Source organism: Zingiber officinale, chromosome 3A (genome assembly GCF_018446385.1).
Source record: "Zingiber officinale cultivar Zhangliang chromosome 3A, Zo_v1.1, whole genome shotgun sequence".
NCBI classification, from domain to species: domain Eukaryota; kingdom Viridiplantae; phylum Streptophyta; class Magnoliopsida; order Zingiberales; family Zingiberaceae; genus Zingiber; species Zingiber officinale.
This window is the reverse complement of record NC_055990.1, coordinates 153,114,185-153,185,951: the sequence shown is the minus strand read 5'-3', so window position 1 is coordinate 153,185,951 and position 71,767 is coordinate 153,114,185. Positions and strand designations below refer to the sequence as shown.

General features: G+C 40.3%; 3 protein-coding genes across 6 annotated transcripts; all 3 read left to right on the top strand.

The window, feature by feature from the left end:
- The first annotated feature begins 3,624 nt into the window (after nucleotides 1–3,624).
- Nucleotides 3,625–6,347, top strand: LOC122050790. The gene is made up of 5 exons (XM_042611666.1): nucleotides 3,625–3,778; nucleotides 4,601–4,705; nucleotides 4,791–5,057; nucleotides 5,142–5,527; nucleotides 6,105–6,347. Exons 1-5 carry the CDS (start codon nucleotides 3,625–3,627, stop codon nucleotides 6,291–6,293), a joined length of 1,101 nt encoding a protein of 366 aa, XP_042467600.1. The 3' UTR covers nucleotides 6,294–6,347.
- On the top strand, nucleotides 6,144–8,745 carry LOC122052877 (BRCA1-associated RING domain protein 1-like). Of its 2 annotated transcripts, XM_042614615.1 has the most exons (9): nucleotides 6,144–6,278; nucleotides 6,363–6,524; nucleotides 6,674–6,773; nucleotides 7,015–7,201; nucleotides 7,295–7,395; nucleotides 7,500–7,617; nucleotides 7,734–7,899; nucleotides 8,274–8,392; nucleotides 8,560–8,745. In XM_042614615.1, the coding sequence occupies exons 2-9, from the start codon at nucleotides 6,491–6,493 to the stop codon at nucleotides 8,662–8,664; spliced, it is 930 nt and encodes a 309-aa protein (XP_042470549.1). In that variant the 5' UTR covers nucleotides 6,144–6,278; nucleotides 6,363–6,490; the 3' UTR covers nucleotides 8,665–8,745. The 2 variants fall into 2 exon arrangements, with proteins under 2 accessions (XP_042470549.1, XP_042470548.1); XM_042614614.1 differs by having other exon boundaries at nucleotides 8,274–8,725.
- Nucleotides 8,746–43,472: 34,727 nt separating this feature from the next.
- LOC122052876 (protein BREAST CANCER SUSCEPTIBILITY 1 homolog) lies at nucleotides 43,473–48,549 on the top strand. 3 transcript variants are annotated; one of them, XM_042614612.1, is made up of 14 exons: nucleotides 43,473–43,815; nucleotides 43,924–44,022; nucleotides 44,185–44,189; nucleotides 44,374–44,392; nucleotides 44,477–44,584; nucleotides 44,670–45,163; nucleotides 45,829–46,002; nucleotides 46,155–46,255; nucleotides 46,497–46,683; nucleotides 46,777–46,877; nucleotides 46,982–47,099; nucleotides 47,211–47,376; nucleotides 47,732–47,850; nucleotides 48,018–48,549. In XM_042614612.1, exons 5-14 carry the CDS (start codon nucleotides 44,506–44,508, stop codon nucleotides 48,387–48,389), a joined length of 1,911 nt encoding a protein of 636 aa, XP_042470546.1. In that variant the 5' UTR covers nucleotides 43,473–43,815; nucleotides 43,924–44,022; nucleotides 44,185–44,189; nucleotides 44,374–44,392; nucleotides 44,477–44,505; the 3' UTR covers nucleotides 48,390–48,549. The 3 variants fall into 3 exon arrangements, with proteins under 3 accessions (XP_042470546.1, XP_042470544.1, XP_042470545.1); XM_042614610.1 differs by having other exon boundaries at nucleotides 44,185–44,238; nucleotides 44,319–44,392; XM_042614611.1 differs by having other exon boundaries at nucleotides 43,921–44,022; nucleotides 44,185–44,238; nucleotides 44,319–44,392.
- Nucleotides 48,550–71,767: the final 23,218 nt, after the last annotated feature.

Genomic DNA, 71,767 nt, shown 5'->3' with positions numbered 1-71,767 from the left:
GCCCGAACGGCATTACGTTGTAACAGTAAGTGCCGTCTGCAGTGATGAAACTGACCTTCTCTTGGTCTTCTCGAGCGAGCGGCACTTGATGGTAGCCCTGATAGGCATCCAACATGCATATCAGCTCGCACCCGGTGGTGGAGTCCACTAGTTGATCGATCCGGGGCAAAGGGTAGAAATCCTTCGGGCAGGCCTTGTTCAGATCCCGGAAGTCAATGCAGACTCTCCATTTGTTGCCTGGTTTGGAGACCAACACCACGTTTGCGAGCCAGCTTGGGAACTGCACCTCCCTTATGTGGTCGGCCTCTAAGAGCTTCTTCACCTCCGCCCGGATGATGATATTCTGTTCGACACTGAAGTCCCTCTTCCTTTGCTTTACCGGCCGAGCGTCCGGTCGGACGTGAAGCTCGTGCTGCGCTATGCTCGGCGAGACTCCTGGCAGCTCGTGGGTCGACCAAGAGAAAACGTCGCAATTCTTCTGGAGGCATCCGATCAGCTTCTCTTTCTGACTTACTTCCAGGTCGGCTGCTATGAAAGTCGTGGCCTCTGGTCGGGCGGGGTGAATCTGTACCTCCTCATTTTCTTCATAAACTAGAGAAGGTGGCTTTTCGGTTATAGCATTTACCTCGACTCGTGGCACTTTCCGAGCGGATCTAGCCTTGGCTCGGACCATCTCTACATAGCATCGTCGGGCGACAAGATGATCTCCTCGGACCTCGCCAATTTGATCTTCCACCGGGAACTTGATCTTCTGGCAGAAGGTGGAGACGACCGCTCGGAACTCGTTGAGAGCCGGTCTCCCCAGGATAACATTATACGAGGAGGGAGCGTCGACCACGATGAAGTTGGTGGTCCGCGTTCTTCTGAGTGGCTCCTCCCCCAGTGAGATAGCCAGCCGGACTTGTCCGACCGGAAAAACTTCGTTACCGGTGAACCCATAGAGGGGGGTTGTCATTAGCAGCAACTCGGCTCGGTCAATTTGCAATTGGTCGAAGGCCTTCTTGAAGATTATATTGACCGAGCTGCCTATATCAATAAAGATGCGATGAATAGTATAGTTAGCTATTACCGCTCTGACGATGAGGGTGTCATCATGAGGGACTTCGACTCCCTCGAGGTCCCTAAGCCCAAAACTGATTTTGGGCCCGTTCGCCCGCTCCTGACTGCAGCCTACCGCATGGATCGCCAGCTGCCTCGCGTGCGCCTTCCTTGCCCTGTTGGAGTCGCCTCCGGTCGGCCCCCCGGCGATGATGTTGATTTCCCCCCTCGGCGCATTGCCTCTATTCTCCTCCTCACGCGCGGATGGTCGGGGTCGTTCATGTGATGCCCGAGGTTGACTCCTGGTCTGCTGGTGATGTTGTCGTTCGGGGGATCTTCTCTCTACACGCCGACCAGGGCTCTGGTGTTGATGTCGCCGATTCGGCGAAGGTGATCGATGGCGGTAGCTCCTTGGCGTGGGATGAGCGATCGGGGGGAGGCTCCGACAATCGCGGGTGTTGTGAATTGCTGACTAATGTAGTGAACAAAACATTGGAGTCCATACCTTCCCTTTTGGTTTTGGCCGATCGACCGCTACCTGTTGGATGACATTCGGCCTCTAATGAGGACGGGCTGCCTCTGTGCGGGGTCCTCTTGGTAGTTGATAATTAGAAGGCAGCTTCAGCTCGGCATGAGCTGGTGGCTCGGATGGTGCTTCCTTTTTCCTCGCCATCTGAACGGCTCGCGCTTGAATGAGTGATTCGAGCTCCTCAGGAGAGAGCGTTACCAGGAGTTGACGTCCAGCTTCTTCCATCTTCTAGGCTCGGATTCAGGTGCATTCCCACAGACAGCGCCAATTTGATCCTGTCCGAGCTCTGAGTAAACGGACGCTGGGGACGTGGTGCTCTCCGCTGTACTTCGGTGTTGACGTAGACCTCAGGTGAACCTGCAAAGAAGCCTAGCCGGGAGGGGTTTCCCGGCGACGATCCTCCGACGCTCAAGTCAGGCAGCGAAGAAGAGAGGCAAAGTAACGCTACTGTGGCTACAGTGATCAAGATTGCATACCTCCGTCGAAGTCTGAGGATCCTTATATAGGACCCCGGGGAGGCGCGGGCATGCTTCTCGATGCGTGCACGCTTTCCTAAACATGCCTTAATAGGGTTGTAGCAGAAAAGTACGCCTGACGCCATTCCGCAATCGTCCGAGCATATCCCGGATGTGACGGTGGAAGCTTCCACCGTACGATATTCTGTCCACTCTGGCCGCCGACCATGCTATTTGTCGGCGGTAGATGTCTCGAGGATGAAGCTACCAGTTGTCCTTTTTGTCTCCTAGCGCTCTTATCTGTTCCCGGGCTGAGCGGACCAGCCGCTCGGCGCTCATGGCCTCTGGGAAGCCCTGCTCACGTGCTCGGCTGAGATTGCACTTATTGTCCTGCGGCTCGGTCGAGCGGTCTGTCCGCCCAGCTCATAGACCTTTTTACCTTGAGCATCGGAAACCCGACCCCTGGTCGGACTGTCTTTCGTCCGGTCCGGGAGACCCTTGACCAGATGTCCGGTCGGCCGGATGCTTGGTCGGCCTCGTCACTCCGCTCGACACGACCGTTTGACCCTCTTGACCATTGACCTCCACGTGTCGTTGACCTCCCGCTAACGAATGATCCCCCATCCTTATTACCGGATCAGGTGTTATCACATGAAGTTTTGGAGTTGAAACTCAACTTGTCTGAGCTTGCTCTCTCTCATGTCTTGGCCACTTGCACTAATGATTAGTAGTTATCTGTGATTTTACCTTCTCTGTATTAATTTAGGGACGGATTGATTAAGACACTAGAACGAGCAAATCATCTTTTGTTGTATATAATTGAGCCAAGTCAAGTTTAAGCTAGCCTAGGCTCAACTTGATTTATATTAAGCAGGTCAAGCTCGCTGGAGCCTAGTTGTAGCTCGTGTTCAATAAGTAATTATGAGTTTTAGCTCAAATTTTTTGTAATTATTTTTTAATAAATATATTAATTTATTATATATTATATCTTATAAAAATATATATTATTACTATTTATTTGACTCGATATGCAGGCTGAACTAATAATAATTAAGCTAAAGTTTAATTCGATTTCTAATCAAGTCAACTCGAACTCAATTAATTTTAAGCTCGAGTCAAGTTTTATCCGAGCCGTTTATAAACGATAATTTTTTATTCGATTTTTATTTAATATCAGGAGCACATTAATGAATATTAATAATCTTCTTAACTAATTACCTAATTTAAGGACCTGGACGAATTGACGGAGCGTTAGTAGGAATGAATCATCTGATTACCACGTAACGTAAGCATTGAATTGAATTAAAAAAATATATTTTCTTTAATTTTTAGAAAAAGTTAATTTTAATTTAAAATTACTAAATTAACCTTTTTTAAAAATAAATCTACTTTTTATTATTTCTACATTTTCCATTATTTTTTTTATTTTAATTTTTTTCTCTAATTTTTATTTTTATATTTGCTAATTTTCTAATATTATTTGAATTCTTTATTATTATCTTTCAAAAACATTTTGTCTCGGCGAGCGCGGCCGGACATGACTCACACTGCCGGTTGGCGTCACCGATTCGAGGCGGAGATCTATGGCTCTACAAGGGTTGGATGCCGAACCGTTTCGACACGTCGTTCTCACTTCCTACTGGCGCACTCTCTGCATGCTTCTCTACTTCCCTGCTTCCCATCGCCGGCGTCCGCCGCAGCCACACACATTCGTTGCAGCTACACACGTTCTTGGCAACAGCAAGCCTTAAATTCTGTTCTTATATTTACGTCTATGCATTTCTTCCTCAGTGCTACCTCCTTTATTAGAAAAAAGAAATCATAGCAGAAGAGACTCCTACCTTATACTGTTATTTTGTTCATCTTCTCCCCCTTCGTCATAATATCTCTACGTTTTCAGCCAACGCACCCAAAGACCAACCTTTTTGTACAAACCACTTGATTAAGGAGGTAATTCTATTGTGTTTACTTTCAACTCTACAATGGAGGCTACGTAGATGTAAAATGGAAGAAGAACTCATATGAATTTCTCTTTTAATGTTTTCCTTCTTTTAGTAGTGTTACAAAGATGATTGATGGGGAAGAGATATCCCAATTGTGGAGTCCATTTCTCAATTATCTCATCAAATTAGAGAAGGAGCTGAAATGCTTCATATGGTAGTGTTATTCAGTCATTCTAAGGCTTCAATCTCTAGCTTTAGTGATAAGAATAATTTTCTTTTCATTTGAGAGTTTATTTATAATGAAATAATAGGTCTTATTATCGTTTATTTTCTTGCAACAATGGTTTGCTTAGAACACCAAAATTATTACCTTGTAATCACATAGTTTGCAGGTATTTGTGTTCATTTGTGTATTATTCCAAATCTGATGATAGATAGTACTAATACAAAGTCATTGCTCTGAGCGTATTCAGCGACTGTATTATCACTTCTTTAACCAGTGAACATTTTGTTTGTCTTTCTTGTCAAAACCCTTTTCGATACGAAGGTATAAATTTGTTACAATTAACAACTTTTACACAGTTCTGAAATTATAAATCATTTCATGTGTTAGCCTTTCTTCTAAATATTTGCAGACACTAGGCATGCTTTTCACGTAGAAAGGATGGTGAGCCTTTTTCAAGAGATGGATGCTGCTATTGGCAGCATTATTCATCAGAGATCACCTAAAAATGTGCTTAGTATGCAAAATTCTCAATTTAGGATGAAGCGTCCTAGTTTGTGATGTCTGTAGCTGCGACACACTAACAAATATTTCACTTGCAGGTGATAAACCACAAGGAGTACATAATGTACAAGATAAGTCATGTCATTCACCCCTCTCCAAAAAAGTTTCACTTGTAGGAGATGAACCATCAGAAGTACATAATGGACAAGATAAACCAAGTCATTCGTGCCTCTCTAAAAAAGTTTCACTTGCAGGAGATGAATCGGCAGGAGTACATAATGCACAAGATAAACCAAGCCATTCACTCCTCTCTAAACTTGCAGGAGATAAACCAAGCCATTCACTCCTCTCTGAAACTGTGCCTGGTATGCAAAATTCTCAACTTAGGATGAAGCGTCCTAGCTTGTGATGCCTGTAGTTGCAACACACTAATAAATTTTCACTTGCAGGTGATAAACCAAGTCATTCACGCCTCTCCAAAAAAGTTTCACTTGAAGGAGATGAACCGCCAAGGGAACATAATGCACAAGATAAACCAAGCCATTCATGTCTCTCAAAAAAAAATTCACTTGCAAAAGATGAACCATCAGGAGTACATAATGCACAAGATAAGCCAAGCCATTCAGGTTTACATGGTTTTCCATCTTCCAATTACAGAACTTCAAAAAGAAGAGTAGATAAAGGAAACTATGAAGCAATGCAAAATAGAAGCACGAATTCTGAAGAAGTGTCCGGCTTAAAAAAACATTTGAATCTGAAGGAGTCCAGTTATTTCCCTTCATTTGGTGAAAATTCTGATTCTAAATTGCACAAATATAATAGTTATCCTGAACAAGTAAGTTGCTGTTTGTTTGCACCTCTTTATGAATAACATGGTTGTGTTCCAGAAGTTCTATTAGTTGCATAGTCTTAGAGTCATTCAAATTGATACTTGCCTTTCTGTGCATTTATAGTAGATTTATGTTAACCTCTCTGCTTATCTGGTAAATTTGAATTTGTGTAAGGAGGGCAAGTGCAAAATGCATAATCCATGACTATGCTGTCTTTCTAAAAGTATTCATAATATAGCATATTCTAAATGATAGTTGATAAAATTGTGCTGTATCCTAAATTAAATAACAAGAGCCAAACAAAGTTCACTTCTCATAAATACATTGTTTCTTCTTTCATGAAAAGATAGAAAATTTATGAACCAATTTTGATACTACATCTTACTGATTTTTCAGAGAAAATGGCATGATCTATTTTTTTCTTCTCCCTTTTCCAGGTTAGGATATGTGAACCTATACATTGTGGTAGTGATTTGCACTAACTTGAATTGCTGGATATTCAACTTCATACGGAATTAGCTTAGTACATATTTACTAACTTGTTAAGCAACAAATTCTGAGAACAAACATTCTATATTATAGAATCTCAAAGCCTCTTCTCGAATGAAATATGGTGCTTCTCGGCTCAAGAATTTCAAGAAAGCAAAGACGACAAAGAATGCAAATTCCCGGAGTAATGCTAGTCCAGATTATCACAGTGGTAGACGTTTGTTTGGTGATGAATGCGCATTTTGCCATTCGTTTCGAATTACGGAGGTGATGTATATGTGAAGTATTGCCCTTCCCCTTTGTACTCAGTTTAAATTTTAGTTAACTCATGGTGTTATTCTGATCTCAAAGCCTTCTCGAATGAAATATGGTGCTTCTCGGCTCAAGAATTTCAAGAAAGCAAAGACGACAAAGAATGCAAATTCCCGGAAAAATGCTAGTCCAGATTATCACAGTGGTAGACGTTTGTTTGGTGATGAATGCGCATTTTGCCATTCATTTCGAATTACGGAGGTGATGTATATGTGAAGTATTGCCCTTCCCCTTTGTACTCAGTTTAAATTTTAGTTAACTCATGGTGTTATTCTGATCCTTTGAGATAGTAATTGTTTTTGTAGTGGATATTCTGCAACAATATTTTTTTTACAAATTGGCATTTGCAGGCTTCTGGACCTATGTATTGCTACAAGATGGAAAACTCACTGCATTGGAGGAAGCAAACCAGCCTGATGGAATATATGTTCATGAAAAGTGCGTTGTATGGTAAGTTATTTCTTCGATAGATGTTTCAGAATTATGGGATTTCAAAGTAATTGCGTATGATGATTTATATTCTAGCTTGTCACATTCTTTCCACTGATTGTTACATCGCTAGTTAAATCCATATCTATTGTTTATCCTTGTGCCTTTAGCAATTCCGTCTTATCATTTAGAGTTCTGGACCTTAAATGGTTTATGTTTCTTCCTTACTGGTCCTTTTTCTGTTTGGTGATTGTGTACTTAGGGTTCCCCAAGTGTATTTTTCTGAAGAAATCGTGAAAAACTTTGAGTTAGAACTAAAGCAAGCATCAAAGTTAAAATGCAGCAAATGTGGGTTGAAAGGTGCTACTCTTGGTTGTTATGATAACAACTGTCTTAAGAGCTATCATGCCACTTGTGCAGTTCAAATCCCAGATTGTCGATGGGATTATGTAAGCTTCTACAATGGCTCTTTTTTCGTCATTTTCACCCATATCTTGTTGGTTTCTTTTTGGTTGAGCAGCATGATTGTCGCATGATAACAGAGAACTTTTCATGTGTTGTGCCCTTCTCACTCTTTGGGAAAATTACCATGGGATGATGATTCTGGGAAGAACAACAGTACACATCTCCCATCTATTCAGATGTGTGTGCTCTTTCTCTTTGTATCATTTGTAAATTTGTTGTGTACACTAATCAATTATATTGTGTTCCATGTCTCTAATCTTTTATGGTATCTTCCCTTGATAGAGAATCTTCTAAACCTTCGGGGAAGCTAAAAGATGATCGAAATGATAATTGTGTTGCTGCAATGGATGTTTCAAATGAAATGATATTCATGGGCTCTGATCTCATGGCTTCAGAAAAGGTGATTAAATTAGGAAGAAATTCTATTGTCGTGCATTTTGAATCTTTGATCATAAATTCCAAGAAGTACAATAATTGAAGTATACTTGATGTATATGTCTCTGGATCAATTTACAGAACCTCCTTGTTGAATTGGCTAGCTTGATTGGTGGAAAGGTGATTGAAAGATGGACGCCTGAGGTAACACACGTCATTGTTTCAACTAGTGAGTGTGGTGCTTGCAGAAGAACATATGATTTCCTATTGGCTGTTTTGAGTTGGAAATGGATTCTCACAACAAAGTGTAAGTTCCAATAAAGAGAAAGGTTTTTTTATATCAATTTGTTCTTTATTTCAATCGCAGAGCAATTCCCATTTGTCCCTGCTTTTAACATGAAAGTGAATTTCTATTATCAAAGATGTTTGTGTTTATTAACTTAGAGAACATTAGTGCCTTTGTGATTTCTTGTCACTTGTGAAGTCATTAAATGAGTAGAATAATTTCCATGCTTTGTTTCTAACTTCCAATATTCCATATGTTTACATCTTCCATGTTCAATAAAAAAAAGATCAAAAGCTGTTGATATCAAAAGCTGTTGATGGTTAGTTAGCTTGGAATTTTCATAGTTATTATTGTTCATCCATAAAAGGGGGAAAAAAAATAAAAATTTGATGCAGGGGTTAAGGTTAGCTTGGAGTTAGGACATCTGGTCGAGGAAGAGCCATTTGAAGTCAGGTTTGATGAAAAAGGTTTTGTAGATGGACCCAAGAAAAGAAGGCATAGTATAATCGACAAGGTTTGTGCTTTCTATCCTGTATGCTCAATGATGTTTAACTCAATTATTGCATTGCTTCAAAGTCGGCTTGGTCATGATCAAGAATTTGTAGTTGCTAAACATGCTAACATCTGTTATAAAGCATATATTATGCATAGCATGCTAAATATTGGGCATTTCTGTGTCAGGCAAAAAACTTATTTGCAGGTCTGCACTTTTATATAAGCAAACACTTCGATCAATCATCTGAACAGTCTCTTCGAGAACTTGTTGTGGCTAGTGGTGGATGTTGAGTTTTTCGGGCCGCGAAACCATTTTTTCGCGTCGCGGAAACCCCGAAATCCAGCCACCGGATCCGTGCGAAGAATAAAATTTCGAAAATATTACGAGTACGAGTTTCTAAACCTCGATCTACAATAGATCTACAAAGGAGAAGGAATATACCCTTGATGCGAAGCCCTTCGCAATCCCGCTTGTCCTCGGTTCGTCGGATCTCAAAAGTGTCAAAGTAGACACTTCTCTATGTGTATCCACACAAGCAAGAGATGGAGAAAAACCTCTAAGGATGTGCTAGCAACCTTAGAGATCAGTAAGGGAGGAGAGGAAGAGCAAGAAGAAAACTCTAGAGGAAGAAGAAGATGGAGTTACTCAAGAAAAATAAAACTCACTCCTTGAATAAAAGTGGCCAGCCACTTTAGGTGGAGTTGTAACCTCCATGGAAGGCCAAGAGCCACTTTAGGTGGAGTTGTAACCTCCATGGAAGGCCAAGAGTCACAACTCTTGGTAACTCCCATGAGGTGACATTCCACTTAAGCAACCATGATGATGTGGAGCATCATCATTCGCCCACTCAATGTCAACTCACTGATGAGGTGGCAAATGGTCAAGTCAAACTTGACCTTTCATCTTCCTCTCAAGTCAAGTCAAACTTGATCACTTCTCTCTCTTGGTTGATCTAATCTAACCATTGGTTCAAGTCAATTTTAATTTAATGAATCTCTATTCATTGAATTAAATTAATTCAATGAGTCTAAGTCCAAATTAGACTCATCTAATACATGAACCAAATTGAGTCCAACTCAATTAGCCTACTTTGGATTACTCTTCAATTTAGTTCATCACATGAACCTAATCCTTTAGGTTCATCAAATGAACCTAATCTCCATCTAATTGCCCTTTGTCTGTGACCCTATAGGTTCTTATAACATTGGCAATGCTCCTAAACCCTTTTAGAAGCATAAGTAATGAGCGGTATCTAGCAACACATCATTACTACCCAAGTTATAAGAATGTTGAGATCCAACATCACCTTGTGACTACTAATTGTGACTCCTCACAATATATGACAAGTGTCCTTCTATCCTAGACATCTAGATTGATCAATGTGAGGCATAGACCGTATCATCCTCTGACCAATCTAAATCTTGAACTCCAAGTAGACTCACTAAATCAAATGAGCTCAATATCTCATATTGACTCATTTGGGCATGGCCATGCACTTCGTGGTCTCACTCTATCAAGAATATCGATGTCTCTCCCGTCATATAGGAGGGATAAATCTCATCTACATCACTCACATCCCTCTGCATAATTCGTTACATACCCAGTAATCGCCTTTATAGTTCACCCAGTTACGGGTGACGTTTGACGAAACCAAAGTACATAACTCCTTATGTAGGGAACCATGGTGACTTCAAGTCTAAGGACTAGTAGTCATACTAATAGCCACATGAGAAAGTATATGACACTCATATAACGATCCATGATACTTTCTCATAGCGGGTCATTCAGTATACATTCTCCAATGCATACTCACGTGTCAACTTGATATCTCTATATCCATGACTTGTGAGATCAAGTCATCGAGTTAACCTACATGCTAGTCTTATTGCATTAACATTGTCCCTAAATGTTAATACTCGACTAGGAATGATTAAGAGTAGTGTTTCCTATATCATCTCACTATAGGTTCAACTAACTGATTGATATAGGTGAGAACGTTCTACTCAAGGACGCTATTATACTTAGTTTATTTGGCACCAATACAAGTAAGTATAATAACCAAAAATAAATGTCTTTATTTATATAAGAATATGATACAACAAATCCATAATACAATCATCAAATGATTGGCTCTAGGGCTCTAACTAACAATCTCCCACTAGCACTAGTGCCAATCAGCGTAGGCTCTAAGCCCCAATGACCTAGTGTGACCATCATGCTTTCTTTGTGCCAAAGCCTTGGTCAAGGGATCTGCGATGTTAGCCTCTGTAGATACTCTGCATATCTTCACATCTCCTCTCTCGATAATCTCTCGAATGAGATGGAAGCGCCGTAGTATGTGTTTGGTCCGCTGGTGTGAGCGAGGTTCCTTCGCATGTGCTATAGCTCCATTGTTGTCACAATAGAGCTCAATAGGGTCAGCGATACTGGGAACCACCCCAAGTTCAGTGATGAACTTGCGGATCCAAACTGCCTCCTTTGCTGCCTCTATCCTCTGTCGTAGAATCAGTGACTGTGTCCTGCTTCGAACTCTTCTAGCTCACAGCACCACCATTAATACAAAACATGAACCCTGACTGCGATCGATAATCATCCTGATCGGTCTGAAAGCTGGCATCATTGTAACCCTTTACAGCTAGCTCATCATTGCCTCCATATATCAAGAAATATTCTTTAGTCCTTCTTAAGTACTTAAGAATATTTTTGACCGCTTTCCAGTAACTTTCACCTGGATCTGACTGGTATCTACTCGTCATGCTCAAAGCATACGAGACATCAGGACGAGTACATAGCATGGCGTACATGATAGATCCTATGGCTGAGGCATAAGGGATCTGATCCATGTGGTCTCTCTCCTCTCTAGAAGAGGGACCTTGAGTCTTCGAAAGACTCACGCCATGTGACATCGACAGAAATCCCTTCTTGGAGTTCTGCATGACAAACTGAAGGAGTACCTTGTCAATATATGTACTTTGACTTAGGCCAAGCAATCTCTTAGATCTATCTCTATAGATCTGTATCCCTAGAATGCGGGATGCATCACCTAAGTCCTTTATTGAGAAGCAACTCCCTAGCCAGGTCTTAACTGACTGAAGCAAAGGGATTGTAACGCCCACCCTTCTTAAAACTACTATTCTAAGGGCGGCCGCTACCTCACTACTAACTATACTAAGGTTGTCCAAAGTAATAAAAGCACTACTTGAAATTCCTGGAAAGAATTTCTGAATTTAAATCAACTTCCTACTAAGCATGCACGGTATACGACACAAGTGAAACATGGCATATTACTAAATTCATATATTGCTAACTGTGATTGCAAGCTAAGGACTTGTGTAGGCATTTAAACCGAATAGTGAACATGGCATGCTACGGCTTCCAGCAACCAAAAAGAGAAAACTTTAACCATATCAAAAGCATATAAGCAAAAGAAACGGCCTACTACCAGACTTGTATGCATGTATATACCTTTTTGTTGCATAATTCGGTCAACATTAATGAAGGTAGCACATTCCAGCAGAATCGAAAACTATAAATCCAGCAACCAAAACAGATCGATTTCACAATTCATGGCACCAATTAGAGTATTAAACAGGTTATGGAACATGTAAGAAGGAATTAAACTAACAGGTGCAATTGGGAGGTACAAAACTGAGTAAAAACCAATTCTGTATCTGATTAAGGAAATTGAACTAAATTTACACTTACTAATAGAAAAAAAATAGGACTAAATCTAATCCAGCAATATAAAATAACATGTGCGGTCCTCTGATCTCTTTAGCAACTAAAAGAAAGCTTCTATTAAACTCTTATCAGATTCTTAACAAAACTCATTTAAATCCTCTAGCAAGGTCCCAAGCCTCCATATGTCCAAACATCACACATATCCATCACGCATCTCCTCGTCGCCTTCCTTCATATACTTCAGCTTTTCCTTTATCTGCGATAGGAGGAAAAAAGAGAAAAAGATCTATAAGCGAAAACGCTTAGTAAGTACTAATCTATCTCACAAAACTCGCAATGCATAAATATAATGCAAAAATTCTGAAGCTGAAATACTAAAGCAATCTGCATGTGCTCATGGTATACAGAAAATAAACTGGATACAAGTTATACTCACTAACTAGCAGGATAACAAGAAATTAATACTATAAGCTTAGAATTTCAGAAACTAACTTTTTATTTATTCTAAGCATGTAACTTGTTCCATTTCTTATATCCTTGTGTTAGAAATTAATCTTTTAATTCCTATCTTTTACTCACTTCTTCTTCCTTACTTTCTTTCTTTCTTAACTTTTCTTTTCTTTTCTTTGGGTTTCCTTTTCTTTGGGCCCAGCTTAGTACCATCTCATGCGCGTTCCCTAATAGGTTGGGGTTGCGAGTCACTAATCCTAAAAGAGCAGACCTCGGTCTACCAGGGGCAAGACCTCGGAAATGGTCACCTGGATTTGTTTAACGACAAGCTCTTGGATGTCGGGTACTAGCCTCTTGTTTTAATTACTTGTTATCTTTCTTATTCTGTTATTAAAAATGCCTTGGCATTTAATTGAGCTTTTGGTGTGCTTTTAATCCTAAACCATTTCCAAAAGAACATAGCTTCAGAAATTCTAAAACATGATAGTAGCATGGAAGGGAAACTAATTCCAGCAACCTAAATCATGGTAAGTCGACTGAAATACACAGAAATAGCATGGCAACAGCATAGAATTTCTACACAGCAAGGTTTAAAGGAAACTTAGCATATTGTTTTGCACATTACAGTAACTAGCATGCATATTCAAACAAAGAAGCTTAGCTTGTCAAATTATACAGGGAAAGCTAACAGAGAACGTCTCTTGGTGCAGGCAATTCCAAAACATGCTAATCCATAATCGTATAATGAATGCTGTGCTAAAAGAACACTGCCCTTAAGAACAAAACATGCTCCAACCAGAACTCACGGCAGGAATTCAAGGAAACGAATGCTGTGCTTTAAAAAAACTCTACAGCATAAATTCGGAACCTAATCCACTCCACCCTTTTTCCTTCCTAAAGGCCACGGCAGGTTCAACAAGAACAAGGAGAAACAAAAACTTGATCTCCTGCAAGCTTAGATTCGGCACAAACAACACTACATGCTCAATCAAACAAAAAAACTAATCCTTGGAATCCCTGTGAAGCCCACGGCAGAACACCCAAAAGCTAAAATCTTCATAGCATGGTTCGGATTCAAGTAACTCGGAAAACAAGGACGAAACCGAAAGATCGGAGCAACTCCTACCGCAGGTGAGTAGTACTTACTTGTTTTCTTGGACTTACAATCGGAGAAGGGGACTCTAGGGTTTCGGCTAGCTTCAAATCTCGGCGTTCCTTTTGTGTCCGCGTGCTCCCTTCGACGAGAGAAGCTCGGGCCCAAGAGGAGCTCACGGCAGTGTCCTTGTCCGACCGCCGGAGGCGAAGCCCGGGCGGCGGCTGTGATTTCGCCCGAGAGGAAGGGATCGCGAGATTAGGTCACGGGAAAAATATTTCCCTTCTCCCCTTAACTTATCCCTTTTATAACCTAGGTTTAACTTTGCCCTTTACTATGACCCATATATATCCGCTTCATACTTATTAACAAACCACGCGTAGCCCAGTTGGTTGGCTGCGTCCGATTAGGTCGGGTCCAGCCGGAGGTCTTGGGTTCGAGTCTCACCTTCAACGGTTTTTTGTCAAAACTTCTTTTCTTTTGTAAACCTACTAAACAACCTCCAAAAATTACGTAAAAATACTCTAAAAATTCCTAAAAACCTCTAGAATATTTTAAAAGTGTTTCCAAATATTTTTATGGACCGTTAGGACTTGAAATGGGAAAAATTGGGTCGTTACAGGGATGTCCTTCCCAATGAGTAGTATGTTATCCACATACAATATGAGGAAGACAACTATATCCCCTACAACCTTCTTGTAGACACAAGGCTCATCTTCGTTCTTGATGAAACCAAACTGTTTGATTGCATCATCGAATTGAATATTCCAGCTCCGAGAAGCTTGCTTTAGTTCATAAATAGACCTATGCAGCTTGCATACTCTGCTAGTATGCTGTGGATCTACAAAACCCTCAGGTTGTGTCATGTACACATCCTCGAGTAGGTTTCCATTCAGAAACGCGGTTTTGACATCCATCTGCCATATCCCATAGTCATGGTATGCTGCAATAGCAAGCATGATCCGAATGGACTTAAACATCGCTACTGGAGAAAAGGTTTCATCATAGTCAATACCATGAATCTGCTTGAAACCTTTAACTACCAAGCGACCCTTATAGATAAGTCCATCCATGTCAGTCTTTCTCTTAAAGACCCACTTACACCCTATGGGTTTTACCCCTTCAGGTGGATCAACCAAAGTCCATACTTGGTCGGTGTACATGGATTCCATTTCGGATATCATGGCCTCTAGCCATTTCTCGGAATCTGGTCTCATCACAGCTTCCTGATAGGTGGTAGGCTCATCATCTATGAGCACAACGTCATCATGGTCAGATAAGAGAAATGAGTATCTCTTAGGCTGACGACGTACCCTATCAGACCTGCGAAGAGGTATGTCTACTTGAACTGGTTGTTGTTCCTTAACTCTTTGTAGAACAACATCATCCACAACACTTTGTGGTTCCAGTTCAACTTCCATCGAGGCTTCAGTGTTATGGTCCGCATCTTGAACTTCTTCAAGATCGAACGTACTCCCACTAGTCTTTCTAGAAACAAAGTCCCTTTCTAGAAAGACCCCAGTCTTTGTCACAACTACCTTATGCTGACTGGGAATGTAGAAGTAATATCCCTTAGTTTCCTTGAGATATCCAATAAAATAGCACTTGTCGGATTTGGGCCCTAACTTGTCTGAGACTTGACGTCGAACGTAAGCCTCACAACCCCAAATCCTCATGAAAGACACCTGGGTATCTCTCCCAATCCATATCCTATATGGTGTCTTTATCACGGCCTTGGATGGAACTCGGTTGAGTATAAAAGCTGCCGTGTCTAGAGCATAGCCCCAAAGGTATGTCAGAAGATCTGTGTGACTCATCATAAACCGTACCATATCTAATAGGGTACGATTCCTCCTTTCGGATACACCATTCCACTGTGGTATTCTAGGAGGAGTGAGTTGGGATAGAATCCCACACTCAGCTAGGTAGTCACGAAACTCATGGCTAAGGTATTCTCCACCTCGATCTGATCGAAGTATCTTAATACTCTTGCCAAGCTGGTTCTGTACTTCATTCTTGAATTCTTTAAACTTTTCAAGGATTCTGACTTATGTGTCATCAAGTACACATAACCATATCTACTGAAGTCATCAGTAAATGTGATGAAGTACCTATAACCGCCTCTAGCAGCGACATTGAAAGGGTCACATACATCACTATGTATAAGACCTAACAAGTCAGTCGCTCTCTTACTGTGCCAACTAAAGGGAGTCTTGGTCATCTTGTCTAGTAGGCATGACTCGCACGTCTCATAAGATTCAAAATCAAATGAGTCCAGCAAACCATCCTTATGGAGCTGGGATAAACGCTTATCATTTATATAACCTAAGCGACAGTGCCAGAGATAGGTTTGATTCAAGTCATTTGACTTGAACCTCTTGGTATTTATGTTATAGATATGGCTTTCAAGGTCTAGAATGTAGAGTCCGTTTATCAGAGGTGCACTACAATAGAACATATCTTTTAAATAAACTGAACAATATTTGTCCTTTATTATAAAAGAAAAACCTTTCTTGCCCAAACAAGAAACTGAAATTATGTTCTTAGTTAATGCAGGCACATAACAACAATCATCTAACTCTAATACAAGCCAGAGGGCAGAGATAGAAAATAAGTCCCTACAGCAACAGCAGCAACCCGTGCTCCATTGCCTACGCGTAGGTCCACCTCGCCCTTAGCCAATGCCCTGCTATTTCTCAGCGCCTGCACATTAGTACAAATGTGAGATGTACATCCAGTATCTAATGCCCATGATGAAGAAATAGATAGATTGACTTCTATAACATATATACCTGAAGTGGAAGTCTCACTTCGTTTCTTCTTAAGATCTTCCAGGTACACCTTGTAGTTCCTCTTCCAGTGCCTAGTCTGACCGTAGTGGAAGCAGGTAGCATCCTTGGTGACCCCTCCTTTAGGCTTCAATACCTTGCCTTTGCCTTTGGCTTGGGACTTTCCCTTACCAAATGAACGAAGTTGACTATAACTTTCGGGCAAGGAGTGCAAGATTAAGTCAGTGGTCAGCTCTTGATCAAATGGGAATCCCAATCTCTGTAGGTTCTCTATGTACCCAAGTATCTTGAGCACATGTGGACCTACAGGAGTCCCAGCTTGCATCTTGCATTGAAACAGTGTCTTAGAGATCTCAAATCTCTCGTGCCATGCTTGTCCTTGATACAGTTGACGAAGATGTTCAACCATATCGTAAGCAATCATTAACTCATGTTGCTTCTGAAGCTCAGAGTTCATGCTCGCGAGCATGAGACAAGACACATCTAATGCGTCTTCTTGATGCTTCTTATAAGCATCTTGGTCAGCTCGCGTGGCAGTGGCAGGAGGTGCCTCCGGAATGAGCTGCTCTAGAACGTACAGTTTACGTTCTTGAGTGAGAACGTTTCTCAAATTCCTATACCAGTCCAGAAAATTTGCTCCGTTGAGCTTGTCCTTCTTAAGGACAGAACGCAGAGAGAAGTTATTCGTGTTTGACATCATGGCAATTCTACAACAGAAAAATGCAGAAAATAAATATTATATTCTTTTAAATCATTTAATTAGGCCTTTAACTAAATGATGCTCCGACTGAATTCTATAATTCATGTGGGACAAGATCCACATCATACTAACCCTTGAGTTAGCTTTGGCTAATACGCCCAAGATTTAGTACGATCGGTAAGTAACATTTACCAATTACATCTCTATGCAACTCTTGTTTATAGGATCATTATCCGTAGTTATATTAAAACTTGAGTTAGCTTTAACTAATACGCCCAAGAATTAATATAAATGTGATTTATGTTCTATCTTTCCAACCATTGGAAGAATGTCTATAGTTGTACTCAATCCAACTGAGTTAACTAGGAATACTCAATCTAATTGAGTTTGTATTCGCCCATGCGTTGATAAGCGGGACCAAGATTGTCCCTCCGTATCCTACCAAGATAATATGTGTTGCTCTGCTTTGGCAGATTCAACAACACATGTGATCGAGGTAGTGATAGGTATCACGGCACGGTAGGCATTAGAGTTGACACGATTTAGATCTAATCTAATCGTCGATGTGTATCAAATACGCGATAGATCTAATCTAATCGAAAGGGTGCATCTTGTACACGATTTAGATCTAATCTAATCGTTAGGCACTAATTAATTACTAATCATACATCACATACACATAAGCAATTAATTAAATTAATTTGTGATTAGTCATGGCCCTACTACGATCTTCTCAAGACAATGAGAAGATCGGATGGTCAACTTAGGGTCAACAACTTCTCAAGCTCCTCCCTTTGACCACCTTGTGTTGCTCGCGCCCTCTTCGTAACTCCGTCTCGAGTGGACCTTCCACGGCTCCAATTTTGTACATTACAATTTTGAAACTCGAATTACATTCGAGTCTAAACTAATTTACAACAAGAATAAATAGAGAAAGGCACGACGCACAGGTCGCGTATCAAAAATACAGCATACACAATCACATGACGGCACGCATGCCATATTATGAATTACAACACAAAATTTACCAATCCAATTGGGTCTTTTTGGGCTATGACTATCACAAATTATACATAATTCTAAATTATGTATTTTCTATAATTTTCTGCAATTTTAATACCAATTTTTACAATTTTTACGAGTAAAATTCCCGGCGGTCCCGTTTAGCGGTTTTCGGGCGCAATCGCGGAACGAATTCCCTTGCGGGGTCAGGGGTAGCGCCCCTACCCGCGATCTAACCATCACGAGTATCCCTAAGCGATCCTACAGCACCTTAGTCTGCTGTCCCAAAAAGTTTTGGGCCGAAACCTTGCCATTTCGGAAAAATCTTCTCGGTAGTCGAAGCCTACAAGTGTATAAACACTTGTGCTTCGCTTCTACGAGAAAATTACTCATAAAAATCCATAAAAACTTAAATTTACAGAAAATCATAGAAGCTGTATTTTTCATAAAAATCAAAATAAACTCGTACAAGTCTTCGCACGTGGCTCTGATACCACTACTGTTGGGTTTTTCGGGCCGCGAAAATCGCTTTTTCGCATCGCGGAAACCCCGTCACCGGATCCGTACGAAGAATAAAATTTCGAAAATATTACGAGTACGAGTTTCTAAACCTCGATCTACAGTAGATTTACAAAGGAGAAGGAATATACCCTTGATGCGAAGATCTTCGCAATCCCGCTTGTCCTCGGTTCTCCAGATCTCGAAAGTGTCAAAGTAGACACTTCTATATGTGTATCCACACAAGCAAGAGATGGAGAAAAACCTCTAAGGATGTGCTAGAAACCTTAGAGATCAGTAAGGGAGGAGAGGGAGAGGGAGAGCAAGAAGAAAACTCTAGAGGAAGAAGAAGATGGAGTTACTCAAGAAAAATAAAACTCACTCCTTGAATAAAAGTGGTCGGCCACTTTAGGTGGAGTTGTAACCTCCATGGAAGGCCAAGAGTCACAACTCTTGCTAACTCCCATGAGGTGGCATCCCACTTAAGCAACCATGATGATGTGGAGCATCATCATTGGCCCACTCAATGCCAACTGACCAATGAGGTGGCAAATGGTCAAGTCAAACTTGACCTTTCATCTTCCTCTCAAGTCAAGTCAAACTTGACCACTTCTCTCTCTTGGTTGATCTAATCTAACAATTGGTTCAAGTCAATTTTAATTTAATGAATCTCTATTCATTGAATTAAATTAATTCAATGAGTCTAAGTCCAAATTAGACTCATCTAATACATGAACCAAATTGAGTCCAACTCAATTAGCCTACTTTGGATTACTCTTAATCCAATTTGGTTCATCACATGAACCTAATCATTTAGGTTCATCAAATGAACCTAATCTCCATCTAATTGCCCTTTGTCTGTGACCCTATAGGTTCTTATAACGTTGGCAATGCTCCTAAACCCTTTTAGAAGCATAAGTAATAAGCGGTATCTAGCAACACATCATTACTACCCAAGTTATAAGAATGTTGAGACCAACATCACCTTGTGACTACTAATTGTGACTCCTCACAATATATGACAAGTGTCCTTCTATCCTAGACATCTAAATTGATCAATGTGAGGCATAGACCGTGTCATCCTCTGACCAATCTAAATCTTGAACTCCAAGTAGACTCACTAAATCAAATGAGCTCAATATCTCATATTGACTCATTTGGGCATGGTCATGCACTTTGTGGTCTTACTCTATCAAGAATATCGATGTCTCTCCCATCATATAGGAGGGATAGATCCCATCTACATCACTCACATCCCTCTGCATAATTCGTTACATACCCAGTAATCGTCTTTATAGTCCACCCAGTTACGGGTGACGTTTGACGAAACCAAAGTACATAACTCCTTATGTAGGGAACCATGGTGACTTCAGGTCTAAGGACTCGTAGTCATACTAATAACCACATGAGAAAGTATATGACACTCATATAATGATCCATGATACTTTCTCATGGCGGGTCATTCAGTATACATTCTCCAATGCATACCCATGTGTCAACTTGATATCTCTATATCCATGACTTGTGAGATCAAATCATTGAGTTGACCTACATGCTAGTCTTATTGCATTAACATTGTCCCTGAATGTTAATACTCGACTAGGAACGATTAAGAGTAGTGTTCCCTATATTATCTCACTATCGGTTCAACTAACCGATTGATATAGGTGAGAACGTTCTACTCAATGACGCTATTATACTTAGTTTATTTGGCACCAATACAAGTAAGTATAATAACCAAAAACAAATATATTTATTTATATAAGAATATGATACAACAAGTTCATTATAATACAATCATCAAATGATTGACTCTAGGGCTCTAACTAACAGTGGAAGGGTGTTGGAGGTGGATTCTTTGACGCTGAAGGACCCTTCTCCAAGTGCATCTTCATTTGAATCATTTCTGTATTTCATTTACAATGAAGACTATCCGAAGGATTATAATCCGAGAGATTTTATGAAGATTAAAGATGAAAGATGTGAAGAAGTAATAGACATGTTTGTGAAGACTGGTGCCCGAGCAGCAAGTAATAATAGAGTTTTGGATGCCATTGCTACTTTGGACGTCAAAATTTTGGATGTTTTATGCCTTGGTCAAGCAAACTAGTGACTTTGATGCTTTTGCTCTTTCGGTGGAATTTTAACTTTTTTTGTTATTGTGGGGTTGCAGTGCTCCTTTTTGCTATGCTTTCAGCCAATTGGCAATGGATGTAAAATTGGATGGTCTTCATTTTGCTTGATTGTGTGCTAAGGTTTCTTCTTGTAAATTGGATGGAAATGAAGTTACTTGTGATTGGTTTGCGATCAACTTCTCTTACTGAAAGGTTCATTATATTTGGCAGATGCTTTTCTTTCTGATACATTTTTTGGTTTTGTTGTAAGGAAACTGCTTGCTGTTAAAGCATACATGTTAACTGCAGTTTCTGAAATTTGATAAACAAAAAAGATTTTGCTTAATTCAGTTGAAAGGTTCAATTCAGAGGAGAAAGCACAAGGAACCTTGACCATTCTACTTCGTGATTTCCATACGAAATTGTATGAAAGAACATTATTAAACCTGTTATTTTTAAAACTATCTTAGAATAAAATGAAAAATTATTACCATTTTTTTGTGGATTTTATGGATTCAAGTCATTGGAATTGTACTTCCCTAGTGATGCGGTGATTAGGCGGGGCCCCATCCTATTGTCGTGTGGAGGTCAAAGTCAAGATGATCAATGGGTGGACGGTGTTGGCCGGTCGGGCGAGTCATTCGCCGATCGGGGGTTGAGCACCAACCCATTATCTTGGGCATGGGGAGTAATCAAACCGACGCTCAAGGGACGTGTAGAAGCCGAGCCGAGCGGCTCCCCCGCTCAGCCTAATAGCAGACTTGACATCAGCTGGGCACGCAGACAGTGAGATACTCGTCGAGCATGTGGACGGGGGGGTTTTGTGCCGAGAGGCTATCCTGCTCGGCCCGATGGCGGACGACACGGACAGTGGACTTTCAGTCGAGCGACTCTCCCGCTCGGCGCGACAATGGACTTTCAGCCGAGCGGTTATCCCGCTCGGCGTGGCAGCAGATAACGCAGGAATATCAGAATTCTGGCCAAGCGGTCATTCCGCTCGACTAAGCAACAGACACAGTGGAATATCGTTCGATATCCTTTTGGGAGCTAGTGCCACTGATAGGCGGCATGGTCAAACAGAGAATCGTACGACGGAAGCTTTTACTGTCACTTCAAAGATATGCTTGACCCGTTAAAGTACTATGTCAGGGACACTTTACTGACATGTCTTTTCAGAAAAAGCTTAGGAAAGCGTGCCCACTTTAAGAAGCGTGCACACACGCTACAGGAGCCCTATTTAAAGGGGGGTCCAGGCATCGACGGAGGTATGCTTTTACGCGATTTCTACTGTTACGCTACAGTTCTCTCTTCTTGTTCCTTCTTGCTTCGTTGGAGATTGACTTGAGTGTAAGAGGGCTATCGCCGGGGACCCCTTCCCTTGCTCGGCACTGACGCTGCTTGTGTTGCAGGCAGGAGCGAAGTCCACCGGAGGTCAGCAAGAGCGCCACGTCCCCCGCATTGTCTCCTCGACTTTCTGACATGATCATATTTGGCGCCTCTGTGGGAACGTCACCTGAATCCGAGCCGAGAAGATGGAAGACGTTAGACGACTAACCACCGTGACGCTTATTCAAGAGGAGCTGGAGATGCTCTTGCAAGCACAGGCAACAAAAATGATGAAGCAACAACAACAACAAGCGCTAGCCGATCGACCAGCACCGCAGCCTGCAACATCGGCGGCAGATTGGCGAGCAGGGCAAGAAGACCAAGCGGAGCAACTCTCCGTATGGGGGCAGAACCGAAGGCCAATCGACACCCAAGGGGAAGCGCCGCCCACGCTGATCCCTTTCCATCGAGCTCTGTTCCAAACCCTCTCGGAGATAGCCCAAGCGCATCAGGAGCAGGGATCATCTTCCGACGATGCGCCCGTTCAGGATGCACGGAAAGGAAAAGCGCCCTGGAGCGCCACATCTCCCGACTGGATCAACTGACAATTCTCAGAAGAGATCCTACAAGACCCTCTGCCTCGACACTACACCCCGCTGGCGATCGGGACGTACAACGGGTCGACCGACCCCGACGACCATCTAGATCAGTTCGACAACGAAGCCACACTGCACCAATACACGAACGGAGTGAAGTGCAGAGTCTTTCCCACGACTCTCTCTAGATCGGCACAATGCTGGTTCAGAAGATTACCGGACGGCTTGATACGAAGTTTCAAAAACTTCTGAATTGCCTTCCAGCACCACTTCACCAGTAGCAACGCTACCAGAAGACGAGTGTTCGCCTCTTCGCCCTTAAACAAGGGCCCAAGGAAGTGTTCCGAGCGTACATCCAGCGCTTCAACCAAGTGGCCATGGGCATTCCTTCGGTTTCGTCCAAGATTATGATGAATGTCTTCACCCAGGGGCTCGCCGAAGGGGACTTCTTTAGGTCACTCATTAGGAAGCCGCCTCGGGACTTCGACCACATGCTGAAAAAGGCCAACAAATACATCAACATGGAAGAGACCCATGCGGCTAGAAGAAAGGAGGCGTCGATCGAGCATTCGGCGCCGATCGAGCGCCAACTGACTAACAGCCATCTGCCACTCAAGGGGTCGAGGGCTGAAGGAGCACAGTCGCACCAAGAGACTAGGACACATGCCGTACAACATGTGGCATCTAGTCGGCCTAAAGCGTCGAAGGGCAAGGTATAGACGCTTATGTTTTGTTCATTCCACCAGTCAGCGGTGCACAATACGTGGGACTGCAGATGACTGACACTTATCATCGGTCGATCGACCACCAAAGGATATCACCGCACGATCCCCGTCCCCTGATAGATGAGATCGACACTGATTGGTCGGCCGGTGAGAGGAAGAAAGAAGGGAGGCTGAGAGCCATCACCATCAGCGAAGGGAGGAAACCGATCCCTCCAGGATCCCGGCTGAGCGAAATAGGACGTCTGCCGGGGAAGAGGAAAACAAGAACAACGCTTCCCGGAGAGAGATAGGCATGATCACCGGAGGGCCGACCGGCGACGACTCCAACCGGGCCAGAAAATCATACGCTCGACGGTTGGAGATCCATGTCGTAGGATGCAGCAAGGAGAAGGTTGAAGGGCCTCAGATCAGTTTCAGCCCCACGATCTGGAGGGGGTCGAAATCTCTCATGGTGATGCGCTGATCATCCGAGCGGTGATTGCCAACTACACCATTCATTAGACCTTCATCGACATAGGGAGTTCGGTGAACATCATTTTTAAGAAAGCATTCGATCAGCTGCAGATCGATCGCAGTGAGTTGCTGCCCATGGCGACCCCGCTTTACGGATTCACTAACAACGAGATTTTGTTGATCGACAAAGCAAGATTGGCCATCTCGCTGGGAGAAGAGTTGTTGAGGAGGACCCGGACTACTAACTTCATAGTAGTGGACGCGCCGTCGGCTTATAACGTCATCTTAGGCCGACCGACCCTCAACGAGTTCTGGGCAGTAGCGTCGACCTACTGCCAGAAGGTGAAGTTCCCAGTGGACGATCAGGTGGGTGAGGTCCAAGGCGACCAATTGGCTGCTCGGCGTTGCTATGTGGAAATGGTCAAGACCGAGGCCAAGGTCGCTCGTAAGACTCCACGGCTAGAGGTAAATGCTATATATACAGCCTTGATCCAGAAGCTTCATATCAACAAGCAATTTGAGTTCCAACACTTATGCGCTTCACTTTATTAGTTTAGTTTCATCTCTTTGTACTTTCACTGTTGTAAGAGGCTTCTCCGCCTGAAGAAGATATTTAGTGCGATTTATTTCCTTGGATTAACAACCTCCCCGGTTGTAACCAAGTAAAATCTGTGTGCCTCATCTTTTAGTTTATTTCTTTATTTTATTTTATGCAAGTGTCTTTTTAAGTCCGAAAAAGGTTCGGTTTTGTTTTTAATTGTGCAGGGTTATTCAACCTCCCTTCTAGCCGGCCAACGGGTCCCAATAGTAGCATCAAACCTTCCTTTTGCTTCAAAGGTGTTTCTTTGCCTATGACTTGTGAAGTTTGTTAAATTTAAAATTTACTAAAGTTTTTACCATAAGGGTTGCTTCATCTTTGTCGATAGAAATTTTGGAGCCTGGTTCATCCATTTTTAGTTTTAGGACAATATTCTGATTCAGCATCTTCCTTAGTTCTGCACATCTAGATTCATGAAGTTTTCAAATAGAAAATAAATATTCTAATGAACTTACCTCTGGATCCTTAGAGATATAATAGGAGTTAATTATGGACGTCCACTTGGGTGTTCTTGGGAAAACGTTTAGTGTATACCTTAGTGAATCTTGGTTTATTATCGTTTCTCCAAGATTCGTGAGTCCAGTGATCAACTCCTTCAATTTGGCGAGCAGTTGAGCGACCGACTCTCCTTCTTTCAGCTGAAGGTTTGTCGATTGATTCTAGAGCAGGTCCTGTTTTACGAGCTTGACTTCAGAAGTCCTTTCGTACAGCTCCAGGAATTTCTCCCAGAGTTCGTTTGTTAATCCATAAGCACCAATTCTGTTGACTTCCTATGGCGTTGCACACTTAGGAGGTGAAATTTCGTTCGTCTGTTTGCTACAAAGTCAACTTGTTTCTTCTTAGTCCACAAATATTCTTCTTTTTCCTCTCCTTATTGATCATTAGGAGCTACAAAATCGTATTTGATTATTAACAAAATTTTAAAATCAATTTTGAAAAATACCTTCATTCACTTTTCTCACATTACAAACTCTCCCTCAAACTATGACAGGTAGATACTTGGCTCGACCATTTTTTTTTGTGCTTCAGTCAGCGATTAATCCTTCTGAGACAGTTGAGCCCTGATATTACTTTTTGGACCTGGTAGGCCGATTAGAGGGGAGTGAATAGCCTACAATTAAAATTAATAATCTTGAGCTACTTACTTTAATATGGGCATAATATTAGTTCTATAGAACAACTATTTAAAAACATAAAGTAAGGGACTCAGAAATTACAATCTAGGTGGTTATTAATCCAAAGCAGATGAAAGCACTAGAAAAATCTCATTTTTTGAAGGCGTAGAAGCCTCTTATACTCTTTGATAGCTCAGAAAGTAACTAAGAAGTTAATATAGAAGTTGTTGAAGAATTCCAAGCTCCAAGGGACTTTTTATAGCCATTTGAAAAAAAATACAGTTGGTTAGAAGCGCCTCCAGGAGGGTTCAGGGCGCTTCCAAGTGGATAAAACTTTATCCCTTCACAACGGTCACAACAACGGTCACTCTTCTTTTCGTTGGAGGCGCGAGGGCGCCTCCAATAGCATTGGAGACTCCTCTAACCAGGCGCGAGAGAGCCTTTTCCTTGTGGTGCAAGGGAGCCTTCAAGCCTTTTGAGGAGCCTTCCACAAGGCATATCAACTTCCTAAGTTCCTCTTCACATGGGTGATGATTCAGTCAACCAGAGTTGAGTTCATTTGAATCCAACTTTAACCTTCTCCTTGAGCAGACTTCTTTCCTGGCTTCTCATCCCTCGGACCGTCATGCACGTCCTTCTCGCTTCATTAGTGTACTCTTCTACAACTTCTCATCCCTCGAATGCATCGAGCCTATCGACTCGCTTCCCGTGTCATCCTTCTCATCCACTATGCCTTTCGCTCGACTTCTTGTGTTCTTAAGCTCCTACACACTTAGACACAAGATATTAAGCACAATAAAGTCTAACTTGACTTGGTTGACCACATTAAAACTAATCCGGGGTACTTACACCTTTGAGCACCTCTGACGCACCTCAGACACTGTTCATCTGAGACTAATTTTTACTACTTTAACCCTGTAAAATACGTTAATCCAAAAATAAAGTGTAACATGTAAAACAGACTTAGCACAATTAAAATAAAGTGATTATTAATTAGATCCTATCCTTTGGACCAGGATCTAGTTTTGGTCTTAGCTTAGACTTCCAAAATAGAGCTAAGTTGGACTAGCACTTAAAGTTCCTAATTAGGATTCATCCTCACTGGATCTCTCCTCTAGTTATTTACCTGACCAAACCTGCCAAATATCTGGTCCTCCGGACCTGTTTAGACTTTCTCTGGTCCTGCTTAGTGTCTGATCAACCTGATCTTCTAAGACTTACCTGTAATAGTGAGTTATCACAATAGATATAAAATAGTAAGGTAAAATAATGTTAGTAGTATTAAGAATTTGCTGATCCAGTCGATCGCGCGCAGTTGACCAAAAACTAGTCGATTACACATGCTTAGATTGTACACCTCCAAGACTTGTCATAACCTAAGGTTACCTCCCCCTAAGGTCGCCTGACTTCACTCACTAGGATTTCCATTGCCTAACTTTACTCACTAGAACTTTCACCACCTAACTTCACTCATTAGGGTCTAGCTTCACTCACTAGAACTTTCGCCACCTACCTTCACTCACTAGGACCTCACTTCACTCACCAGGACTTCCCCTTACCTAATCTCTAGTTAGGACTGGTCACTTATTAGACTTCTCACCTACCTAACCTTCAGTTAGGATTTACCTTTGCTAGTCATCTAGTCCTGACTAGATTTTTCTCTTCTAAACATCAAATCCTATTTGGATTAACCCTTAGTCAACTAATCATACTTGGGTATATTGCCAAACATTGAAATCCTAGAGGTCGATTGCACCAACAATATCTCTTGCATCCTTTTCAGGGTCCAAACTCCCTCGACTCGGATATAGTTGGGGTCAAGATCTTTTCGATTGTGGTATCAACCTCACCCCTACTAAGAGGTTGAGTATATATCGTATCGTCCGTATCCTTTTCAAGGCCCAAACTCCCCTGACTCAAATATAGTCAGGGTCGAGATCACTCCGGCTACAGTATCAACCTCACCCTTGCTAAGGGGTTGAGCATATGCTATATCGTCCACATCCTTTTCTAGGCTTAAACTCTCCTGACACAGACACAGTCAAGGTTGAGATCCTGACTATATCGCAGTATCAAGGTCACTAGGGAGTCAAATTATATTGAATCGACATCATCTTATTTGAGGTACAATTCTTCTCGAAGTGGGTCGTCAACGTAGGATTAATGTAACAAGGAAAGATAGTAGACAATAAATCTAGGCACGAATGTAGAAATCCCCTGGATTAACTTCACATACAAAAGTTAATTACAAAAGGGATGCATAGAAGAATAATAAAAATCATGAAAAGTCTGTCATGTCCCTTTCCGGAATGTCGTTTGAGATTTTAGAGAATTGAATAGGTGGCAAAGGTTGGTCGGCGGGAAGGTGGCCAGACTTCCACAACTACTTCAAGGCTTCGTCCATGCCATGTTGTACCATTCAGGCTAAACAGATCCCAATCATAGCATAAACTCTTCACATTTAAGGAATTCCTTCTTCTTTGAAGACCAACGATCCTCCTTGTTAGGACCCTTAGCGGCCGACTAGAGAGGGGGGGGGGGGGGGGAATAACCCCTGCACAAAAGCAAAAAAAAATACCTTCATCGGCTTATAACTTAAACAAATACTTGCAAAAGAGTAAATAAAAGACTAAAAGTAAATTGGTTTCATATTTACTTTTAAATTGATCTCTAATACATACAATTTAGCGGATGATTTCTCAAATGGATTTCTATCATGCTCAAGATATCATATGAATCTTTGAAAGGATTTCTTATAGCAACCAAGATATAACAAAGTAACTCGAGGCCAGGACAGGCATATTCGGTCGGCCTTGAAGGCCGGCCAAAATATACTCAACAGACAACATTTGACAAACTTCCTAATTGCCTGTTAGAATAACAACTATATGTCAACGAATATTCTTTTGGAACCTTCTCCAATGAGTATTGTGTCTCCTTTCAGTAGACCACTTATAACAACATATTCCATTGATCACCTCATCAATGGTGTAAGATATAAACGACACAAGAAGTGCATCTGTGGGTCAATAAAAGATTCCTCAGATAATTATTGCATATCACCTAATAAACTCTAACACACCAAGCCACCTCATGATCACGGAGGTTATGAGAGGTGGTATATAAAGGAGGGTAATCTCCATTGGCAAGATACGTTACGTTCACAAAAACATCTACTACCCACGCGCGAGCAAGGCCACAACTGTTCTTCATTTGCTCTGACTAAAATTGTACTGATTTGAGCGTCAGAGGGTCTTACCAAGGGATCTTCCCTAGTCTTTGGTCACTAACGCTTGTTGGATCATCTGGTGGTGCATAGGATCGGAGGAAAGTTGCATTATGAATCGAAAAAGTCTTCTGGGAGTCAACGAATCATCCACCAAATCCAGTGTGCCATCTCTTCAGCCTTAGATAGGATCAAATTTAGTGTCGTCTATGAAATTTTTCACCTGAATCTGAAGCTTAGAGATGGAAGAGACTGGAAATCTCACCACTGCCACCTTGACTCTAGAAGAATTAAACATGATTGTCAATGCGTGAGTGCAAAAGTTGTTACAACAACAGCTAGCAAATATGAGTAGTGCACTGCCACCATCAAACCCTACAGCATCGACAACAACATATCAGAGGGAGAGAGGGGTTTAGGAGGAAGGCCATGCTCGTATGCTTCCTGCACCTCTCTTACCAATCCGATGCCTCTGGACACTCTTCCATACACCACCTGAGCAACTGGGCCAAGGAGAACCATTCCTAGGTGCTCAAGGAGAACCATTCCTAGAGTTCTCAGGAGAAGTACTTGCCCTTGGGAGGGACAAAGGAAAAGCTCCTGAAGTTTACAACTCCCCGAGCGCACTATCCCCCCGTTCTCTCAACGGGTGCCAGATGATAAGCTGCCAAAGTATTATCGGGCTCTGAACATAAGAGAATATTCAGGGTCAACTAATCCGGAAGATCATCTCCTCAAATTCAAAAATGTTGCCCTCTTGCAACAATTTACGAATGACATAAAGTGTTGAATGTTTCTCATTACATTCGACGGTTTGGCTCAGCGATGGTTCAAGCGACTGCCGGACAATTCCATTCATCATTTTAAGGATTTTCATAAAATATTTTTATAAGTACCCAAGATAGTTTTGATGTGATCAACCAAGTCAAGTTAGGTCTTGTTGTGGTTTGATGCCTTGTATCTAAGTGTGCATGAACTTAGGAGCACAGGAAGTCGAGCGAAAGATCCAGTTAGCGAGAAGGATGACATAGGAGAGAGTCGACGGGCTCGGTGCATCCGAGGAACGAGGCGCTACGGAAGAGTACGCTGGCGGACAAGAAGGAAACGCGCTGCGTTTCCGAGGGACGAGAAGTCGGAGCGAAAGGTTGCTTGAAAAGGTGGAAAAATGGATTCGGATGAGTCATATTTCGTTGACCGAAGTCATCTAAGCGAGTGGAGTTGGAGCAGAGACTCGGACCCAAGAGAATGGAACCGGAGCTGAAGACTCGGACCGAAAAAGTCAATAGAGAGTTAACTTTTAGTCCGAGCGCTCGGACCACTTGGGCAGCCAGGGCGCCCCCGGTATGCACCCTGGCTGAGCCCTAGTTCTGCCCGGTCTGGGTGCCCGGAGGTGGTCCAGGCACTCGGACCATAATCATCTTCGAGCCGTTGCATAGTTATTCCGGCCCAAATAAAACTTTATTCGAACCCAGGCGCCCGGACCGTGCCATGTCAGCAACAATCAGATTCGACCAGTATGTTATAAATTAAACTACTGTACTCTCAACGTTGTAAGAGGCTTCTCGGCCTACTTGAAAGGAGAACATTAGTGGAGCTTTTCATTGCCTTGGATTAACAACCTTCCCGGTTGCAAACCAAGTAAAACTTGGAATCTTCTCTTTCTTTTATGTTATTCTTTTTAACTAACTAATGTGTGTTTGCCTTTGCTAAAGTAGAAAGCAAAAGATAGTGTTAATTTTAATTGCATGGTTATTCACCTCCTCTAGCCGACCTCCAATGGACCAACAAGTGGTATCAGAGTCCAACTGTTTTAGAAGGACTAACCGCCGAGCAAAGCACAAGACCTGGCCGGAGCTAACATCTATCTGCCAATGTTCAAGGGAGAGTTCGTGTATTGGAAACGTCAAATGGAGGTATATTTTAAAATTGATTTCAATATTTCACTAATAACTAAGTATGATTTTGAAATGCCGAAAGTAAAGAAGGAAAAGAACTTGAGGAGCATCGATGGACTAAAAAGTGCAACGAATTTATGACAAACGGTAAAGCTAAATTTCACTTCCTGAGCGTTATGCCTGCTTAAGATCTCAGCAAAACCGGTAACTACCAAAGTACAAAAAAAACTTTGGAAAAAGTTCTTGAAACTCCACGAAGAACCAAAAGAAGCCGACTACAACTCCTCAATGGATACCGAGTCGTGATCAGAAGAATCTGAAACCGAAGAATTGTCGGAGCAGCTCTAATAGCCGAGTACCTACCTGAAGACAAGGAAACCTCTTCCGAGATGAGTATCAATGAAGGGGGAGAGTCTTCGGAAGAAAGCAGCAATAAAGGGGGAGCATCGGACAACGAATTAATAACGATAAATAATGTACGCTCCCGATCCCCTAAAAACTATTTGAGTTCATTAAAATATTTTCTAAAAATATGTTTAATTTAGAAAAAGAAAAATGTAAAGTTAAAATTAACTTTAACAAATGCATTCAGACTAGAAGATATTGATAATTTGAAAATTGAAAATAAAAATTTGGAAGCACTAATAGACAAATTGAAAAATGACTATACATATTCAAATATTCCTCGAAATTCAAAATTTAAAGGGCTAATGTAATACCCTAGTTCTGAGATTCTGGTTAAGTATGATTTAAAAGGTTAGATGGTACTATCCATATCACCAAGGCACACTTTCCTTTTCGGAAGCCCAAACTTAAGAACTCCAATGTTAAGCGTGCTTGGCTTGAAGAAATCTGAGGATGAGTGACTTCTTGGGAAGTTTTCCAGGGTACATGCGAGTGAGGACAAAGCACGCTGAAAGGACTTCCGGTGGTTTTTGGAGCTAGTCGTCAACCCGATGGGCAATTCTGGTGGCATTCCCGGTTCAGTCTGGGTGGGGCCTGCCCGGGTCGGAGCGTTACAGCTAAACTGGTACTTACGATTTCATAAGGGTCAAATTAGAAAGTTGTCGCCAAAATATGTAATAAAAAATTATAATTAATCCAATAGGTAGAAACATATTGGTTGGGTTCTAAAAACATACTTAGATTAAATTTTTATGCATGACTTATTTTTAAATTGAATTAGATTTTTATTAAATTGTCTAATATTTCTAAATAAATTGTTTTGCATAATCTTGGTTAGAAATTAATTCAAATTTGATGTTTTCGAGAAAGATAATTTTATCAAATATTTGTAGGAAAAATTTTAAAATTTTCTAATCTTTAAATTGTTTTTTTATGAATTATTTAACAAAAATTATATATTTTTTATTTAAAATTATTTTGTAAAGTTATTTTTTTCAATTTTTTTTGAAAGAATATCATATTCTGTGTTAAAGAAAACGTTTTCGAAATTTTTGACCATTGTATTATGCAATAATTATCTGAGGAATCTTTTATTGATCCATGGATGTACTTATGGACAAGAAGCCGGAGCGATATGTAATAATTGTCTGAGTACGTTATGTATCTATTGACCCACAAATTTCACCTTTTGGTGTGTCAGAGTTTGTTAGACAATATGCAATATTTGTTTGAACAATTTTTTTATTGACCCACAATATTCATGAACAATATTCACAAATCATATTCATTAATAAAATTCTTTTCAATGTGCTAAATAAATAATAAAATAAATAAATAAATAAATTTAAATTATCAAGCTTAATAACCAATCAAACAACTAAAAGTTTCAAACAATCAAACATGCTTGAATTAAGAGCTCGATAACATCTAAACGAACCAAACTCGAACCAAACTCAAGCCAAGCTCGAACCAAGCTTAAGTCAGGTTTGATTGAGAGTTCGATAACATCTAAACGAACCAAGCTCAAGCTAAGTTTCAAACAAGATCAAGCTCACCAAAAAGCAAACCAAGTATAGTTTGAATAATCATTTCAAAAGCTTGGTGGATTTTAAGTTTGGCTCGGCTCGACTTGGTTACCTTATCAAAAAGGGTTGAACACCCCAAAACTCGATTTGACTCGGCTTATTTACAACCCTACCTCCAACCTTATGGTTAATTAATAGCCACACATTCTAGTTTTTCACGGAGTTGATTCATGCAAAAGTATTATTGCTAATAGATTGAGATTTTCATTAGATACATAATGTTTTGCTGGTCGCCTCAATCTCTCATTGCATGCATGCTATTATTGAGCGAAACTCTCGTTATTTACCTCCCTTCTAAATAGTGGAGGGTCATTTTAGAAGAATCGTCAAGGTGACGATTTCACTCACATGCTCTAACAACTGAGCTATTCCAACCACTTGAAATAGCATTTGTTATATGAAATAAACTGTATTCATCACTAATAAAATTGCTAAATAATATTTTATTTGATAAAAATTTATTATTTCATATTTTAGGGCTTATTTGGGACCTAAATATGTTTGAATTGAATTTATAGAATGTAGGAAAATAATCTACCGGAGATTTGAAGAATTAATCAAATTTAAATTATACTGAATTAAATCTAATTTATCTGTTGAGATGACTTGAGCTGATAATCTAAGGCTACCAGCGGGGATTGGTTTCTGCCACGTGCTACCAGTAGAGTGGCTGAGCGAGTAGAGCAAGAGGTCGGTCGGGTAGTACGACTGGGTCGCAGATCAAACTGAGAGTCCGACTGAATGAGTGGTCGAGCGAATGACAAGGCCGAGCGAGTTACTGGGCGACCAAGCGAATGAGCGAGCGACCAGTCGAGCAGAGAGGTCGAGCGCGCTTGGCGAGTAAGCGACCGAGCGAGCTTGGCGAGCAAGCAGCCGAGCGAGTTGGAGGTCGACCAGGCAGAGAGGTCGAGCGAGTGTGCTGCCGGACAGGCATATAGTCGAGCGAACGAAGAGGCCAAACTAGTGAGCGGTCGAGCGAGCGTGCTATCGGATGAACGAAGAGGTCGAACGAGTGAACAGCTGAGCGAAGCAACCGGGTGAGAGGACGGCCGAGCGCGCTTGGCGAGTAAGCGACCGAGCGAGCTTGGCGAGCAAGCAGCCGAGCGAGTTGGAGGTCGACCAGGCAGAGAGGTCGAGCGAGTGTGCTGCCGGACAGGCATATAGTCGAGCGAACGAAGAGGCCAAACTAGTGAGCGGTCGAGCGAGCGTGCTATCGGATGAACGAAGAGGTCGAATGAGTGAACAGCTGAGCGAAGCAACCGGGTGAGAGGACGGCCGAGCGAGAGTTGCCCAAATGGACAATCGAGAGCGCAAAGGGAGCGTACAACTGAGTGAAGCGACCAGGTGAGAGGTCGGCCGAGCGAGAGTAGAGCGAATGGTCGGGTGAGCCCGCTAAGCGAACCGAGGCCTGCGATGAACTCATTTTCCTTGAAACAAATTCACTCCACCTCCCACTGTGCTTCGGGGTTTTCTTGGGTTGTCTGTTTCTCAAGATATAATGGTTAATCATGATTCTTACCAAGCACTGGTGGTCATAGTGAACTGAAAGGTACCCGACTACTATTACAGGTATTCTACCGAGCAAGGATGCACGATAGAGTAGGAGGGGGAATGTAAGTGGAGAGCTCTCGCTTTACGTATGTGTCACCTTTTACCTATGGTCGCAACCTCCTTTTTGAGGAGCTCAGATTTGTAAACAACATTAATGATCGATTAATGATCATTTCTCATTGAGATATGAAATACTAACGTTCATCGAAGCATGTGAAACAATATAAATGTGATGGAAAAAAAAATCGATTTGAGCTACTGTAACATTAGGAAAAAAATCAACTCTGATGTAGCTCGGTATGAGCTACTGTAGCATTGAAGGAAAATAATGGCACAGATGTAGCTCGGTTTGAGCTACTGTAGTATAGGGAAAATGAGCATCACCTTGGAGCTTCCAGTTAGCTTCCAGTTCGTGCTGTGCCACACCCTCTCCTTTTGGAGTTTATGGTGACTCCGGTGGTCTTCTCTGGATTTGTGCTGCATCGTTTTGTTGGGAGTCTGGCGCATTCATGGGAGAGGTCACACCTCTTTGTGATTTTCTTTTGGAGCCTTCCTTGGAGGGTGCCTTAGCTTCTCTGGTGTCTTCTTGGAGCAGTGCTGTCTGGATGGAGCATACATGAGAGCGGCAGTGGCTTGGAGTTCATACTTAGACATAGTGAGAGGGTCGCACACGTAGTTTTTTGGTGGGGTGGGACCACATATGTTTGCGAATGAGTGAGTGACTTATATTTTGAGTTACTTTTGGGGTGTGTATAGTCAGGCTACTCACGGATAGGGTACATAGCCGGATCCCTACTTTGGTTTTTGGTTTTGAGGAGTCCATATTGAGGGAGGAGAGGATATAGGTGAGTCTGTACACCATGTTGATTGAGGAGGTGTGTGTGAGGATGATGAATAGATTTATTATAATGATCTATTTAGTTCGCAGTAAATGGTCGTGATAAGGACACACCAAATATGTTGATGATTGGAGCTTTGCCAAAAAATCCAAGAGGGTACATAGATCCACCAGAAAGATCTAACTAGTCCGTAGCAAATAACTCATGGTAAAGACACTATAAATCTATTGATAGCTAACCACCTACTAAAAGTACTCGACGATCTGTGAAAGATTGCTAATCTTGGAGATGCATGATCTAGTAGACATGGGTGACCGACTGTGGTGGCTTTGCAGTACTAGATAGGTTGAGTTTACCTCCTTAGGCGATGATGTGCGGACAGTGGTGGATGGTATAGCTGATATCGCCAGATGACAGCATGTGGTCTGCATGCTAATATGATTGTTTTGGTCGGATCTGATAATTCATCATAAACGATGGGCTATCTTTGGACATATGTTTGTTTGTGCTATTTTCTTGATGATATATAATTTACCTTCAAAAAAAAAAAAATATAAAGCAATATAAACTAACCAATTTGTCTTGAAATTCTCAATGTAGAGCTAAGATGTCATTTGCAATAGAGCTACTTCTCTCTTCCATCACTTCTCCATTCACATATATCTAACATAGAATTCTTCTTATATATTTAACTAATTTTTTTTTACTAAGGATGATTGTTCTATTACAATTACGTATTTCAATTCCTAGTTTATTTGTGTAGTCAACCATAGAATTACGGATTATAATTACATTCAAATTGATAGACGAAATATATTCTATTTATATTCAGGAATTGGGGTTGCTATTTATGCACCTCACCGAAATTTCATTCTTATAATTAGGATCGTCTCAATCATTCTTGAGACCCTAGACGGTAAAAATTAAGTGAACCAAAAATTATGCAATTGCCCATGAGTAAAAAATTTTCTCCGTGAAACTGCCAATGATGTTAATATATCGTTTCTCCCATCAATTTCATTCTTATAATATATTTAAAGGGTAGTTTCATACATTGCCAATGATTATTTATGTCAATGAAACTAAATTGGTCTCTCATCTTTTTCATCATTGGCAATATATGAAACTGCCCTTTAAATAGATTATAAGACCCTAAGACAGTAAATTAAATTTTTATAAGTAAAAAATTGAGAATTATAAAGTAGATTTTAATAAGAAAAAGAAAAAATAATCAATTTTAATAAAAAAAAGGAAAATAAATTATTAACCAAATATAACTTTAACCGTAAAAAATTAAAATTATTAGTTAAATTAAAAATTATTAGCCGAATATAATTTGGATAGTAAACAATTAAAATTACTGATGAAAATAAATCTTAACTAAAATTTATTTTAGTTACAATTTTAAATATTTAATATCCAAATTCATATATTTTAAAATTAATATATATATATATATATATATATATATATATATATATATATATATATATATATATTTAGTGGACCCCAATACAATAGGGGCTCTAAACATAGACCTTAAGGCGTGTTTGGTTCGGGGTTATCGCTGATAACATTAGTTGGTTATCAACGATAATCTTATTTGGTTTAAGTATTTGGTGATTCCTGGTGATGCAACATTCCCGCCACATCAGCAATTAGGGAATAGAACCAGGAATCACAAAAGCTTGGAAATCTTAGGTTTTCTATGATTCCGGGGTTATCAATATTTTTTTTCCAAAATTACCTTTCAAATCGAATGCGGCTTTCCTCAAGGCTGGCGCCCTTACCATCTCCGCCTTCAACCATCTCGTCCACAGGTACGCGCGGTGCGAGGGTCCAAATCTGGCTTCGGCTGGTCGCGACTATTTTTTCCCCTGAACAACCGACGAAGGTCCAGATCTGGCATCGGTTGGCCGCGTCTCCACTTCCACAAAGACTGGCAATGCGGCAAAAGTAAGGAGTCAGCAGTCTCATCGTTGCAGCTCGGGGAACTCAGAAAAGAGGAGGATTCAAATGTCTAGCTCACTCTTGAAACTCTGGCACCAACGATGTAAGCTAGGGGCACGGGAGGAGATCAACATCTCCCCCCTCAATCGACGGCGTCACAGATCTAGCCTTCAGCATGGAGGCGGCATTGACAATCAAGTGGCGACGATCGACACTAGGGCAGAGATCGGCTAGAGTAAGCACGACCCGACGATCGTAGATGCAATGCACAGAGGTACGACAATAGGAGATCGAAGCTAGGGCACGGATCTCGCCTCTTGGCCAAAAATCTGCCCACGAGAGGATCAGCGACTCGGGGAGGACAATGACCGGACGAAATCGACGATCTGAGGAGGGGAAGGTAGCTTGGCTGGTGGTGGATTGAACCCTGCCAGCGAAGCAAGGCGGTGACACCAAGGCGATTGAGAAACGTGGCATCGAATTGGTGGCATGACAAGATTGTGAGATGGGAAGATGAGGAAAAAGGGGAAAACGAGATCGGGAAAAGGCGATTGAGAAACATGGCATGAATTGGTGGCATGACGAGATTGTGAGATGGGAAGATGAGGAAAAAAACGAGATCGGGAAAAGGAAGAAGAATACTGAGACGGGTAATATAGTTTATTATTATTATTATTATTATTATTATTATTATTATTAATTTAATTTAATTTATTCTACAAAATTAATCATATAATTAAACAAAAGGTAATATAGAAATGTCAAGTTAGATTATACCATTACCTAGTTGAACCAAATAAGATTAAGATTATGTTTTATTCTCCCATAATTTTGATTATGTGATTACCAAGTAATCACATAATCATGGTTATATATGATAACTTGAACTAAACGCGCTCTACTTATAACACATTCATACTTTGTAGGATCCGTCATTTTATGCTATTTATGCAAACATAAAATGGTTAAGACCACGTAATTCAACTTAAATTTATAAAACTTTATTAGCTCATGACAAAAGATGGGAGACCAATTTAGGGCAGTATAATTCCCACTTAAGTTTATAAAAGTTTCTTATTCGCCCATACGAATTAAGAGCATGTTCAATGGAAGTTTTATCAAAAGTTTGTAAAATTTAAAAACCTCATTAAAAAAAGTTTTTATGATTATGTATGTGAGGTTTTTAATTCAAAATGAGGTTTGAAAATTCAAATTTATTTTTTTCTTTTGAAGATGGAGCCAATAATTAATGTACATGATTGACTTTTTCTAAATAATTAAAAAAATAAATTATTTGATGAGTTAATTATAATGTTTCAGTTTATAAATAATCAATAATAATTAAAATAATATTTTTTTCTTTTAAAAATAAATATATTTGAGATAAGTTAAAAAAATATACAAATAACTATAATTAAATTAGATATATAGATTAATTAAATATTAAATAAAAAAGATAAATTATATTAAATTAAAAATCATAAATTAATTAATTTATTAATTGTTAATTATAAATAAATTAAATTAAAGATCATAATTAATAAAACACCAAATGAAAATTATATAGGGATATTAAATGAAAAATTGTATGGAGATTTTTTTTAATCGTGGAGAGAATAGTAGATTTATATTAAAACTGATATAATATGCATGAAACCTTGTAATTATATAGAAAAACTCATTTAGAATTTTAACCATATATGACATATTAAAATTCTAAAAAAAAAAAAAACTCATTCTGAGTTTAAAAAAAAACTCATTGGAGATACCCAATGCACCGATTGAATCAGGTTGAGATGTGTTCGATCGAAAGTTAGAACATCAACCCTCTTTTTTTTTGGGTCCTTTTATTTAAGAAATCACTTGTCCTTATCAGTTGCTGTAAATAATTCTACTAGATTAATTGCATGAGAACAACAAGTACCGATGTGACATTTCCAGATGTAATTTGCTTCTCCCACCCCTCTGACGCATTCACCCCATCAAAAATTTAATGATATTCATATTTATACCCTTTTATACTTTATTTATTATTTGTTATTTTTTAATTGGTATTAATTTTTTTGTTAATAATAAAAAAGCAAATAATTTTTTTATTTTCGCACTCCCAATACACAATTTTTTTTGACCGGCCCCAATATTTTTTTTTTATTAATTTTGTTTGTTTTTGTTAAAAAAAATAAAACTAATAAAAAAATAAACAAAACTAAAATACATTTTTTATGTTAACAATATTATTTTTTAATTGGTTTTATTTTTTTTGTTAACAATAAAAAAACAAACATTTTTTTTATTTTCACACCCCAATATACGATTTTTTTTGCCGCCCCCAATATATTTTTTATTAGTTTTGTTTGTTTTAAAAAAAACTAATAAAAAAATAAATAAAACTAAAATAAATTTTTACCGGCCCCAACATTTTTTTATTAGTTTTATTTAAAAAAAAAATAAAATCAATAAAAAAAAATAAAACAAAAAAAAAAATTATCCGGCCCCAACAATTTTTTTATTGATTTTGTTTGTTTTTTTTAAATAAACAAACAAAACTAAAAAAAATAAAGAAATGACAAAAGGTATAAGTGTAATTTTCGGAGTGAAGCTGGGAAGGGGATGTGTCAGAAGGGGTGCGAAAATCAACTCTCTTCCAGATTTCTCCTAGCCAGGGCCAATTCCAAGGGTTGATCGCTGGCATGCTCAAGATAATTGGAAGAGTCCTATGCTATTCCCAAGACCAAGCATCGCTTTAGAGCAACCACAGTGAGAGCTCTTTCCGAACTCCCACTGTGATGTGGACTGGGTGAAAAACCTCCCTTCCTTAGTAGAGGGAGATTTTTTTGCTTAAAATGAAGAAGCGGCTTTGTCGCTGCGGAGCCGCTTCTTCGTCTTTTCATTTTTTATTTTATTTTTTTAATAATTAAAAAAAATCAAAAAGTCTGGTAATTAAAGTCTGTTTCTCATTTCAATGAGAACAATCGTTGTATGTCGTTGAGCAACGGCTAATTTTTAGCCGTTGTTCAACGGTTATAATTAAATTTTTTAAATTTATTTTTTTTATAAATACATGATCGATTTCATATTTTTCATTCCTTTCCTTGTTATCTTTGCTTTCGATTTCTTTCCTCAATTCTCTATATTTTTCAACCACAAAAATATCTTGATTTATTTCAAATGACTCAAAATCCAGATCGATCTATGCTCCAGGAATTTGGAGAAATGAATTGGCGGAAGATGCGGAGGATATAGATAAACGAAAAATGCTCCAACTATATGAGCAGCGACAAACGGTACGTCAAAGATCTCAAAGTTCTTCCGATAGAACACAGAGGAGAAGGTATTTGAATCGGGATCGTGAAGTTGGACATGCTCGTCTTTTCAATGATTACTTTTCTGATGATCCGGTATATCCTGATGACATATTTCGACGTCGATTTCGAATGAAAAAAGAGTTATTCCTTCGTATAGTTGATGCCGTGAAAAATCATTCCGAATATTTTCAATGGAAGGTCGATGCAGCGGGGAAAAAAGGTTTGTCACCACTTCAGAAATGCACAGTGGCTATTCGTCAATTGGCGTATGGAGCCCCTGCTGATCATTATGATGAGTATCTATGAATTGCTGAAACAACTGTCATCCAATGTTTATTCAACTTTTGTCGATGTGTAATTGAAGTGTTTGGGGCCCAATATTTAAGAAGACCTAATGCTGCTGATATCCAACACTTGCTTGAAATGCATGAGTAGAGACATGGTTTCCCTGGCATGTTGGGTAGTCTTGATTGTATGCATTGACAACGGAAAAATTGCCCCGTCACTTGGAAATGTCAGTTTACTCGAGGAGATCATGGCGTCCCAACAATTGTGCTCGAAGTCATTGCATCTTCGGATTTGTGGATATGGCATGCCTTTTTTGGAATTGCATGGTCACACAATGATATCAATGTACTTAATGAATCACCGTTATTCAACGACGTCTTACAAGGGAATGCACCCGAGGTTAATTTTACGATTAATAATACACAAATATACAAAAGGATACTATCTGACCGATGGGATCTATCCAGAATGGGCTACTTTCGTCAAGAGCTTTCCATGCCCCCAGGATCCCAAAAGAAAAATATTTAAGGAACGACAGGAGGTTGCGAGAAAGGATGTCGAGAGGGCATTTGGGGTGCTCCAATCACGATGGGCAATGATAAAAGGTCTAGGATGATTTTGGTACAAGGATAATTTGAAGGACAACATGTATACCTGTATTATTTTGTACAACATGATTATTGAGAATGAGGGAGATGCAGTAGTCAATTGGTCGGATGATGAAAGAGATTCTCAATTACAAATATTTCAAGGCTCCACTCAAGAATTCCAAGCATATATCCGTAGAAATTACGAGTTATGTGACAATCAGCTACATCATCAACTTCGAACCGACTTAGTTGAGTATATCTGGGTACGCTATAATTGTAATCAATAAAAAAAAATTATTAATTATGATATATGTATTGTGATATTTATGTAATTTTTTTAATTATGAAAGTTATCTTATGTTAGTAATTTATGAATTTAAATTTTATTAAAATTTAATTATATAAAATGTAAATATGAAAAAGAGATAGTGAAATATATATAATGAAAAATATGGGATCCATGAAGAAATTGTTGAAAAATTTTTTTATAATAGAAAAAGATATAAAAATTTTAACTTTTGATGTGATGTAAACATAACAATGAAAGAATTTACAGTAAATTTTAACCACTGTGAATGCTCTTATTTACTCCATTCTACCACCAAGTATCGGTTTGCGACTAGGGCTGTAAACGAGCCGAGCCAAGTCGAGCTTTGGGGTGTTCAAGCTTGTTTGATAAGATAATCGAGCCGAGCCAAGCCGAGTTTAAAATGAACCAAGCTTTTGAAATGAGTGTTCAAGCTTGACTTGGTTTATTTTTTATGAGTTTGAGATTGTTTGAAGCTTGGCTTGAGCTTGGTTCGTTTAGATGTTATCAAGCTCTCAATTCAAGCTTGGCTTGAGCTTGGCTTGGGCTTGGTTTGAGCTTGGCTTGAGCTTGGTTTGAGCTTGGTAATAAATATGGTTCGTGAACATTGTTCATGAACGTTGTTCACAAACATTGTTCACGAACGTTGTTCACGAACGTTAACGAGCTAAACACATATGTGTTCAAGCTTATTTGTTTAGCTTAACGAGTTGTTCAACTTTGTTTGTTTAATTAATCTTATGTATATTGAACGAACATAAACAAACTCTTATCAAGTCGAACATCAAGCTTGTTCACGAACGCTTGGTTCATTTACCGTCCTATTTGCGACAGATCTTTTTCGAATCTTTTGCATGCATGCTTTTGGCCGAGGGAATTGTGCCGTGTTCATCGGTCAGCGTTCCAATTGGCTTTATAAGGATTGGACGCCGAAATGATTTGACGTCACGTTCTCATTTACCACTCGTTACCACTCGCGCACGCTCTCCTAAATTCTCTACTTCATCAAGTCTTTGCATTTCTTCCTCGGTGCTTCTTCTCTGTTTCAATGGCGGACTTGGTGCAAAGCCATATTAATACGATAGTGCGTCAGGTATTGTTGCTTTTCATTTCTTGTGTGGCTATGCTGGTTAGTTTATAAGTGCTTTTCATGACAGACCGCGGAAATAACGAGATTGAAGGGGGCGGATTTCGCGTCTCAGTGCAGATTATGACCTGTCCCGAGCTCAAGAGACTAAGCTACGGTCCTTGGCTGACTGCATGGAGAGGAAGGCTAAGGCTGTGCAACTCAAAACTACCATATCTTTTGGCTATAAGTTATATTTAGTTGAATTCGAGCTCCATAATTAATTATGGGCTCGGATTGAGCTCAATTTTTTTAATAAATAAATATATTATATATTATATACTATAAAAATATATATTATTACTAATTTGTTTGATTGGATAAGTCATCGAACCAGTAATAATTAAGCTTAAGCTGGATTCAGTAAATAATTAGACTTAAACTGGATTCAATTTCTAATAAGTCAGCTTTGATCGAGCTCGAATTTATACCCTAGTTGACGTGAATATATTACAGCAAGGCAAAGGTCATTTTTAAAACTTTATAAACGATAAATTTTTATTTGATTTTTGTTTAATAACTTAATTAATGTCATCATGCGACAGATCCTTTCCGAATCTTTTGCTTGCTTTTGTTGGAGGGAATTGTGCCGTTTTACATTTGGGGCTACTTCTTCAATTTTTTGAAAAGGTTAATTTTAATTTAAAATTACTAAATTAACCTTTTTAAAAAATAAATCTACTTTTTATTATTTCTACATTTTCCTTGCTTTTTAATTTTAATTTTAATTTAATTTTTTTTCTCTAGTTTTTTATTTTTATATTTGCTAATTTTTTTAACATTATTATTATCTTTCAAAAAAAAGTTTGTCTCGGCGAGTGCGGGGGACACGACTCACACTGCTGGCTGACGTCACCGATTGGAGGCAGAGATCCGTGGCTCTTCAAGGTTTGGACTCCGAACCATTTCGACACATCGTTCTCACTTCCCACTGGCGCACTCTCTGCTTCTCTACTTCCCTGCTTCCCATCGCCGGCGTCCGCCGCAGCCGCACACATTCGTTGCAGCTACACACATTCTTGGCAGCAGCAAGCCTTAAATTCTGTTCTTATATTTACGTCTATGCATTTCTTCCTCAGTGCTACTTCTTTTATTAGAAAAAAGAAAGCATAGCATTACCTTATACTGTTATTTTGTTCATCTTCTCCCCCTTCGTCATAATATCTCTACGTTTTCAGCCAACGCACCAACAGACCAACCTTTTTGTAAGCTGCAAGCCACGTGATTAAGGAGGTAATTCTATTGTGTTTACTTTCAACTCTACAATGGAGGCTACGTATATGTAAAATGGAAGAAGGACTCGTGTGGATTTCTCTTTTAATGTTTTCCTTTTTTTAGTAGTGTTACGGAGATGATTGATCCGGAAGAGATATCCCAAATGTGGAGTCCATTTCTTAACTATCTCATCAAGCTAGAGAAGGAACTGAAATGCTTCAAATGGTAATGTTATTCAGTCATTCTTAGGCTTCAATTCACTAGTTTCAGTGATAAGAATAGTTTCGTTTTCATTTGAGATAAAAGTTCTCTCTCTTATTATATTGTTATTGGCAGAGTTTACTTAGAATGAAATAATAGGCCTTATTGTTGTTTATTTTCTTGCAGCAAAGGTTTGTTTAAAAAACCAAAATTATTACCGTGTAATCACATAGTTTGCAGGTATGTGTGTTCATTTGTGTGTTAATCCAAATCCGATGATAGATAATACTAATTCAGAGTCATGCTCTGAGCTTATTCAGCGACTGTATTATCACTCCTTTAACCCGTCAATGTTCTGTTTGCCTTTCTTGTCAGAACCCTTTTCGATACGAAGGTATGAATTTGTTACAATTGGCAACTTTTACACAGCTCTGAAGTTATAAATCATTTCATGTGTGTGCCTTGTGAATATTTGCAGACACTAGGGATGCTCTTTACGTAGAAAGGATGGTGAGCCTTTTTCAAGAGATGGATGCTGCTATTGGCAGCATTATTCAACAGAGACCATCACCTAAAAATGTGCCTGGTATGCAAAATTCTCAACTTAGGATGAAGCGTCTTAGTTTGTGATGTCTGTAGCTGCAACACACTAATAAATATTTCACTTGCAGGTGATAAATCACAAGGAGTACATAATGTACAAGATAAATCAAGTCATTCATGCCTCTCCAAAAAAGTTTCACTTGAAGGAGATGAACCATCAGAAGTACATAATGGACAAGATAAACCAAGCCATTTATGCCTCTCTAAACAAGGTTCACTTGCAGGAGATGAACCACCAGGAGAACATAATGCACAAGATAAACCAAGCCATTCATGCCTCTCAAAAAAAAAATCACTTGCAGAAGATGAACCATCAGGAGTACATAATGCACAAGATAGGCCAAGCCATTCAGGTTTACATGGTTTTCCATCTTCCAATTACAGGACTTCAAAAAGAAGAGTTGATGAAGGAAACTATGAAGAAATGCAAAATAGAAGCACGAATTCTGAAGAAGTGCCCGGCTTAAAAAAACATTTGAACCTGAAGGAGTCCAGTTATTTCCCTTCATTTGGTGAAAATTCTGATTCTAAATTGCACAAATATAATAGTTATCCTGAACAAGTAAGTTGCTGTTTGTTTGCACCTCTTTATGAATAACATGGTTGTCTTCCAGAGGTTCTATTAGTTGCATAGTCTTAGAGTCAATCAAATTGATACTTGCTTTTCTGTGCATTTATAGTAGATTTATGCTAACCTCCCTGCTCATCTGGTAAATTTGAATCTTTGTAAGGAGGGCAAGTGCAAAATGCATAATACATGACTTGGAAACTTCTTATTAACCATAGTTTGTAGTATGTGGAATCTTGATTTTAGATTTTGCAAACATGTGTTTGCGTATCTTGACTATGTTGTCTCTCTAAAAATATTCATAATATAGCATATTCTAAATGATAGTTGATAAAATTGTGCTGTAACCTAAATTAAATAACAAGAGCCAAACAAAGTTCACTTCTCATAAATACATTGTATCTTCTTTCATGAAAAGATAGAAGATTTATGAACCAATTTTGGAACTACATCTTACTGATTTTTCAGCGAAAAGGGCATGATCTATTTTTTTCTTCTTCTCCCTTTTCCAGGTTAGGATATGTGAACCTATACATTGTGGTAGTGATTTGCACTAACTTGAATTGCTGGATATTCAACTTCATATGGAATTAGCTTACTACATATTACTAACTTGTTAAGCAACAAATTCTGAGAACAAACAATCTTCTATATTATAGAATCTCAAAGCCTCTTCTCGAATGAAATATGGTGTTTCTCGACTCAAGCATTTCAAGAAAGCAAAGACGGGAAAGAAAGCAAATTCCTGGAATAATGCTAGTCCAGATTATCATAGTGGTAGACATTTGTTTGGTGATGAATACGCATTTTGCCATTCGTTTCGAATTACGGAGGTGATGTATATGTGAAATATTGTCCTTCCCCTTTGTACTCAGTTTAAATTTTAGTTAACTCATGGTGTTATTATTCTGATCCTTTGAGATAGTAATTGTTTTTGCAGTGGATATTCTGCAACAATATTTTTTTTACAAATTGGCATTTGCAGGCTTCTGGACCTATGTATTGCTACAAAGATGGAAAACTCACTGCATTGGAGGAAGCAAACCAGCCTGATGGAATATATGTTCATGAAAAGTGCGTTGTATGGTAAGTTATTTCTTTGATAGATGTTTCAGAATTATGGGATTTCAAAGTAATTGTGTATGATGATTTATTTTCTTGCTTGTCACATTCTTTCCACTGATTGTTACATCGCTAGTTAAATCCATATCTATTGTTTATTCTTGTGCCTTTAACAATTCCTTCTTATCATTTAGAGTTCTGGACCTTAGATGGTTTATGCTTCTTCCTTATTGATCCTTTTTCTGTTTGGTGATTGTGTACTTAGGGCTCCCCAAGTGTATTTTTCTGGAGAAATCGTGAAAAACTTTGAGTTAGAACTAAAGCGAGCATCGAAGTTAAAATGCAGCAAATGTGGGTTGAAAGGTGCTGCTCTTGGTTGTTATGATAACAACTGTCTTAAGAGCTATCATGCCACTTGTGCAGTTCAAATCCCAGATTGTCGATGGGATTATGTAAGCTTCTACAATGGCTCCTTTTTCTTCATTTTCACCCATATCTTGTTGGTTTCTTTTTGGTTGAGCAGCATGATTGTCGCATGATAACAGAGAACTTTTCATGTTTTGTGCCCTTCCCACTCTTTGGGAAAATTACCATGTGATGATGATTCTGGGAAGAACAACGGTACACATCTCCCCTCTATTCAGATGTGTGTGCTCTTTCTCTTTGTATCATTTATAAATTTGTTGTGTACACTAATCAATTATATTGTGTTCCATGTCTCTAATCTTTTATGGTATCTTCCCTTGATAGAGAATCTTCTAAACCTTTGGGGAAGCTAAAAGATGATCGAAATGATAATTGTGTTGCTGCAATGGATGTTTCAAATGAAATGATATTCATGGGCTCTGATCTCATGGCTTCAGAAAAGGTGATTAGGAAGAAATTCTATTGTCATGCATTTTGAATCTTTGATCATAAATTCCAAGAAGTACAAAAATTGAAGCATACTTGATGTATATGTCTCTGGATCAATTTACAGAACCTCCTTGTTGAATTGGCTAGCTTGATTGGTGGAAAGGTGATTGAAAGATGGACGTCTGAGGTAACACACGTCATTGTTTCAACTAGTCAGTGTGGTGCTTGCAGAAGAACATATGATTTCCTATTGGCTGTTTTGAGTTGGAAATGGATTCTCACAACAAAGTGTAAGTTCCAATAAAGAGAGGTTTTTTTATATCAATTTGTTCTTTATTTCAATCGCAGAGCAATTCCCATTTGTCCCTGCTTTTAACATGCAAGTGAATTTCTATTATCAAAGATGTTTGTGTGTTTATTAACTTAGAGAACATTCGTACCTTTGTGATTTCTTGTCACTTGTGAAGTCATTAAATGAGTAGAAGAATTTCCATACTTTGTTTCTAACTTCCAAAACTCCATATGGTTACATCTTCCATGTTCAATAAAAAAAAAGATCAAAAACTGTTGATGGTTAGTTAGCTTGGAGTTTTCATAGTTATTATTCATCCATAAAAAGGGGGAAAAATTAAAAATTTGATGCAGGGGTTAAGGTTAGCTTGGAGTTAGGACATCTGGTCGAGGAAGAGCCATTTGAAGTCAGGCTTGATGAAAAAGGTTTTGTAGATGGACCCAAGAAAAGAAGACATAGTATAATCGACAAGGTTTGTGCTTTCTATCCTGTATTCTCAATGATGTTTAACTCAATTATTGCATTGCTTCAAAGTCGGCTTGGTCATGATCAAGAATTTGTAGTTGCTAAACATGCTAACATCTGTTATAAAGCATATATTATGCATAGCATGCTAAATATTGGGCATTTCTGTGTCAGGCAAAAAACTTATTTGCAGGTCTGCAGTTTTATATAAGCAAATACTTCGATCAATCATCTGAACAGTCTCTTCGAGAACTTGTTGTGGCTAGTGGTGGAAGGGTGTTGGAGGTGGATTCTTTGACGCTGAAGGACCCTTCTCCAAGTGCATCTTCATTTGAATCATTTCTGTATTTCATTTACAATGAAGACTATCCGAAGGATTATAATCCGAGAGATTTTATGAAGATTAAAGATGAAAGATGTGAAGAAGTAATAGACATGTTTGTGAAGACTGGTGCCCGGGCAGCAAGTAATAATAGAGTTTTGGATGCCATTGCTACTTTGGACGTCAAAATTTTGGATGTTATATGCCTTGATCAAGCAAACTAGTGACTTTGATGCTTTTGCTCTTTCGGTGGAATTTTAACTTTTTTTGTTATTGTGGGGTTGCAGTGCTCCTTTTTGCTATGCTTTCAGCCAATTGGCAATGGATGTAAAATTGGATGGTCTTCATTTTGCTTGATTGTATGCTAAAGTTTCTTCTTGTAAATTGGATGGAAATGAATTTACTTGTGATTGGTTTGCAATCAACTTCTCTTACTGAAAGGTTCATTATATTTGGCAGATGCTTTTCTTTCTGATACATTTTTTGGTTTTGTTGTAAGGAAACTGCTTGCTGATAAAGCATACATGTTAACTGCAGGTTCTGAAATTTGATAAACAGAAAAGATTTTGTTTAATTCAGTTGAATGGTTCGATTCAGAGGAGAAAGCACAAGGAACCTTGACCATTCTACTTCGTGATTTCCATACGAAATTGTATGAAAGAACATTATTAAACCTGTTATTTTTAAAACTATCTTAGAATAAAATGAAAAATTATTACCATTTTTTGTAGATTTTATGGATTCAAGTCATTGGAATTGTACTTCCCTAGTGATGTGGTGATTAGGCGGGGCCCCACCTTGCTGTCGCGTGGAGGTCAAAGTCAAGATGATCAATGGGTGGACGGTGTTGGCCGGTCAGGCGAGTCATACGTCGATCGGGAGTTGAGCACCTACCCATCATCTTGGGCACAGGGAATATCAAACCGACGCTCAAGGGACATGTAGAAGCCGAGCCGAGCGGCTCCTCCACTCAGCCTAACAGCAGACTTGACATCAGCTGGACATGCAGACAGTGAGATACTCGCCGAGCATGTGGACGGGGGGTTTTGTGCCGGGCGGCTATCCTGCTCGGCCAGATGGCGGACGACACAGACAGTGGACTTTCAGCCGAGCGGCTCCCCTGCTCGGCGCAACAGTGGACTTTCAGTCGAGCGGTTATCCCGCTCGGCGTGGCAGCAAATAACGCAGGAATATCAGAATTCTGGCCGAGCGGCCATTCCGCTCGGCTAAGCAACACACACAGTGGAATATCATTCGATATCTTTTTGGGAGCTAGTGCCGCTGACAGGCGGCATGGTCAAACAGAGGATCGTACGACGGAAGCTTCTACTGTCACTTCAGAGATATGCTTGACCCGTTAAGGTACTATGTCAATGACACTTTACTGACATGTCTTTTCAGGGAAAGCTTGGGAAAGCATCCTTTCTTTAAGAAATGTGCACATACGCTACAAGAGCCCTATTTAAAGGGGGTCCAGGCATCGATGGAGGTATGCTTTTACGCGATTTCTACTGTTACGCTATAGTTCTCGCTTCTTGTTCCTTCTTGCTTCGTTGGAGACTGACTTGAGTGTCGGAGGGCCATCGCCGAGGACCCCTTCCCTGGCTCGGCACTGACGCTGCTTATGTTGCAGGCGGGAGTGAAGTCCACCGGAGGTTAGCAAGAGCGTCACGTCCCCCGCATCCGTCTCCTCGACTTTCGGACAGGATCATATTTGGCGCCGTCTGTGGGAACGTCACCTGAATCCGAGCCGAGAAGATGGAAGACGCTAGACGACTAACCACCGTGACGCTCACTCAAGAGAAGCTGGAGATGCTCTTGCAAGCACAGGCAGCAAAAATGATGGAGCAACAACAACAACAAGCGCTAGCCGATCGGCCACCGCCGCAGCCTGCAACATCAGCGGCAGATAGGCGAGCATGGCAAGAAAATCGAGCGGAGCAACTCTCCGTGTGGGGGCTGAACCGAAGGCCGACCGACACCCAAGGGGAAGCGCTGCCCGCGCTGATCCCTTTCCATCGAGCTCTGTTTCAAACCCTCTCGGAGATAGCCCAAGCGCATCAGGAGCGGGGATCATCTTACGACGATGCGCCTGTTCAGGACGCGCGGAAAGGAAAAGCACCCCGAAGTGCCACGTCTCCCGACTGGATCAACCGACAGTTCTCAGAAGAGATCCTACAAGACCCTCTACCTCGACACTACACCCCGTTGGCGATCGGGATGTACAACGGGTCGACCGACCCCGACGACCATCTAGATCGGTTCGACAACGAAGTCACACTGCACTAATATACGGACGGAGTGAAGTGCAGAGTCTTTCCCATGACTCTCTCTGGTTCGGCACAATGCTGGTTCAGAAGACTACCGGACGGCTTGATACGAAGTTTCAAAGACTTCAGAGCCACCTTCCAGCACCACTTCGCCAGCAGCCAACGCTACCAGAAGATGAGCGTTAGCGTCTTCGCCCTGAAACAAGGGCCCAAGGAAGTGCTCCGAGCGTACATCCAGCGCTTCAACTAAGTGGCCATGGATATTCCTTCGGTCTTGTCCAAGACTATGATGAATGCTTTCACCCAGGGGTTCGCCGAAGGGGACTTCTTTTGGTCACTCATTAGGAAGCCGCCCCAGGACTTCGACCACATGCTGAAAAAGGCCAACAAATACATCAACGTGGAAGAGGCCCAGGCGGCTAGAAGAAAGGAGGCGCCGATCGAGCATTCGACGTTCATCGAGCGCCAACCGGTTAACAGCCATCTGCCACTCAAGGGGCCGAGGGCTGAAGGAGTACGACCGCACCAAGAGACCAGGACACATGCCGTACAGCATGTGGCGTCTAGTCGGCCTAAAGCGTTGAAGGGCAAGGTATGGACACCTATGTTTTGTTCATTCCACCAGTCGGCGGTGCACAATACGCGGGACTGCCGAGGACTGACACCGATCATCGACCGATCGACCCCCAAAGGATATCGTCGCACGTCCCCGTCCCCTGATAGACGAGATCGGCACTGATCGGTCGGTCGGTGAGAGGAAGAAAGAAGGGAGGCTGAGAGCCATCACCATCAACGGAGGGAGGAAACCGATCCCTCCATGATCCCGGCTGAGCGGAATAGGACGTCTGCTTGGAAAGAGGCAAATAGGAACAACGCTTCCCGAAGAGAGATAGGCATGATCACCGGAGGGCCGACCGGCGGTGACTCCAACCGGGCCAGAAAATCATATGCTTGGCGGTTGGAGATCCATGTCGTAGGATGCAACAAGGAGAAGGCTAAAGGATCTCAGATCAGTTTCGGCCCCACGATTTGGAGGGGGTCGAAATCCCTCATGATGATGCGCTGATCATCCGAGAGGTGATCGCCAACTACACCATTCATCGAACCTTCGTCGACACGGGAAGTTCGGTGAACATCATTTTTAAGAAAGCATTCGATCAGCTGCAAATCGATCGCAGTGAGTTGCTGCCCATGGCGACCCCGCTTTACGGATTCACTAACAACGAGATTTTGCCGATCGACCAAGCAAGATTGGCCATCTCGCAGGGAGAAGAGTTGTTGAGGAGAACCCGGACTACTAACTTCATAGTAGTGGGTGCGCCGTCGGCTTATAACGTCATCTTAGGTCGACCGACCCTCAACGAGTTCTGGGCAGTAGCGTCGACCTACTGCCAGAAGGTGAAGTTCCCAGTAGACGATCGGGTGGGTGAGGTCAAAGGCGACCAATTGGCTGCTCGGCGGTGCTGTGTGGAAATGGTCAAGACCGAGGCCAAGGTCGCTCGTAAGACTTCACGGCTAGAGGTAAATGCTATATATACAACCTTGATCCAGAAGCTTTATATCAACAAGCAACTTGAGTTCCAACACTTACGCGCTTCACTTTGTTAGTTTAGTTTCATCTCTTTGTGCTTTCACTGCTGTAAGAGGCTTCTTCGCCTGAAGGAGATATTTAGTGCGATTTATTTCCTTGGATTAACAACCTCTTCGGTTGTAACCAAGTAAAATCTGTGTGCCTCGTCTTTTAGTTTATTTCTTTATTTTATTTTATGTAGGTGTCTTTTTAAGTCCGAGAAAGGTTCGATTTTGTTTTTAATTGTGTAGGGTTATTCAACCCCCCTTCTAGCCGGCCAACGGTGTTGATACAGTCTGACCTGGATGTTGTTTTGCTGTTGACACTGATTTAAGTTTGTATCAGATATTTAACTCAGATTAATTACTAATCTAGGTTGACTTGGTTGACCTGATTGAGGAAGTCCTAACTGGGATGTTAGGCAGTTGGAAAGTCCTGGTGAGTGAAGCCAGGCAGATTGAAAGTCCTGGTGAGTGAAGCCAGGCAGATTGGAAATCCTGGTGAGTGAAGCCAAGTGAAAACCCTAGTGAGTGAAGCTAGGTGCAAGTCCTGGTGAGTGAAGTCAGGCAAGGGAAAATCCAGATGGATCAAGGGTGATCGGACATCTGGTGTTGAAAAGTCCAAGAAGGAAGCTTGGCATGCGAGTGAGGGCCCGTGGCTCTCTAGGACCAGATGAAGTCGGAGAGGGCTGGGGAGCTCGTTTCTCCGGACTAGGTCAGAGAGGGCTCGACCCGGACTGAGTCAAGAAGCTGGATCGGTCGGCAGACCGATCCAGTGAAACCTTGGACACCTGATCGGTCTGGCGACCGATCAGGAATCGATCAGTGGCTACTGAGCGATTACTGATCGGTCTGCAGACCGATCAGAAATCGATCAGTAGTCTACTGTGATTTTACTGATCGATCAGGAGGCTGTAAGTGCTTGGGAAGAGTGACATCTGATCGGTCCGCAGACCGATCAGAAGCTGTGCGCATTTGGAAAGAGCGACATCTGATCGGTCTGGGGACCGATCAGATTAGTTCCTGATTGGTCTGCCAGACCGATCAGCGATGATCCAGAAAGCGTGGATCGGTCTGCAGACCAACCCACGGTATTGTTTGTTTTGCATGCACTTTTTCTGATTGCCGTATTTGTTTTCACCCATCTATTTTTAACCATCTGCTGTGAGTCTTTTTAGCTTGCAGATTGCAGGTCACACTCTCATGGTTGAATTCAAATTGAGCTTCATTAAGAGAAGAAGACAAGTGCTCTTTTCACTGTGATTTGCTGCAACAGATGCATTTGAGGCATCAACGTTCACTGGCGAATTTGATTGCGATTGGGCTGCGCTCAGTTTGACCTCTACTTATTGGTTCGTATCCAGAGACGCCAGTGATTTCCATTGGCATGAGTTCAGAGAACCAGATGAGGAGAAGAGGTGATTGGCTACGCCTTGTTGGCAGCAGCGATTCTGCAGGCGGCGGTGATTCGAGCAGAGAGACATAAGAAGGAAGAAGAGAGGTTCGAAAAGTGTAAACTGTATTCTCTGTTTTTCTTTTCGATCAATCCTTTGAGAAAGCAAGTTGGTGAAGCTGTGAGCTCCTTGCTAAGAAGGTCGTTGTGCGCTCTCTGCTCTGTTTTTTTCTCCGCGTGGCTATAAGCTCATCTGATTATTCTTCTCAACCACTGTAAGTCTTGTGCTTAATTCTATAATCAACTGAGACTCTGTTGAGAGGTTGCTCCACCGAGAAGGAGACATCTTTAGCCGGATTTTGTCCGGGGTGTGATCTACCGAAAGATCAAGGAGTCGTCCTCCTTACGGACACGCCGAGGAGTAGGGGCAAGTTATCCCCGAACCTCGTATATCCTTGTGTCTGCTGTGTGTGTTTTTCTTCCTTCGTTTTAGTTTTCTACTTCCGCTGAGCTAACAAGTTTTTCTTTAAGAAAGATTGTGTTTAAGTTTTCAAAGAGGCTATTCACCCCCCTCTAGCCATCTAAGATCCCAACAAACGGGTCCCAACAGTAGCATCAAACCTTCCTTTTGCTTCAAAGGTGTTTCTTTGCCTATGACTTGTGAACTTTGTTAAATTTAAAATTTACTAAAGTTTTTACCATGAGGGTTGCTTCATCTTCGTCGATAGAAATTTTGGCGTCTGGTTCATCCATGTTTAGTTTTAAGACAATATTCTAATTCAGCTCCTTCCTTAGTTCTGCACATCTAGATTCGTGAAGTTCTCAAATAGAAAATAAATATTCTAATGAACTTACCTTTAGATCCTTAGAGATATAATAGGAGTCAATTATGGACGTCCACTTGGGTGTTCTTGGGAAAACGTTTAGTGTATACCTTAGTGAATCTTGGTTTATTATCGTTTCTCCAAGATTCATGAGTCCAGTGATTAGCTCTTTCAATTTGGCGAGCAGTTGAGCGACCGACTCTCCTTCTTTCAACTGAAGGTTTGTCGATTGATTCCAAAGCTGGTCCTGTTTTATGAGCTTGACTTCAGAAGTCCTTTCATACAACTCCAGGAATTTCCCCCAGAGTTCGTTTGCTAATCCATAAGCACCAATTCTGTTGACTTCCTGTGGTGATAGCACACTTAGGAGGTGAAATTTCGCTCGTCTGTTTGCTACAAAGTCAACTTGTTTCTTCTTGTCCACAAATATTCTTCTTTTTCCTCTCCTTATTGATCATTAGGAGCTACAAAATCGTATTTGATTATTAACAAAATTTTAAAATTGATTTTGAAAAATACCTTCATTCACTTTTCCCATGTTACAAACTCTCCCTCAAACTTTGGCAGGTAGAACTTGGCTCGACCATTTTGTTTTTTTTGCTTCAGTCAGCGATTAGTCCTTCTGAGGCGGTTGGACCCTGATATTACTTATTGGACCTGGTAGGCCGATTAGAGGAGAATGAATAGCCTGCAATTAAAATTAATAATCTTGAGCTAACTTACTTTAATATGGACATAATATTAGTTCAATAGAACAACTATTTAAAAACATAAAGTAAGGGACTCAGAAATTACTTGATTACAATCTAGGTGGTTATTAATCCAAAGTAGATGAAAGCACTAGAAAAATCTCATTTTTTAAAAGCGTAGAAGCCTCTTACACTCTTTGATAGCTCAGAAAGTAACTAAGAAGTTAATATAGAAGTTGTTGAAGAATTCCAAACTCCAGCGGACTTTTTATAGCCATTTGGAAAAAATTACAGTTGGTTAGAAGCACCTCCAGGAGGGTTCAGGGCGCTTCCAAGTGGATAAAACTTTATCCCTTCACAACGGTCAAAACAAAGGTCACTCTTCTTTTCGTTGGAGGCGCGAGGGCGCCTCCATCTTCATTAGAGGCGCCTATAAGAGAGGCGTGAGGGCACCTCCAATAGCATTGGAGACTCCTCTAACCAGGCGCGAGGGAGCCTTTTCCTTGAGGTGCGAGGGAGCCTCCAAGCCTTTTGAGGAGCCTTCCACAAGGCATATCAACCTCCTAAGTTCCTCTTCACATGGGTGATGATTCAGTCAACCAGAGTTGAGTTCATTTGAATCCAACTTTAACCTTCTCCTTAAGCAGACTTCTTTCCTGGCTTCTCATCCCTCGGATCATCATGCACATCCTTCTCGCTCCATTAGTGTACTCTTCTACAACTTCTCATTCCTCGAATGCATCGAGTCTATCGACTCGCTTCCCGTGCCATCCTTCTCATCCACTACGTCTTTCTCTCAACTTCTTGTGTTCTTAAGCTCCTACACACTAGACACAAGACATCAAGCACAATAAAGCCTAACATGACTTGGTTGACCACATTAAAACTAATCTGAGGTACTTACACCTTCGAGCACCTCTGAGGCACCTCAGACACTGTTCATCTGAGACTCATTTTTACTACTTTAACCCTGTAAAATACGTTAATCCAAAAATAAAGTGTAACCTGTAAAACAGACTTAGCACAATTAAAATAAAGTAATTATTAATTAGATCCTATCCTTTGGACTAGGATCTAGTTTTGGTCTTAGCTTAGACTTCCAAAATAGAGCTAAGTTGGACCAGTACCTAAAGTCCCTAATTAGGATTCATCCTTACTGGATCTCTCCTCTAGTTATTTACCTAACCAAACCTGCCAAATATCTGGTCCTCCGGACCTATTTGGATTTTCTCTGGTCTTGCTTAGTGTCTGATCAACCTGATCTACTAAGACTTACCTATAATAGTGACTTATCGCAATAAATATAAAATAGTAAGGTAAAATAATGTTAGTAGTATTAAGAATTTGTTGATCCAGTCGATCGCGCGCAGTCGATCGAAAACTAGTCGATTACACATGCTTAGATTGTACACCTCCAAGACTTGTCATAACCTAGGGTTACCTCCCCCTAAGGTCGTCTAACTTCACTCACTAGGATTTTCATTGCCTAACTTTACTCACCAGAACTTTCACCACCTAACTTCACTCATTAGGGTCTGACTTCACTCACCATAACTTTTGCCACCTACCTTCACTCACTAGGACCTCACTTCACTCACCAGGATTTTCCCTTACATAATCTCTAGTTAGGACTAGTCACTTATTAGACTTCTCACCTACCTAACCTTCAGTTAGGATTTACCTTTGCTAGTCATCTAGTCCTGACTAGACTTCTCTTTTCCAAGCATCAAATCCTATTTGGATTAACCCTTAGTCAACTAATCATACTTAGGTATATTGCCAAACATTGAAATCCTTGTAAAATACCGAAAATAAGCGAATATTAATAAGGTATTTTCTGAAATTTTTGGAGATTTTTCGGGAATTTTTCGGAGCTCGTACGGACGAGTTGACGGGGATAAAAACGGGGTCCGGAAAAGCCTGTTTAGGCTACCCAGTTTTAATAAGGAAAAGTTTTATTTTTCTTTTCCTTTTTCATTTTTTTTATTTTCTTTAAATCCTTCGTTTCTTCCCCCTCCTCGCACCCGAGCCCGACGCCGCCTTCCTTTCATCTCCTTGCCCTAACCGCCGAGCGTCTTCGGTTTATCTTCTCCGGCGCCGCTACTCCTCTTCATTTCCTTCTTCCCCGAGTGCACCAAAGCCGTGCCGACGTTTCTTCTCCTCTCCTCTGCCGCCACCAGAGCGACGCCGTGCTCTAATTGGGCTGTGCCGCCGAGCCGAGCATCTCCACCGACGCACGAGCAGTGCCGGCGACCCTTCCTCTGCCCTAGTTGGGAGCCACCGTCGACCACCCGAAGCCCTAGCTCTTGCCGTGGAGTTCCTAGCGCCGGCTGCTATTTTTTGTGCCCTAACCCGACGCCAGCCACTCGAGAAGCGCCGGCCACCCCGATTCCGGCACCCGCGTACCACTGTTGGTTCCACCGTGCCCTAGCTTCTGCCGCTGACGACGAGAGTCACTACCGAGTCCTTCCCTATGCCCTAGCCGACACTTGCTCCCGAGCCACTCCGACCACTGCCGACTGTTGATCGATGCAGCACTGCTGCAAATCCTTTCCGGCACCTCTATCCTTCCGAGCAGTGCAGAGCTTGGATATTCTTCTCTGTTATTGATCAATCCGTCTTTGTGGTGGATCAACAAACACGACTGAAGGAGAGTTAGAGGTAAGGTTTATGGTTTTGATCTTTGTGGTAGATTATTGCTAGATGTATTAGCAATAATTATTGATGTAGGTTTAGAAGTTATATAACGGTGTAATTGGGGTTAATGAAACCAACCCTAACTGGTCGGTGGATTTGAAATTAGTTTAGCTATTTGGTTATAATTAAATTTAGCTAAACTATACGGTTTATTACAGGACTTTGATTCGAGACGAACATCTCGACGCCCGAGTTGGACCAATTCGATTGGAGGCGGGTACTTTGACTTATGTCTTTTGATATGCATAATAAAGTGTTTAACATATAGCAATGATTGTGTTATCCTTTTTATTCGGTTGGTCACTACATGATCTGTTACATGTTGTTTGTTTATTTATTATGCACTGCATGTTATTATTGACCTGACCATACATGCTTTCGGTAGTGACCCAACCATGTGATACATCATGTTCAGGACCTAGGGTTTATATGATACCCTATCTGTTTGTGTACCTTCCATCTGATACATTGATTTGTGGTACACCTTTTATTTATGTATGGATCTTGCTATGCTATTCATGAGATTGCCATGCTTAGTATCATGCATCATGTTTGCATGTTGTGTGTCGGCTCCACTATGGTTGAGCCCATCGCCACTTGTACTTCACACACCACCACCACCCATGGATTAGTGGTATATCGGGCAGTGTGTGGTGATTGGCTCCGTTGGTCCGAGGACTCGGCGTGGTAGCCGGCAGTCGTTTGGCTCCGTTGGCATTTAGTGTAGCAGCGGGGCCGGCAGATGGTGGATTCTGTTTGGCTCCGTTGGTCGGAGACTCAGCCGGCAGAGATATCCTCCCGTCATTGTGTACCGGGAGATGAGCATTGAGCTCCCCATTTATGATTTGGGGACAGAGAATAGGAGTCCACTCAGTCACTGTCAGGAGCAGTGATGTTCGAGTGCACGGTCACCATATGCATTTATTGCATTTTATTGTTTGTGATTGCTGCACTTGTATGCTGCATTTGTATGGATGCATTTGATTGATATACATACAGGATTATGATTTCTTCGGTCTGACGACCTGTTACCTTTGTACCTTGATTCCGGTTAGTACAGTTATCTCCTAATTTCGTTCCAGTTGCATTTATTCCTTCTCGTATTCAGGAGACTGTACGCATGATTAGTGTTGTCTGTTATTTGTTTTATTATGCATATCAGTTGTACCTGCTGAGTGTTGGACTCACCCCGCCTCCATTGTTGATATTTTCAGGTTGAAGCTGTCCCCCATCTGCACGTAGAGCCAGTTCTCTACTAGTTCGTTATTTGTTTTATTTTGGCCTTTTTCTATATCAGACTTTGTTTTTAGTATTGTCTTTGGATTTTTCCTATGGATATTGTATGGGTGATACCTTTTGATGGATTTTTGATATGATATTGGATTTCATTCTACTTCGTGCCTGCCTGGACGGCAGAAGAGGTGAGTTCGTTGGATTTGAGCTTTACGAGTGTAGTGGAGTAGGGTGGATTTCGAGTCAGAGTCCTATTGTTATTGATTACTATTTTTAACTGCGTGGTTGTGACAGCCAGAGGCTGAATATCCTTATTAACTGCGTGGTGTTTGTTTTTATTTCTGTTATCATTCCAGCCGCCTGTGGCTGATGTATATGTGAGATGTAGAAAAGTTTCAGATTGTCCGCCGTACAGGGGAGATGCTGCCGAAATTTCTTCGGACAGAGACTCCTCTGGGGCGTGACAATCCTAGAGGTTGATTGCACCAACAATATCTTTTGCATCCTTTTCAGGGTCCAAACTCCCTCGACTCGGATATAGTTGCGGCCAAGATCTTTTCGATTGTGGTATCAACCTCACCCCTACTAAGGGGTTGAGTATATATCGTATCGTCTGTATCCTTTTCAGGGTCAAAATTCTCCCGACTCAAATATAGTCAGGGTCGAGATCACTCCGGCTACAGTATTAACCTCACCCTTGCTAAGGGGTTGAGCATATGCTATATCGTCCACATCCTTTTCTAGGCTTAAATTTTCCTGACTCAAACATAGTCAAGGTTGAGATCCTGACTATATCGTAGTATCAAGGTCACTAGGGAGTCAAATTTATATTGAATCGACATCATCTTATTTGAGGTACAGTTCTTCTCGAAGTGGGCTGTCAACGTAGGATTAATGTAACCAGGAAAGACAGTAGACAATAAATCTAGGCACGAATGTAGAAATCCCCTGGATTAACTTCACATACAAAAGTTAATTACAAAAGGGATGCATAGAAGAATAATAAAAATCATGAAAAGTCAGTCATGTCCCTTTCCGGAATGTCATTTGAGATTTTAGAGAATTGAATAGGTGGCAAAGGTTGGTCGACGGGAAGGTGGCCAGACTTCCACAACTACTTCAAGGCTTCTTTCATGTCATGTTATACCATTCAGGCTAAACAGATCCCAATCATAGCATAAAACTCTTCACATTTAAGGAATTCCTTCTTCTTTGAAGACCAACGATCCTCCTTGTTAGGACCCTTAGCGGCCGACTAGAGGGGGGGGGGGGGGGGGGGGAATAGCCCCTGCACAAAAGCAAACAAAAATACCTTCATCTAAAAAAACACTTGCATAAGAATAAATAAAAGACTAAAAGGAAGAGACACTGAGAATTTACTTGGTTACAACCAGAGAAGTTGTTAATCCAAGGAAGTTGAAGCTCACTAAGAATCTCCTTCAAGCGGAGAAGCCTCTTACAACATTCAAGGTTCACAAAGCAAAGCTAAACTCTAACAAACTCAAGCACAAGTGTTGTGTCAAACTATTCTACGTTGTTGTAAAGCTTTGGGAGCAAGGATAATTATATAGCCTTGCTCGAGGTGCCTGGAAGGGTTCCAGGCGCCCGGAGGGGGATAAAATTTTATCCCCTTCACAACGGATCACGGTCAAACGTGATCCGGATAAACTTTAGCTCTGGGCGCCCAGAGTCCGAGTGCCCGAATTCCGCTCCGGTTCCTCTTACTTGGGTGATCTCGACCATCCGAAATAGGATTTGTTGGAGTGTATACTAAAAGCTTAGCTTTTGTATAAACATTTATAAGAATTACATTGGTCAAATGTCTACATTTATATATACCAAATGTAGATGTTCAATTAATTTATATTATAGATAACACAGTGTGTGGTGTTATACATAGAAGATTGTGTTATCAGTTCTTTATAAATTATAAACAGTAGCTCACGACTAAGATGGAAAGGAACAAACCATTGGAATAGTCGTAGTGTAATTAGATATTAGTTTATCTTGACTAATAGATTACACTAGTACACTCTAAGTGTATTGAGCAGAACCATTTAAGGTAAGTTCTTTTTATACTGATTTAATAAAAGAACTAGACCTTAGTTATTATGGAAGTGTGTGCTCTTAATCCTAATATAATAACAAGCACATATATTTAATATTTATTTCTTTTACTTATCAAAGGGTGAGATTTAGCTTAATAAATCAAAATGCCTGATAAGTTGGGAAATGATGTTACTTATAGTATGACTTGTTGATTATAGAAGGAAATTGTGTCCTAGTAATCTAGGTTGATGATGTCCCCAAGAGGAGCTCATAAGGATTGTCATGTTAAACCCTGCAGATAGACTTAGTCTGACATGACGATAAAGTTAAGTGGTAGTACTCTTGGAACTAGATATTAATTAAGTGAGTTGTCAGTAACTCATTTGAATTAATGAGCATTCAATATCTTAAACACAGGGAGACTAACACACTCATAATAAGAAGGAGCCCAAAATGTAATTTGGGATTGGTGCAGTAGTTCAATAATAGTTCTTTAGTGGAATGAATTATTATTGATGAAATTAAGTTATGTGTTCGGGGCGAACACGGGATGCTTAATTTCATCGGGAGACCAAAATCAATTTCTCCTTTCGGTCCCTATCGTAGCCTCTTAATTATAGAGTACTATACCTACAAAAACCCACCTTCTTACCCATCCTATAGGGGTCGGCCAAGCTAGCTTGGAGTCCAAGCTAGGGCCGGCCAAAGACATCGTTCATGGGTTCAGGAGGTAGCCGGCCCTAGCTTGAACCCAAGCTTAAGTGGCCGGCTCTATTAAAATAAAAAGTAATTTTATTTTTTAAAATTTTCTTATGTGGATTCCATGGTTTTAAAAGAGAGCTTAAAATTTAAATCTTTCCTTTTATAGCTTTCTACAAAAGATTAAGAAAAGATTTAAAATCTTTCTTTATTTGTAGATTGAAAGGAAGATTTTAATTTTGAGAAAACTTTCCTTTTTTAATCATGTTCATGATTTAAAAGAGAGTTTAAAAATTAAATATTCTTTTTTATTAGTTTCTACAAAAGATTAAGAAAAGATTTGATATCTTTCCTTATTTGTAGATTAAAAGTAGATTTTAATTTTTAGAGATAACTTTCCTTTTTGGAAATCATCCACATGTTTAAAAGAAAGATTTTAATTTATAAAATTTCCTTTTTATAATCCAAAAAATTATTGGAGAATTTTTTTATAAATTTTCGGAGACAAATTAGGAAGTTTTAATTCTTATTATAATTAAAACTCTCCTTGTTTATAGCTTAATAGGTGGTCGGTCATTGTAATTGAAAAAAGGAATTTGATTTTAATTAATTAAAATTTTCTTTTTCATGGTAAAAGAATTAAGTTTTTATTTAAATTTCCTTATTTGCCAAGACCAAGGATTATAAAAGAGGGGGTAGAGGTGCCTTCAAGGGAACGACTCTATTCTATTTTTCTCCTCTCTTTTTCTCCTTGGGTGTGGCCGGCCTCTTCTTTTTCTCTCCTCTCCTTATTGTGGCCGAAACTTCTTCATTGGTGGAGTTCTCTTGGTGGCCGAATCAAGCAAGGAGAAGAAGAAGAGAAAGGAAGCCTAGTCTCTAGCATCCCTTGGAGCATTGGTGGTGGCCGAACCTCTCCATCAAGAAGGACTCTTGGTGGCCGAAACCTAGGAGGAAGAAGAAGGTGCTTGGTGGTTCTCATCTCAGAAGATCGTTGCCCACACAACGTCCGAGGTTAGAAGAGGAATACGGTAGAAGATCAAGAAGTCATTAAAATTCACAAAGAAAGGTATTACTAGTATTTATTTTCCGCATCATGCTAGTTTATTTTTCTTTGTATGAATTCCAAACACAAGAGACATTAGATCTAGTTTTTCGAATTAGTTTTTCGAATTTGTGATTTGATTGTTATTTTTCGTTTACCTAGAGTTATTTAAGGAAATTAAATATTAGCTTTCCTTAAAAGACTTTGTCTAGGCGGTGGTGGTTGCTCCCATATCCAAGAAGGTCATGTACCTCGCCATGCAGTCCTGGAAGCCAATTTTGGAAATTAATATTTAATGAAATTAATAACATAGGTGGATTTGAATCAATAGTGTTAAGTTCCGTTTGCGATTCAAATCTAAACCATTAAGAACAGATAAGTTAAATTTGGAATCAATGATGTTAAGTTCCGTCTGTGATTCCTAATTTAACTTCTAAAGAACACAATAGATTTTTAAGGAAAGGTTCGACACTTGTACAAAAAAATTTTGTACAGTGGAACCAGTACGTTTTCCTAGGACTAACCAACAGGGTTCACCCAAACCCAACTTCCGACCTTCTCGAGCAAGCTTCTGCTCCTGGCTTCTCGTCCCTCGGAAACACTGAACGCCTCCTTATCTATCTGTGTTCTCTTCCGCAGCTCCTCGTCCCTTAGACGCATCGAGCCCGCTGGCTCTCTCTCATGCCGTCCTTCTCGCTAGCTATATCTTTTGCTCGACACCCTGTGCTCCTAAGTTTCTATACACTTAGACACAAGGTTAAACACAACAAGACCTAACCTAACTTGTTTGATCACATCAAAATAACTTTGGGGTACCAACAATCTCCCCTTTTTTAATGTGAGCAACCCAAATTAAGTTGAGATAAACCAACATAAAGTAAGGGCAATAATTTTGCAATTAAAGTACAAAAATTGAAAAAATTAAGCTACCTCACCCTTGACTTAATCTTCCCTTCTCCCCTTTTGATCACATAAAAAATGGGGTACCAAAATAAAATCTAAGGGTAACTTTTCAAAAAATAAGAAAGTTTTTAGTTAAAAAAAAACTCTAATTTTCCAACAAAATTTGAAAAAACTTATCAAGTTTTTGATAGAGTTTAAAAATAATTTTGAAGTTTTTGACAAACTTTTGAAAATAATTTTGATATTAAAAATTATAACGTCAATATTTTTAGAAACTTTGAGTTTTACAAAAATAATTTTCTAAGTTAAACAAATTTACAAAAAAAATATTTTGGTAAAATGATTTTGGTAAAGTAAAGTTGATACTTCCAAAAAAAACTTTGATAGACAAATAATTAAAAAAAAACTTTAAGTAAAAAATTCTAAATTAGAGATACCAAAAAAAAATGTTTAAGTAACTTTTTAAAGTATTATTTAATTATAATTGAATTTTTTATCAGTTATTCAATTAAACATTTTATTTCATTAATTGGCGGCTTCCAAGCTGTCGCGAGGTACTAGGTCTTCTTGGTTATTGGAGCAACAACCACTGTCTAGACAAAACCTTTTAAGGAAATCAAACATTTAATCTACTCTCTGAAAGCCCTAAGTCCAAGTCCAATTAAACTTTAAGTTAGACAAGACTTTGGAACCCAATATAGGTTCCAGCCAACTGAATTAATTAAGAATTTTTTAGGAACATATTTCTTTGAATTTTTTCTAATTTGTTCCTTATGAAATCTAAGATGTCAGCTTAGTCTTTTAAAATTTTGAGTTTGAACAGTTGAACACGTATGGTTTTTCAATTTTTCCACTTGTGTCTTTAATTTATCATTTTCCAATTTTAACTTTTCAAAATATTCTAATAGACATGATTTTGCTAGAATTAATTTTAATTCTTTATTTTTTTAATCTAGTTTGCAACAGTCTTTAGATAATAATTTAACGAATTTGAATAATTTATCGAGAGACAGAGATCGTACCTGACTTACCTTGTCGTTCTCGTTGTCCGTAGCTCCCTCTAAACTGCTGCTTTCTTCTGAAGACTCTCCCCCTTCATCGATGCTCATCTGAGATGAGCTTTCTGTGTCCTCAGGAAGGAATTCAGCTATAAGGGTTGTCTTGGCAATTTCTTCGGTCTCGGATTCTTCTGATGATGACTCGGTGTCCATCGAGGAGTTGGATTGGGCTTTAATTGGCTCTTCGTAGAGCTTCAAGAACTTTTCCCAAAGTTCTTTCACACTTTGGTAGTTGTCGATTCTGTCAAGATCCTCCACTGGTAGTACGCTTATTAGATGATATTCAGCCTTACGGTTTGATGTAAAGTCGTCGCGCTGCTTTTTGGTCCAGAGGTGTTCTTCAATTTCTTCTCTATTTGTGTTCTTTGATACTTCATAACCATATTTCATTATTAATAAAATATTAAAATTTGTTTTAAGAAATACCTCTATTCGTCGCTTTCAAAACGCGAACTCCCCCTCGAACGTTGGTGGGTAGATGTTAGCTCCCGCCATCTCGTGTGCTTCATTCGGAGATTAGTCCTCCTGAAGCGTCCTTGCTCTGATACCACTTGTTAGGACCCTTGACGACCGGCTAGAGAGGATGGGTGAATAGCCCCTGCACAAAAGCAAACAAAAATACCTTCCCCGGTTTATAACTTAAACAAACACTTGCATAAGAATAAATAAAAGACTAAAAGGAAGAGGTACTGAGAATTTACTTGGTTACAAACGGGGAGGTTGTAGTTGAAGTACACTAAGAATCTCCTTCAGACGGAGAAGCCTCTTACAGCATTCAAGGTTTACAAAGCAAAGCTAAACTCTATCAAACTCAAGCACAATTGTAGTGTCAAACTATTTTACATTGTTGTAAAGCTTTGGGAGCAAGACTATTTATATAGCCTTGCTTGGGGCACCTAGAAGGGTTCCAGGCGCCTGGAGGGGGATAAAATTTTATCCCCTTCGTAATAGATCATAGTCAAATACGATCCGGATAAACTTCAGTTCCGAGCGCCCGGAAGGATTCCGGGCGCCCGGACCTAGAAAGTTAACCACATTGAGTTTTTTAGTCCAGGCCTTCCGCTCCGGTTTTGCTCGCCTTAGTCCAGGTCTTCCGTTGCGGTTTCTCTTGCTTGGGTGATCTCGGCCATCCAGAATAGGGCTCACTCGAACCCAACTTCTGACCTTCTCAAGCAAGCTTCCGCTCCTAGCTTCTCATCCCTCGAAAACGTCGCGCGCCTCCTTCTAGTTTGCCCGCTTACATTTCCGCAGCTACTCGTCCCTCGGATGCACCAAGTTCGTCAGCTCTCTCCCATATCGTCCTTTTCGCTAGTTGCGTCTTTTGCTCGACGCCCTGTGCTCCTAAGTTCCTATACACTTAGACATAAGGTTAAACATAACAGGACATAACCTAACTTGTTTGATCATATCAAAATAATCTTGGGGTACCAACACTCCTTGGTGGCTCGGTACTCTTGTAGCTCCACAGTTAGGCCGACCAACTAATCTTGTTAGGCCTTGAGAGTAGCCTGTAGTTCCAACTAGGAAACTGTTAAGATAGCAACTTCTTATTGATGGATTTTTTGCTTCAAAAAGAGCAGTATTCAACTCGAGAAGTTGTTTTTCGATCATTGCTTGGACAGCTTGCATTGCCCAGTGAGCATATTCCAAGGCCCCTTGTAGCTCATTCTCAACTCTTGCTAGAGTGGTTTTTGCTTCACTAAGGGTCAATTCCAACTCGCGCAGACGTTCCTTGGCCAATGCTTTGTTAGATTTGGTCTCTTCCCGAGTGACAGCCAATTCCATCTCCTAAAGATGAAGACTCTTTTGACAGACCTCCAACCCCTCCTTGGCAGTCTTAACCTCTGCTATTGATGTCACCAGTTTGGCCTGTTCTTTAGCCACCAAGAGCTTTAGTTTCTTTATCTCCCTCCACTTTCTCTTCTTTCCCGACTGTAACTCCTTGACTTGAGCCTAAAGAGTGTCCACTTGTAACCGCAATTAGCTTGCCTCATGTTCGGTATGCATCCTATTCACTTTCTCCTCTACAAGATTGGATTTGAGTTGACAGATTCTGGATAAGGAGGTGTCGGGGTTCTCTTCCAGTTCCTTCAGGCGAACTAACCTTTCTTGAGATGAAGAAGCCTCTACTTTGGAATCGGTAAGTCGAGCCTTGAAATATTTTATTTTAGCTTGCAACTCCTGTTGGCCTTGCCACGCCTCGGGCAATTGCTGGCTGAAAACAGCCAGTCAAGACATGTGGTTAGCCTTTATATTCAAAAGGTTGTCAACTAAGTTTTTGTAAGAGAGTCTCTCTGCGACTACCTCGTCTTCTATCCATCGCTTAGCCATGGGATCGGTGAAAGTCACCACCCATTGGAAGTCCTCGAGGGCTTCTTAACATTGAAGGGACCCTTGCACCACAGGGATCAGTGTCCTCTTGTACATGGGAGAAAGAGGGGCCTGACAAGGGGTGTGATGTGGTAGTGCTAGGATCCCCTTGGGGAAAGAAAATGGGAGTCATGGCTCCGACTATGATAGGAACAGGTGGCGGTGAAGTGATGGCGCTAGGGTCACCCGTAGGCAAAATCTTAGGTTGCATAGGGGGTAGCGAGGGATTGGCAGTCATCCTCTCGACCCTAGAATTCTGAGAGTTAGGAGAAGATGGGGCCCAAGTTGGAGGAGAGGATCATTGAGGGACCTGGGGAGAACAACATCTCTTTTGAGTTATGCGTAAAGGTGTCCCGGATCCACCGGAAAGCACCGATTCAAGGATTGGGAGGGATGGAGTTGTCTCTCACAAAGTTGGTGTTACCAGGGGTGCTCCCCTTCATGTGATGTAGGATCAGTGTTCAGTGGAGATGAGGGGGTAGTTCTAGCCAAAACAAGCAGGGGACGGCTGGAACATCCGTAGGAATATCCGCCCCAGTTAAGTCTACAATTTCAACCCTACAAGCCTCCAATTCGGCATTCGTCATCTGAAGAGCATTCTCAAAAGTGACCTTCAGCATATTGGAAGCTACAATAAAGAAGGTATTTTTCTGTTAGAAAATAAAATTCAAGGAAAAGTGCAAGATTGTACCAAAGGATAGTCAAAGAGGAGTTGGAAGAGAGTTTAACTTGAACATATGGAGTAACCTCTCTTCAAGTAGAGAAGTGATGTCGAATTTTACGTCCTAAAGCTGCTCAGATGCACAAAAGTAGCCTCGTACAAAGTGTATTTTTTATAGTGGGAGGGGGGGGGGGGGGGGGGGGTTGGTAAATCCTGTTGTTATCGGTTTAGCCAAGACATGGGCATAGGGGGCTTGATGAAGAAATATTGAGGTTTCCATTCTTTATGAGAGGCAGGAACGTTCTTGAGCAGACCATGACTCACTTGGAAAGAGAAGAAGAAGGCACCATGCTCTATCTTTTTGGGATAAAAGAAGAAATGGAAAAGACGGGCACTCAAAGGAATGCAATATAGGTGAAATAAAATGACCACTTGAATAAAATATGGAAGGAGTTGGGTCCTAATTGAGACAAAAGAATACGAAAATACTACGACACCTTGTAGAAGAAAGCATGAATGGGAAAGCGTAGACCACTTATCATATGACTACGAAAGAAGGTGACACATCCCGGGAGTGGACAATCAAGGCGGTCATTAACGTTAAAAAGTAACTAGACATGGTCATCTAGAATCCATACGTGGCCCTCAGACGGATTAAAGAGGTGTTATTGAAGCTATACTACATAGATCAGTACCAGAGAGTAGACGAGGACGGAGCTCTTGCAGCCATCACCAGATTGATGTCAAGATGCTAATAGTGATAAGGAGGAGGTGGTGCCAAAAGATAGGCCGATGAGCATTCAACAAGGAGAAGAGTAGGAACTTACTCGAAGGACAAGCGCACAGGAAACCTGAAGCGGAAGCGAAAATGAAGAAGAGCAACGAACGTACAAAATCCGGGTTGCATACAATAACAACCCTTAACATGCCTAACTTATACAAGGGAACGATCAACATAAACCTTCATATCAGAATCATTTGGATCGTCGGGAGACCTACAAGCCATCTGATCGAGTGTGGATTATGACAAGTTGGTAATCATTACATTAAGATAAGCGGTCATTCTTCCTTGCCATGAGTCAAGTCACATTAATGTGATGTAACCTCTAACGGGCATTCTCTATGGGCCAAAAGTCGAGGTTGATGAGGCATGTCTTGCATTTAATAGGCATGCCACTAATTAAGGCGATAATCTCATTAAAGATGCATCACTGATACCTTCTTTGCCATGTGTGTGAAAACCCTAATTGAGACTTGGTCATATCATGTAATAGTCCAGTCAGTCGGACTGATACCTTCTTTAATTAGACTTAAAAGGAAGATTAGTGATATAGGGATATTCTCCGAGAGCCACATGGCTAAGACTGTCAAAATTGCATAGGCAGGACCAATAAAGGAAGACTAAGTCTTGACTCCCAGCTACCGACTACCGAGCCCAAGCTCTCAACTCCCGACTATCGACTACCGAGCCCAAACTCTTGACTCTCAGCTATCGGCTATCGACTCCCGGCTATCAATTACCGAACCCAAGCTCCTGACTCCCGACTCCTGACTCCTGGCTATCAACTACCAAACCCAAACTCTTAACTCACGGCTACTGACTACTGAGCCGAAGCTCCCAACTCTCAACTACTGACTACCGAGCCCAAGCTCCCAATTCCCTACTCCCGACTCCTGGCTATCATCGACTATCAAGCCCAAGCTCCCGACTCCAAATTTTCAGGCGAATCGTTATTCAAAGGGAACATGGACCATGCAACCATGATTAAAAGAGAGGGCTTGATCTTGTCCAGACGATCGGGAGAGATGACTTAATCTAGATTCAATCTCAACAGGGAGAAATAACTCAATCCAAATAAAATAGTCGAGAGAAAATGATTAAGCGATCGAACAGTCAAACACCGAGTGGCCGCACGCCAAATGGCCTAGCGTGGAGAGGCCAATTGACTGAATGTCAATTGTCGATCAGCCGGCCGTGCTGAATGAGAGAACTTTACACTGTAATAAAAGGAAGATGACTACTCTTATTCTAAATATTTCTCATAAGTCTTTTTTTAATTATACGAAAGAATATTCTATACTGACCGACCGGCCCATGGAAATAATATTATTATTAACCGTTAGCAGTTTACTTAATAAAAAAAAACAAGAAAACTTGATCTTCACGTAAAGATGACAACTTAAATGGTGTGGTATAATCATTAAAATATGAGATTTGATTTATCTTCTCCACCAACGCCAAATTCAACTTTTCCGTATTCTGTCAACGCCACAACTGTACTTTTCAACACTTCACCACGATTAAGAATGACAAGTGAACGTGAGCACGACTGCCACTATCTTTCATCAGTCAAGTCATCAGTGACCTCCAATTAATGGTGTGTTCCTGACTTTGCCTTGTTAATAATATTTTGATTTTGACATGTTCCATTAGCCAATAAAGCAATTGCTGATAATTATTACAGAAGAACTGTTGCAGAGTTGCAGAATTGATGATAATTGTTACTTGCGAATTGCTGATAATTATTTGGATGTTGATTATTTCAAGTCTTAAAAATAAATTGATGGATGAAATGATGCAAGTCAAATATTGTATTATCGTTCCTTTTATTTTTCTTTTGCTGACAATTGCTTGGATCTTCAAATGGTAAAAGTAAATTGATGGATGAAATGATTTGAATCAAATCTCTAAAATTAATGCGCCGATTTTCAGCAAGGTCGCTTCACTCGACCGCATGATATGACGAGTCTGCTGAGGAAAAGCAAGACTTAATATTGGGCTCGAGGGAGCGATAGAGGAAGTATTGAGAACTCTCGGTCTCCCCTTCTGTGACGGGAATGACTCAAGATAGTTGGCAGTTTGAAGAGCTTTGGGGCGAGAACTAGATATTGATATGTTTTAATTCAATGTCATATTCAAGGAAGTTGGGGACATATTTCTAGTTATACTAATTTGACCTCACTGTTAATTAGTTTGTCAACTTTTCCTAAGAAACACTTGGAAAGTAAAATCTTCTTCAAAAGTATATTTTAAATTTTAAATTTATTAAAAAATACATGTTATTTATTATTTATTATAAGACATATTTTTTATAATATTTTTTCATTTATCCTCTTGACAAATTTAACTATTTTTTTATTTTCTTTATCATTTTTCTCTCTTCTCTTTCCTTCTATGCATGCAATATTTATTCTCTTTACTCTCTTTTTTTTCTTTCATTTCTTTTGTATGTCGATTCTTCTAAAAGCATTTTAACACCCCCGTAAAATCAAAATAAATAATTGATAATATATTTGAACTCTTTGCAATCCTAAAAATCCATAGGAATTGAAATGTGTGCAGTCAGAGCTCTCCAAATCCATTAGTGGATTTTAGTCAAAATACACTAATGGACCTAGAGAGCTCCGGCTGTACTCATTTCAGTTTCTGTGGATTTCTAAAATTACAAGAAGTTCAAATATGATATCCATTGTTTATTCGACTTCTCGAGAGTGTTAAAATATAATAAGAAAAAATCGTCAAAATTCTCCATGTTGGACATGATATAGAATCATATTAGGCCCAACATGGGTCTTATATGGAATGATATTAGGACTACGTTGGGCCTGATATGATTCCATATTAGGCCCAACGTGGAGAATTTTGATTATTCTTCTTTGTTACATTTTAACACTTCTGCGAAGTCAAAATAAACAATGGATAACATATTTGAACTTCTTGCAATTCTAGAAATTCACAAGAACTGAAATGGATACAATCAGAGTTCTCTAAGTCCAACATTGGGTTTCTGTCGAAACTCACTGATAGACTTAAAAAACTCTGATGGCATCCATTTCAATTTATATAGATTTTTGGAGTTGCAAGAAGTTTAAATATGCTATCTATTATTTATTTTGATTTTTTAGAGAAGTTAAAATATAATAAGGAAGAATCGCTAAAATTCTCCATGTTAGGCCAATATCATTCCATATCAAATTTCATATCAGGCCCAACGTGAAGATTTTTAGTGATTCTTTCTTATTACATTTTAACACCCCCGAGAAGTCAAAATAAACAATGGATGGTATATTTGAACTCCTTGCAAATCCAGAAATCCACAGGAACTAAAATATATGCAATCTGAGATCTCTAAATCCATCAGTGG

Excerpts from the sequence above, each read along its gene's own strand:
- LOC122050790 (XM_042611666.1), top strand. The coding sequence starts at position 3,625 with ATGCCGAACCGTTTCGACACGTCGTTCTCACTTCCTACTGGCGCACTC. Across the intron at positions 4,706-4,790 it reads ATCACCTAAAAATGTGCTTA|GTGATAAACCACAAGGAGTA; the intron begins GTATGCAAAATT and ends TTTCACTTGCAG. Across the intron at positions 5,058-5,141 it reads CCTCTCTGAAACTGTGCCTG|GTGATAAACCAAGTCATTCA; the intron begins GTATGCAAAATT and ends TTTCACTTGCAG.
- LOC122052877 (XM_042614614.1), top strand. The coding sequence starts at position 6,491 with ATGCGCATTTTGCCATTCATTTCGAATTACGGAG. Across the intron at positions 6,774-7,014 it reads CATGAAAAGTGCGTTGTATG|GGTTCCCCAAGTGTATTTTT; the intron begins GTAAGTTATTTC and ends TTGTGTACTTAG. Across the intron at positions 7,900-8,273 it reads ATGGATTCTCACAACAAAGT|GGGTTAAGGTTAGCTTGGAG; the intron begins GTAAGTTCCAAT and ends AATTTGATGCAG.
- LOC122052876 (XM_042614610.1), top strand. The coding sequence starts at position 43,934 with ATGATTGATCCGGAAGAGATATCCCAAATGTGGAGTCCATTTCTTAAC. Across the intron at positions 46,878-46,981 it reads CATCTCCCCTCTATTCAGAT|AGAATCTTCTAAACCTTTGG; the intron begins GTGTGTGCTCTT and ends TTCCCTTGATAG. Across the intron at positions 47,100-47,210 it reads ATCTCATGGCTTCAGAAAAG|AACCTCCTTGTTGAATTGGC; the intron begins GTGATTAGGAAG and ends ATCAATTTACAG.